At 38.3% G+C, this 61,537-nt stretch overlaps 9 protein-coding genes and 1 pseudogene across 9 annotated transcripts in view; 3 read left to right on the top strand and 7 right to left on the bottom strand.

Annotated features, from left to right (window-relative positions):
• Positions 1 to 6,237, bottom strand: part of LOC137962215 (endoribonuclease Dicer homolog 2) — a 13,149-nt gene extending 6,912 nt beyond the window's left edge. The window contains exons 1-10 of the mRNA XM_068808955.1: positions 5,973 to 6,237; positions 5,667 to 5,844; positions 5,443 to 5,556; positions 4,330 to 4,464; positions 3,482 to 3,566; positions 3,272 to 3,336; positions 2,063 to 2,197; positions 892 to 1,020; positions 686 to 818; positions 421 to 514 (exon numbers count right to left, since the gene is read on the bottom strand). Coding sequence (XP_068665056.1) covers positions 421 to 514; positions 686 to 818; positions 892 to 1,020; positions 2,063 to 2,197; positions 3,272 to 3,336; positions 3,482 to 3,566; positions 4,330 to 4,464; positions 5,443 to 5,556; positions 5,667 to 5,844; positions 5,973 to 6,136 — 1,232 coding nt within the window. The 5' untranslated portion in view covers positions 6,137 to 6,237. The remainder of the gene's footprint in view (positions 1 to 420; positions 515 to 685; positions 819 to 891; positions 1,021 to 2,062; positions 2,198 to 3,271; positions 3,337 to 3,481; positions 3,567 to 4,329; positions 4,465 to 5,442; positions 5,557 to 5,666; positions 5,845 to 5,972) is intronic.
• Positions 6,238 to 8,917: 2,680 nt separating this feature from the next.
• LOC137963505 (uncharacterized) lies at positions 8,918 to 11,929 on the top strand. The gene is made up of 4 exons (XM_068810617.1): positions 8,918 to 10,118; positions 10,254 to 10,333; positions 10,439 to 10,508; positions 11,241 to 11,929. Exons 1-4 carry the CDS (start codon positions 8,918 to 8,920, stop codon positions 11,927 to 11,929), a joined length of 2,040 nt encoding a protein of 679 aa, XP_068666718.1.
• Positions 11,930 to 12,169: 240 nt separating this feature from the next.
• Positions 12,170 to 13,351, top strand: LOC137963504 (uncharacterized mitochondrial protein AtMg00810-like). The gene has a single exon (XM_068810616.1). It carries the CDS (start codon positions 12,170 to 12,172, stop codon positions 13,349 to 13,351), a length of 1,182 nt encoding a protein of 393 aa, XP_068666717.1.
• Positions 13,352 to 13,541: 190 nt separating this feature from the next.
• Positions 13,542 to 15,069, bottom strand: LOC137963762 (RING-H2 finger protein ATL16-like). The gene is made up of 2 exons (XM_068810956.1): positions 15,006 to 15,069; positions 13,542 to 14,498 (listed from the first exon to the last, which is right to left on the bottom strand). Exon 2 carries the CDS (start codon positions 14,477 to 14,479, stop codon positions 13,718 to 13,720), a length of 762 nt encoding a protein of 253 aa, XP_068667057.1. The 5' UTR covers positions 14,480 to 14,498; positions 15,006 to 15,069; the 3' UTR covers positions 13,542 to 13,717.
• A 3,416-nt stretch (positions 15,070 to 18,485) lies between these two features.
• On the top strand, positions 18,486 to 20,329 carry LOC137962314 (UDP-glucose 6-dehydrogenase 5-like). Its single transcript, XM_068809111.1, has one exon. The coding sequence runs from the start codon at positions 18,670 to 18,672 to the stop codon at positions 20,113 to 20,115; it is 1,446 nt and encodes a 481-aa protein (XP_068665212.1). The 5' UTR covers positions 18,486 to 18,669; the 3' UTR covers positions 20,116 to 20,329.
• Positions 20,330 to 22,680: 2,351 nt separating this feature from the next.
• Positions 22,681 to 23,532, bottom strand: LOC137963503 (equilibrative nucleotide transporter 1-like; annotated as a pseudogene).
• Positions 23,533 to 34,003: 10,471 nt separating this feature from the next.
• LOC137963501 (jasmonate-induced oxygenase 2-like) lies at positions 34,004 to 35,162 on the bottom strand. Its single transcript, XM_068810614.1, has one exon. It carries the CDS (start codon positions 35,160 to 35,162, stop codon positions 34,047 to 34,049), a length of 1,116 nt encoding a protein of 371 aa, XP_068666715.1. The 3' UTR covers positions 34,004 to 34,046.
• A 9,905-nt stretch (positions 35,163 to 45,067) lies between these two features.
• Positions 45,068 to 50,418, bottom strand: LOC137963680 (UPF0664 stress-induced protein C29B12.11c-like). The gene is made up of 5 exons (XM_068810841.1): positions 50,126 to 50,418; positions 46,849 to 46,960; positions 45,729 to 45,800; positions 45,412 to 45,632; positions 45,068 to 45,334 (listed from the first exon to the last, which is right to left on the bottom strand). Exons 1-5 carry the CDS (start codon positions 50,233 to 50,235, stop codon positions 45,226 to 45,228), a joined length of 624 nt encoding a protein of 207 aa, XP_068666942.1. The 5' UTR covers positions 50,236 to 50,418; the 3' UTR covers positions 45,068 to 45,225.
• Positions 50,419 to 54,207: 3,789 nt separating this feature from the next.
• LOC137963499 (transcription factor FAMA-like) lies at positions 54,208 to 55,817 on the bottom strand. The gene is made up of 3 exons (XM_068810613.1): positions 55,149 to 55,817; positions 54,606 to 55,055; positions 54,208 to 54,501 (listed from the first exon to the last, which is right to left on the bottom strand). The coding sequence occupies exons 1-3, from the start codon at positions 55,815 to 55,817 to the stop codon at positions 54,415 to 54,417; spliced, it is 1,206 nt and encodes a 401-aa protein (XP_068666714.1). The 3' UTR covers positions 54,208 to 54,414.
• Positions 55,818 to 58,893: 3,076 nt separating this feature from the next.
• On the bottom strand, positions 58,894 to 61,237 carry LOC137962945 (rho GDP-dissociation inhibitor 1-like). Its single transcript, XM_068810088.1, has 5 exons — positions 60,619 to 61,237; positions 60,463 to 60,529; positions 59,754 to 59,972; positions 59,537 to 59,661; positions 58,894 to 59,417 (listed from the first exon to the last, which is right to left on the bottom strand). Exons 1-5 carry the CDS (start codon positions 60,901 to 60,903, stop codon positions 59,331 to 59,333), a joined length of 783 nt encoding a protein of 260 aa, XP_068666189.1. The 5' UTR covers positions 60,904 to 61,237; the 3' UTR covers positions 58,894 to 59,330.
• Between the last annotated feature and the right edge of the window lie 300 nt (positions 61,238 to 61,537).

Raw genomic sequence — 61,537 nt, 5'->3', positions numbered from 1 at the left:
ACACGCTCTGTGTCTCTGGTTAATTATTTGAAGTGGAAGTTGTTGTATGTGGGAAAATGATCTCTGATTGGTCTGGGTTTAAAAAGACATAATACTTATTAGTTAGGAGAAGCCTCCTAACTTTGGCAAAGTCAATTTGGAATAAACCAACCCAAGTTTAACAGAGGTGATGAACAATAAGTGAAATTCTTCATGAGTTGTCCACATGCAAGCAATCAAAACAAACAATCATTGAAACCTCTGTTTTCTAGCATAAAACAAATTTCATTGCAACACACTGAATTAAATAAGGAAATTGTTAATTTGAAGACAGAAACAGCACTAGCCATGAGAGCATCAGAGAAACCTAAAGTACTCCTGAGCAGCTGCTTATGCAAGTGGATGTTATAGTCACAATGCTTACATAAAAGGAAATCACACCTGTAGGTCATAAGTGACTGAATGAGGCAATTAACTTTTGCAGTCATTAAACCTCTCTCTAAATCTGCTTTGAAATCCTCCCCGATGCACCAACCTAGTAGGACATGAACATAAGAATCATAGATTTTATGCTTCACAAGGTTTGGAATTTCACTCCAGAATAGATAGGCATTTTAGACCACAAGATAATACAATATGTTACTGAGACAGAACAGAGATTCATGTCCCTTGTACAACCATTGTAAGTCGCAGAAAACATGCATACCTGATGCCACAATTTGGGAAAATGCTTGAAAGACATCTTGACTAAAGTTCCTCACAGATTTCTCAGCAAGCACATCCTTCTTTTGCTCCCAAAAGAAAATGTCAGCTTCACTGCAAATCAAGGACTCGGCTGCCTGAAGAAAGCAATATACATATCACTCCTTCAACAGACATCAATAATCTCCAATATAAAGGTGAAATCCACACCTTCATCGTCAACCAAATGCCCAGTTCTGTCAAACAATAGTGGAAGGCTGCATGCAGCTTTGTAACCCTCTTCTTAGCACCCTCTATTGCACCCTCATCAAGATGAAGTTTCTCCAATTTTTGTAGATGCTATAAATTGACAAGAAGCAGAAAACAATTGAAAAATACAGCAGGCTACTTACTTCAAATTTCAATCAACTAGTCAAACTTCTGTCAGGAGGCACAACAGATCTCACAATAGAGTATCACAGTCTGTGCTATAAATGAAAACTATTTTGAACTAATAATGCCTAATCAGATTGGAATTGTTAAGACAGAGAAGCACATAAAAAGATAAATTCCAGAACACAGAACTTTCAGAAAGTTAGAACTACTAGAAAGCTACAGGGAATTTCTGCTTTTGTAGGTTAAGCATAAGAAGTGCAATTTGAATTGATTTTGTTTATTCCATTCATAAAGAGGGAAGAACTGAACTCTCAGACATGCTCCAACATCTGTCTCTTGGCCTTCTCTCCTTCCTTAAACATCTTTTTCTTTCCTTCTCTCACTTCTCACTCTTCTCAGACTTCTCCTTTTAATTTACTTATTTATTATTTCTTACTGTTAATGGTTACAAGGATCAAACAAAGTAATCTGCAACATACACTTGGAGATACTGAAATTAGTATCAAATCCATGATACTCAAATTGTTCTACAGATTATGACCTTATAAAATGCATAGATTTTCTCAAAAAATTGTGCTGTTGCTACAGATAATGAAAAATAAACTAAAACATTAATATGATTAATAGGGCTAGTGTCACAGAACCCTTAGCAAGTGTACTGCATCACAGAATTGTGACAATATGTTAACAACCCTCATATAATGTTTTATGGCAATTTGTGACATGAGGGTAGGCATTAGATACAAAAAAAAAAAAATATATAAGATAGATAGATAGATAGATAGAAAACCGACAGGTACATCTAGAGAACTATTTCTCAATTTTTAATTTTCAAAACAGAAATTCAGAAAATGATAGAAAAATAGCTTTTACAGCAGCAAAGAACAACATGACATAAACATAAAGCTAGCGATTCCAAGAGCATTAATAAATAAACAAATACATAGAGGAGAGAGAGAGAGGGGGGCGGGTTTCACCCAAGGAACTAACTCAAAAGTAAAAATACCTTGGTTTCCAGAAGCCGCAGCTGCTTCACTAAGAAACTAATATCATGTAACCGCATGTCTTCGTACAGAATGACTTTTGGTGTTGAAAATGGTATAAACTCAGCCAACACCGATTCATTAGCCACAGTGTACACCTTTCAGTAGATACAACAATGATAAAAGTTGGTGTCAATGGTATAATCCAGAATAAGAATCACATTATAAGCATGACACCATTCAATGTAACAGCTGTACAAGTTTTATTAGTGTGCCAACCACATCAAGCCTTGAACAAATGCACATGCTTACAACTTGACGCAAATGTTTCTAACCTTTCATTAGCAAAAGATGCACTCAGATGCAAGTACAAGGAAGGCAATTGCCGATTTGATGCTTAGCTTCCTCTAGCAGGGCTTCTTGCCAGAATGTGGAAGGACTTTGTGGCTTGGGCAGATTTCAAAGAGATAAAGTAGCTATTCTTCTATCCAGCTTGAAGCATTTTAAAAAGGAGCATTGACCATTTGTTTCATTTTATAATTTCTTTGAAAATAAATACACACATAGATTGACTAGGAGAGGGCTTGGGCAAACATCTACTGTCTGTAAGATTCCTATTAATAGCTGAAATGAGATGTTTACATGACATGCCAGTATGGTACCTAAAAGAATCAGGCCAATTTGGTAAAAAAAGACGAGCAGATCAGTGATCATAGTGAACTTCTAAAATTCAGATGATCTGCATAACCACAAGATCATCAGTCAAAAATGGAACAAAAAAAGTCCACCTTTCCTAGAAGCTGACAGCCACCCTTCCAATAAATCATTGAATATATGGTAACAAAGAAGTGCATCAAAGGCAATAGGAATTTAAAAAAAAAAAAATTTAATTTAACTCAAATAGGATTGATTTGCAAATTTAGCAAATGCAAATTGACTTGGCGTTGTTATAGCTAGCCTTTATCGTGAACTATGTTCACTAAGTTAATGCTTTTTAGTTGAAACATCAAACGAACAAGTACACGTCCCAGCCAAAATGTACATAAAGTCTCTCAAAGCATGATATTGACTTGGTATTATTTTATCTATCCTTTAACCTGAACTATGTTCACTAATTTAATGTTTTTAAGTTGAAACCTCAAACTAACAAGCAAACGTCACCGCAAAAATGTACATAAAGCCTCTCAAAGCATGATATTAGAAGTAGATAGTCCAAAAGGACATGAAACAACCTTTGAATTCATCAGAATCTCAAGTTGTCGAATGTATATTGCATAGCTGTCTTGTGAATTCAACCCTGAGAAAGAGAGAGAGAGCACTTGGTATAAGGGAAAACGCCATTGTCTTTGCAAAAGAAAGTGCAATAAATGAAACTACAGGTTGACAAGAAAGAAAGAGAACAGATCAGATGAACTACTGAGACAGATGAGATTTTGCTTAACCTTTTGAATTAATTGGTGAAGCAGTCATACCCAAGATCCTAGGAAGTTGAGTACCATTAGTGAGCAATTCTTTATGATAGAATTCCTGCAACTCAAACTGATCAATTCATGGGAGAGAAAAAGGAAATGACATATGGTTCCAACAAGATATAAAATATACATATACATATACACAATTGGAATTCAATGATCTAAAACTTCTTTTTATTCTAAAACTAGTTATTATCCCATGCATTAATGTTGATTTCCATTTGAGATTATTTCTTATTTTTACAACTTTTAGAAATAATAACATTCTTGTAAATAGAGTAACTTTTCTAAGAAAAAAAAGTTAGCTGCAGCCAAGGTTATTGTAAATAGAGTAACTTTTCTAAGAAAAAAACATATAAGCATTTCACGAAAACACCGCGACATATGCATATTTAATGGACGAGAACTGAAAAAATATTTTCCTGACAGTTGGAGTATATTACAAAGTCAACAAGTGTCACGCCGAAGTGTAGGAAGGAAAGAACTCCTGATAGAAGAAGGAGATTTGATTTGTCATTACCATGATTTTTCTGTTAAGAGTCCAGTCCAAACTAGGAAGGCCTAACTTTTGATTATAAATAGATAATAGAGGTCAAGCAGATAAGCTCGACAAGTGATTTCCCTCGTATGTCTCTGTCCTTTTATCTTCTGTTCTGATTTTTTGAATCTCAAGACTGATTATATGTCAAACTTATCGCTGATTCAGTTGATTGATCAACAACTCATACAATTAGCAGCTTCGAAATTTCAATTCTTGCACCCAAAAAAAAAACAAGGTGAGCAAAGTTGATGCAAAATTCATGAATAGCATAACTCACCTTCATAATGCATGCATAATGACTATTTCCTTTTGCATGATGGCACTCATCAAAGATCAATAAATTTATCATTTCTAGCTTGAAAAACCTATGCTGCAAGTTTCTCAGCAGGATGGCTGGTGTCATAACAAATACCTACAAGATAAGCCCAACATCAGCTATCTAGTGTATAAGCACAAATATACAGAAAGTGTGACAGAATGAAAAGAAAATTAAGTTAATAACATAGATATCATTATCATCTAACAGTTAAAAAAAAAAAAATCAATAAGTTACATGAAATATGCCCATAAAATAGAAGAATCAAGAAATGAGAAATGAAATGATCAACATATCATTAAAGACAACTGCGTATAAAAATGAATCAGATTAATATGGAAATTCTAGCAATCTGAATGGCAAAGCAACACTAGGAGGGGCATATGGATTTTGGTAAGCAAGTATTAGCTAATCTTCTGTTGTTGTAGGTAAGTTGGTGAAATATATCTGGAACTAAATGATTGTGCATGAGAGAGAACATAAGAACCAGCAAAATTTTAAAGGAGAAGCTACCACAGAGACGAGGCATTTGGCACACAACTTCACCACAGTAAGAGGCTCACCATGGCATAGCTCCAGCAGACAAACATCTTGGAAGAGCTGTAAGTGTGAAGCCCGCTCCCTAGGAGCTATTCCCTATGTGACCTAGGGTGACATATTCAAGAAAGCAAATCTTACGAAACTGCATTATATTCGACCTAGTAGAACATTAAAATTATCTGATTCTAACATTTCCTAGCCATTTCACTATAAGATCTCGGTGGAATCTCAGCGTACCAGTTGGTATCATGCAGACGCAAGATCAAAGGTAGAAAAACTAACCATGAAATGGTATTATCAGTTACAAAGTAGTTCTGAGCCTAATAACGGGTAAGCAACATCAAACAAGAATAACGGGCAAGCAGACGGAATCAGCTGCAACCAGCACATTAAAAATCCTAATTTTCACCATACGGAAAAAAAATAAAAATAAAGGGTTCCTCACATTCGTGCGGTTAAAGCAGTAAAGACAAATTTAGTTGTATATGTTAAAAGAGGAGGTATGGAAAAGGAAAGAAAGAGAGACAAAGACACCTCATACTCGCGTAGTTCATCCTCCCAATTCTTAGCACTCCAAAAATCCGTCCCCATGTCGCCCCAGAGTTTCCGAACTTTCAAATCGACGTGCGTTTCGATTGCTTCCGCTTGCTTATAGAAATCGAAGACAGCATCGGTAAGATACATAACCCAGTAATCACTTAAAGCAGGGATATAAGAAAGGCGAGCTCCCAATCCGGATAGAGTTAATTCTTCAATACCTGCTTAACCAACACAACAGTAGGAACCAAGAAAACTGCCACCATCTCAGAAGGCTTCCTCAGCTGATGAGCATAATTGCGCAGCAGCATTATGGCAATCAGAGTCTTTCCCGAACCAGTTTCCAGAAACACAATCGTGTTTTCCTTCTTCGCCTTCTCCAGAGCCTCCAACTGATAACTACATTTAATTTTCGTTCGAAACGCAACAGAAGGAACACAAGGAAAAAAAAAACAATAAGCAAATAATCACGAACTCGCCGAACCACATTAACTAAACATGAAAACCCAAAAAAATCAAAATCTCACAATCGCGCAAACTCCTCCGGCTCCGGCTCCGGTGCCGGCGCCATCATTTCCAACTCCCCGGCAGAACCGATCTTCCGATGCTTGCGGCAATCCTTTTCTTCAATCTCCAGCCCTCGGGCCGCGATGTGATCAACACGCACTTTCTCGTTTCGCGCCATTTCCATCGAGATCACTACAAACGACGGAAAATCCAATGAACTTGTAAAAATCCAAAGCCTTTTTCCCTCACAGAGCACAGAGCAGACAAAGCCCTCAGTCGAACGCTCAGAGCAGAGTGAGTCCAGGATATAAATAGACGGATTTGTTGGGAAGCAGGGCAGCGTCACTGTTCATCCAACACCGCATTCGAAAAAGGAACGCGCTTGGAAAAAGAGGCCGTTTCAGGTCGCAATCAATGATGAAGAAGCATCTCCGCATCAGTGAGGAACCTGGGTCACTTAAAAGGTCGGTCGGTGGTTATTCTGTGGGAAATATATAGAAGTTTGTTTGATCCAAAGTACCGTTTTCTCCTCCACTCCGTTTTCATCATGTATTCTCTTTTCTAGTTGGGGGGTGGGGGATTGTGATCGGACGGTTGAGATAACAGTCGATTATCAGACAGTTGGGATAGATGTTGATCATGATAGGATGGTTAAGATAACTTTTTTTTATTAGATCAACCCTCCTCATTAGAAATACCAAATCATTTTATAAATATGGGATACAATTTTCCTTTTTATAATTTTTATTGTAAATATTTTATCCACAAAATTTTATTAAATTACCTTAGCCTCTTAGAGCTTGAGACATGGAAAGCTTTTCATTATATATCTGATAATTTTAAAATGATAAAAAATTTTATTCAATTTTTTGAGAATATATGAAGATTGAGAGGGAAATCCTTTTGAGAGATGCAAAGAGAGAAATTATATAAGACAGTGTATAAAGACGTGTTTTCCATTATAACAAGGGAGTAGATACCCCTAATTTAAAAAAAAAAAGGTCAATTTTGTCATTGTACAATAGCATAAATGGAATAGAGGTTGCCTCCTTTGTCCTTTCCGACCATTGAAAGAAAGAATGTGTGACTTGCGCTCCAAGTTTTAGAGTTGAGGAGACAACGAATGAAAAAGATTTGTATCTTGCCACGCAAGTTTTAAGATTAAGAAAGGTAAAAGAGAATGTCATTATGGAGAATAGGAACGTAAAAGACTTGTAACTTGTACCCCCAATTTTAAGCTTAAGAAAGGTAACTTCTTACTTAAGGACTTGGGCTCCGTATTAGTACTTTTTAAAAAAAATAAATAAATACAAATTAGGTTACTCGTGTGTTAGACTAAGTTAACCTAAATAAATTTAGGGCTAATCTACATGTTAATCTCTCGTGTTCCAATCTAAACTTTGGATTTCACTTGGGCAATCTAAACAGTTAAAATTTCTCTTAACAAAAAGAATAGCCTCTAATTTTGTGATGGAAACCTAATTCTGTCCCAAAACAAAAAATTTATCTTAGTATTGTACCTCGTTATAATAATAATAATAATAATAATAAATAAAAGGACAATCGTATAAGATTTTGAGATAAATTACGTTCAATAAAAATTAAATTAAAACATATTTTTTTTACTTGAATGACTTTACAAATTTTGATTTGAGATTTTTTCTCAAATTTAATAAATGTTGTGACTTTTATAAAGAAGAGAAATTGGGTGCCACCCATATTCTAAACCCCTAAATATGGAATAGATTTTCTTAATATTTTTTAAATGGAAAAATTGGTCAAGAGTAAAATGAAATTTTTTTCTCTAAATTCTCTAAATATTCCTATTATTAAAATTATATGAAACTGGTTTCCCTACCCCATAACATCACAAACATTAACAAATTTAGCTAAATAAAATAATTTTTTGTTATATCTTCTTATTGATCCTTGTGTTATTGCTCATGAGACCGGAGTATTTGAGATGAACTTATCTTGTTTTTTATTCAGGTAATGATGTTCATAATCTTGTTTTCACTCTCTCATGCTTGGACCATTTGCACTCTCCCCCATCCTTCCGTCTAAAACGATTTGACTCTCTCTCTCTACCCGTGGTTATAAAATCTTGACAAAATGACAAAAAGATCATAATCCGAGAAATTTTTTCTTTTTATTAGAATGTATTTAATTTATTTATTATTTGTTTTTTTGTATTTTACTATTTTGCCCTTTTTCCCTTTTTACTGTATAAAGCTACATGGTTATTCGTAACAGTAATTTTTTAATAAACAATTTCACGAATCAATATTTCTTCGTCTTCTCGACTGCGCCAACCCGATGAACAGAGCAACGACTCTTTCCAATCCAAAATTCTAACATGGTATCAGAGCGGATGATCCTCATCTTCTGAGTATTTTCGGCCGACGGCCCTTCTCTCGGCGATTTCGACATATCTTTCGGCGACCTATTTTCGGCGACTCGTTTCGTCCATTTCGGCGACCTATTTTCGGCGACGGTCATCGACGACCTGATTTCAGCTGATCTTCCGACACAGAGGTTAGATTTCATCTTCCTCCTAATTTTTTTTTTTTTTTCAACAGAAGTTAAACTTCTGTTTTCTCGGCGAGATAGCGTCGTTGCTGTGAAGGTTGGATTTCGGTAGTGGTGCTCTAGCGCCGTTGCCGTGAGGGCTGATTTGCCCCTGTTTTGGTCGTGGTGCTCTGGCGCCGTTGCCGTGAACTAATTTGTCTCTGGATTTGGCCGAGAGCTGGTTCTCTCTCTGAATTTTTTTTGCCTCTGGATTTGGCCGTGAAGGTTAAGTTTCCTTCCTGGCCTTTTGTGGTTGGCCGAGAGGTGTGATATATTTTTTTTCTGGCCTTTTGTGTTTGGCCGAAAGGTGTGCTGTGGTACATTTGTTGTTCAGAATTTTTATGTTGAATTCTTAGGTCACATACCAGACCTTCATTAGAATCTTCTTGGGGGCTCCATGGAGACTTATCCAGTGACGGGCGTTTCCGATTCTGGTCTTCGTACCAGTTCGACTCGTTCCAATTTTGACGAACTATCGAACCCATACTATCTTCACCATTCAGACAGCCCCGGGCAAGTTCTTGTCTCGCAACTACTTACTGGTGAAAATTACACCAATTGGAGCCGTACGATGTCCCTCGCCTTATCCGTGAAGAATAAAGTGGGATTTATCGATGGTTCCATACCTGAACCTCAAAGTGCTTATCCTCCTTTGCTGAACTCCTGGACCCGGAATAACAATATTGTCATCTCTTGGATTTTAAATTCGGTTTCCAAGGAAATCTCTGCGAGTGTTATGTTTGTTGCTTCTGCCCGCGAAATTTGGCTCGCTCTTCAGGATCGTTATCAACAACGCAATGGTCCGCGCATTTTTCGACTTAAACGGGAATTGATGAACTTGCGCCAAGAAAAGGATTCCGTTAGCACTTATTTCACGAAACTGACGACCCTTTGGGAAGAACTGAACAATTACCGTCCTCATTGCTCTTGTGGAAAATGTTGTAATGGCGTTAAGGATCTTATTAATTACCACAACATGGAGTATGTCATGTCATTCTTGATGGGCCTTGATAACTCTTTCTCCCATGTTCGTGGTCAGCTGCTCCTCATGGATCCGATGCCTCCTCTTAATTGTATTTTTTCTTTGGTTGTCCAAGAGGAACAACAACGGAGGACCCCTCATGCCTCGAGTTCGCATACCCCCACCGACACAATGGCATTCGCGTTTAAATCTGGGCAGACAGACGTTCATAAACCTGGCCCACAAACCTCTCAGAAATTTTACTCAAATTACAGTGCTCCCCGGAATCCGAATCCCAATGCTTCCGGGAATCAGAATTACCATGCTCCCTGGAATTCGAACAAGGATAAGTATTATTGTACTCATTGCAAGACTGTTGGCCATACTATTGCTCGTTGCTTCAAGATCCATGGCTATCCGACTGGACCCGCCTCCAAACCCACGCAACATTCTCATGCTGCTGCTCATCAGGTTTCCATTGCTGCTGATAGCCCAAGTTCTACTTCTGTTGGGAGTCTTGTGCAGAATCTTGACTCCGCTCAGTTTCATCAGCTCGTGTCCATGCTTTCTACACACCTGAGTAGCTCCGCACAAGTCACAATTGCTCCGGAATCTTCTACATCCAACTGCGTGGCAGGTATTTATTTTTTTGTATCCTTAAATCCTTTAATTTCTTCACCTCAATCATGGATTATCGACTCAGGAGCTACTCGACATATTTGCTCTCACGCTTCTGTTTTTGTTTCTTTGTATGTTATCCCTCACACTACAGTTACTTTGCCCAATAACACTCAACTTTTAGTCCATCTTGCTGGTGATATTAAATTGCATTCTCACCTTGTGCTTAAAAACGTATTATTTGTTCCTCAATTCAAATTCAACTTGATCTTTGTTAGTGCTTTAGTTACTGACTTTGGCCTTACAGTAAGTTTCATTCCTGATTGTTTTGTTATCCAGGATCTATCTACCCAGAGGACGATTGGCAAGGGTGACAAAGTCCAAGATCTTTATGTCCTCAGTGCTCAAAGTGTGAATTATATTTCTCATGTTTTTGTTAACACTGTTTCAGCCCATGTTTGGCATAATAGGCTAAGACACATTTCTTTCCAACGACTTGATTTTTTGAAGGATCAGTTGAACTGCGATGTAACTAAATTACATAAATCAGATCCTTGTTATATTTGTCCTCTTGCTAAACAACGTAGTCTATCTTTTGAATCTCACAATAACTTGTCAAAATTTCCTTTTGATCTTGTGCACTGTGATATTTGGGGACCCTATCAGACTGTTTCTCATACTGGCCATCGTTTCTTCTTAACTCTTGTTGATGATTGCACTCGATTTACTTGGATCTATCTGTTAAAAACTAAATCTGATGCTATCTCTGTGATACCGCGTTTTTTTAATATGGTTTTTACTCAGTTTAATGCTAAAATCAAAGTTTTCCGATCTGATAATGCCCCTGAGTTATCTTTTGTTGAGTTTTTTCAAGATCAAGGAGTCTTGCACCAGTTTTCCTGTGTTGAAAGACCTCAACAAAACTCAGTTGTTGAAAGAAAACATCAACACCTCTTGAATGTGGCTCGCTCACTGTTCTTCCAATCCCGCATTGCAGTCTCTTTTTGGACAGAATGTATTCTTACCACGGTTTTTTTGATTAATAGAACTCCATCTCCTCTCTTGCGACACAACACACCTTTTCATTTTCTATACAACACAGCTCCTGATTATCCTTCTCTTCGATTCTTTGGTTGTTTAGCTTTTGTTTCCACCTTAGCTGCTCATCGAACTAAGTTCCACCCTCGTGCTCGAGTTTGTGTGTTTCTTGGTTATCCAGCTGGTGTGAAAGGCTATAAATTCTATGATGTGGAGACCAAACATGTTTTTATTTCTAGAGATGCAGCTTTCCATGAGGAATTTTTCCCTTTTCATACCATCACCAGTTCAAATACAGTTCCTGATCCCTTTCCTGATTTGGTTATGCCCTACCCCTTCATACAAACTCATTCTCTCCCAGAACTTGATTCTTCCCCTATTCATGATTCACCACCTAGTTATGATGCTTCGGTTGATGATATTCCAACTAATACTCTTCTAGTGTTTGTTCCTTCTACATCTACTGGCACTTCTCTTCAAAAATCTACTAGGACGATCCATTCACCTCATTACTTGCAGGATTATCACTGCAATTTACTTGCTGGTTCTTCTCCATCTGTTTTACCCTCTACACCTTATCCGATCTCTAACTACATCTCTTATCATTCCCTTTCTGATTCGCACAGACAGTTTGTATTCAATGTCTCTACTAAAATTGAACCTCAATACTATCACCAAGCTGTGAAGTGCCCTGAATGGAGGTTAGCTATGCGGGACGAATTGAACGCTCTGGAAACCAACAACACCTGGACTGTCACTTCTCTACCTCCTGATAAACATACCATTGGTTGAAAATGGGTATATAAAATCAAGCTTAAATCTGATGGTTCTCGTGAGCGATATAAGGCTCGTTTGGTAGCCAAAGGCTACACACAACAAGAAGGTTTAGATTTTGTTGACACCTTTTCTCCTGTGGCTAAATTGGTCACTGTGAAGGTTCTTCTTGCTCTTGTCGCCTCTCATAATTGGCATCTAGCTTAGCTTGATGTCAACAATGCTTTCTTAAACGGTGATCTTTTTGAATAAATCTACATGGATCTCCCTCTTGGCTATCTTCGACAGGGGGAGTCCTCTTCATCCCACAGTCGACTCGTTTGCAAGCTTCACAAGTCCCTTTATGGTCTCAAACAAGCTTCGCGGCAATGGTATTCCAAATTTTCTCATGTTTTAATCAATTTTGGCTTTCTCCAATCGAAATCTGATTACTCTCTCTTCACCAAAAGTCATGGTTTCTCCTTTGTTGCACTATTGGTTTATGTGGATGATATCATCCTTACTGGCCCTTCATCTCGTGCTATTGCTGAGCTCAAACAATTTCTGCATACTCAGTTCAAGCTCAAAGACCTTGGTTGTTTTAAGCACTTCCTTGGTCTTGAAATTGTTCAGTCCAAGGCCGATATTGTGTTTTCTCAACGTCATTACACCTTACAATCACTTGAAGACTCAGGTTACCTAGCTTGTAAACCCACTAATGTTCCCATGGATCCCAAGCTTCATTTAACTGCCACTGACGGTGACCTGCTTTCTGATATAACCCACTATCGACGACTTGTTGGGAAACTTCTTTACCTCACTTTATCTCACTTCGACATTACTTTTGCCGTTCACAAGCTCACTCAATTTGTAGCCCAACCCCGCCTTCCTCATCTCCAGGCAGTACATCACCTGCTTCGTTATCTCAAGACCAGTCCTGGTCAAGGTTTGTTGTTTTCTTCTACTTCTTCCTTGCAGGTACGCGTTTACTCTGATGCTGATTGGGGATCATGCCTCGATTCTCGCCGATCTACTACAGGTTTTTGCATCTTCATTGGTGATTCTTTGGTCTCTTGGAAGGCCAAAAAGCAGACCACCGTCTCTCGCTCCTCCGCCAAGGCTGAATATCGAGCTCCTCTCTCTTCTACTGCCAGTGAAATTATTTGGTTGCAGCAACTTCTTCCAGATTTTCAAGTGAAGGTTGCATCTCCTACATTGTTTTATTGCGACAATCAAACTGCGATACATATTGCTTCAAACCCCACATTTCATGAGCGTACAAAACATATTGAGATCGATTGTCATTTTGTTCGTGAACGGGTTACTTCGGGCGTCCTCAAGTTACTTCCCATTCGTTCTGAGTACCAGTTAGACCACATGTTCACTAAACCTTTTCCTTCTACCCACCTTTTTTCTTTGTTATCCAAGATGGCTATCAAGGATATTTACAAGCCACCTTGAGGGGGAGTATTAGAATGTATTTAATTTATTTATTATTATTTTTTTATATTTTACTATTTTACCCTTTTCTCCTTTTTACTATATAAAGCTACATGGTTATTTGTAACAATAATTTTTTAATAAACGATTTCACGAATCAATATTTTTTTATCTTATCGACTGCGCCGATCCAAAATTCTAACACTTTTTAAAAAAAAACTCCACTCAAGCATGAGAGCAGAACCGCTCATAGAAAGTAATCTCTACACTCGTTAATCCTCTGTATATATCACACAACTACCGAAGAAGAGTAGTTGTGAGTTTCGCACCATCTCTTTCAGAAATCGAAAAAACAACAAAAAAGAAAAGAACAGAAAAGACAAGGAATCAAGCCTCAGATTGAATGGGAAGAACTGCAGCACTTCTAGCTCCTCGGCCATGGCCAAATGGGAAGAAAAATCTCCTGCTTCTGCTACTAGCTTCACTGGGGCTACTCTGCCGCAATATCTCCTGCACAGACAAATATAGCTGCCTGTTTCCTGAAGAATCCATGGAGAAAGACCTCCTGAGAGGCTGTACAGAAAACCGTTCACCTTTCCTCGTCAACTCAATGCACTCGTCTCCCATGCTTGATAGATGCATATACCATCTGTGCTTCTCCGATGGAATTCTTCGTTCCACCCAACTTGGTGACGGATTGTGCGTTGAAATCGCATTGGAAATAACTTGACTGCTTGCGCTCCTTTCGTTCCCATCATCACTGACTTCAATGCCCGGGTGGTCGCTAAATTGATGAGGATTCCGATATGGGTTACCGACCATACCCCGATCAAATGGTCGAATATTTGAGATGCTTGATCTGCAAACTGGGCAATTAGCATTGCTTTGAAGCCACGTATCAATGCACTCTATGTGAAAAGCATGAGAGCAACTGGGCAATAGTCTGAGCCTCTCGTTTTCTTGGAATTCGTTCAAGCAGACTGCACATTCGTTCCAGTACTTCTCCTTACCATCTTCTACCCCTTTCTTGAACCGAAAGATGGGGATGGACCGGATCACGGATTCGTCGAGGCCACGGTTATTTTGGATGGGTGCGGCGTAGACGATTAATGGGTCTCCTCTATGTCTGGGACCCCTGTTGCTTGACATCCGCCGCAAGAAGTCGAACCTGTGCGAGTTCAAGCAGAATTTAATGGCAAAGATGTAGTAGCCGATGAACAATACAGCCGTGGCTATGATCCCGAGTATGGCGAGGGCTATGATGGGAAGATTTACGGTTTGAGAAGTGGATGGAGCTCGGAATGGGGTTCGGTAATAGTCTGGAGGATAAAAAGCAGCAAACGGGGGTCCATTTCTGTAGAAAGGACCTCTGTTATCTGAATCCATCGAGGAAAGCCGGATGAAACGGGGCTTAAACTATCATAACCACGAAGAAAATGAGATCAACGGAGGTAGAACCTTAGACCTGAATCTCATTCAAGCAATAAACTAAAAGGAAGCAGATCCAATTTCTCAGCAAGATATGTAGAGAGGAGTGAAAAACTGGTAATAAGAAAATGAAATGGGTGTTCCGCAGTTCTTGAAACAAATATTAGATCCACGAAGCAGAGGGGAAACAAAGAAGCATCAGAAGATTGATGCAGAAAACTAAAGAAATTCTGCTAAGAGAACTTACAAAACGGGAACCGAGAGGAAGACAGCGGATACTGAAGCTGTGATGTTATGGAAGGAAGACTTGGAAGGGGAAATGAAGCGATAGACAAGCGGACGTAGAAGAAACTCACAGAAGAAAACAAGATCGATTATATAAAAAACGAAGAAGGCCACTGGGGTGGCTCTTCAAAGTCAAGCAGAGAAATGGACAGGTGAGCTAAGCTCACCATGGCTGGTGAGGTTGGTGTCTTGGAGGACGTAGTCGTCGTATTCAGTGGTTCGAACTACTCGAGTTTATCTCCATCTTTGATAACCTGACGAGAGAATACGAATTTTCTCGAATAGATCGATAGACTGATCTCAACATATAAGTTTAATCGATCGATTTAGGTAACATGGCTAAATGTTTTATTTTTATCCCAATCTACTTTTTTTTTTTTTTTTTTTTTATTTAATAAAAATGTAGATTTTGGCATTTAAAAATTTATAATCTGGTAACTCTTCTCCTACATTGGATTTTCTTCCTTCTGGAGACGACAACCACAGGCAGCTTTACCCATTCAAACCCGTATTAGCTTATACACACTATTCGTCTCTTTCCAAGATTGAGGTAATTTTATGTTCGTGTTACTTATCTTTAAGTTTATTTTCAAAACCATTAATTGTTAAACTTATTACTTTGATGTCACACACAATCTTAATACATAGCATAATAAATTATTGAGTCTAAATTACCAATCAAATTACACAATTAAATCTTTGTTTTTAAACTATTAGAAGTTTTTTACATCAATAACCATTCTAAAATCATATCATAATTAATATTTTTAATTCATTAATAATGTTTAAATATTATTATAATCAAATAATTTAAAATCATTTAGTAGTGTATTACAAGAAAAATTAATGAACTAATAAATAAATTAATTAAAACATTATTTTAAAAAACTCTAATATTATTTATGATTTTTTCATTTTTCCTTTTTCTCTTGTCCTCCATTTTTTTTCTTTCTCCCCTTCTTTTTCCTTTAGAGGGGGAATAAGTAAGTTAAATTAATGTTATTTTAGCTTAATTAATTTAATATATGAAGTATAATTCTGTAATATTATTGAAGTTGACAATTCATTAATTATATAAAAAATATACTTATGCTTATAAAACATTAATAAATGTAATTTTTTTTTATTAAAAAAAACTAAATTGCTTCAATAGAGAGGGGTTCCTTAAGATGTACAACAGAGGATGTAAGGCAACTTTTCTCAGGATTTTGAACAAAGCTTTCTCTTGCTTGTAGGCTGAGGAAGGGTTTAGGGCCACAATGAACAAAGCTTTCTCTCTAATTTCTCTTCCAATTGCATTTTCTCTATAAAGAAAGTAAGATTATCTCTTATTTTCCTATACCTTCAAGAATTTTCTCTTCAATTTTTTTTTGTTCCTTCATTTTCTATGGTTTTTAGACAAACCCTTAGGCCCTCTTGGTGCATTGTCTAAGTGAAAATGGCCCCAAAAACATTAGTGCACAGTGTAAGTAAGGAGTAAAAGTGAATTATGTAGGTAATTCATTTTTACTTATTCAAGTTAAAACGAGTGAAAGTGAATTCACTTCAACAAGAAATCCATGAATTCACTTTCCACGTTGTTTCACTCTTCTGGTTCTGGCTCTCGGCTCTCGGCTCTCCTCTGATATTGTCACTCACTCGGGCCGGTCTACGCCATTAAAAAAAAGACTGCCGCACCTTCCTGAGAGGAATTATGAAATCCTTCGGCTTCGATTCTTGTTGCTGATAGTGGAGACATCGGCGTAGATTTTTCTTAGCTATGGCGCATGACGGGCATCCAGTTCCTGTTTTCTCTTCTCTGGAGCCTGTTTACGGAAACAGATCTTTGCTCGAAGAAGCTCAATTGCGGTTTGACAAGATTAAATCCAAGTTTGTTGAAGTTTTCAGCCCTTAGCTTGACATTTTTACTCGATCTCCTGGCCTGAGTTGTTTATGTTTTTATTTTTCGTTGCTCTGTTCACATTCTGGCTTTCTGTTTGCTTCAAGTAATAATTTTTCCTCTTGTATTTCATATATATTTTTTTTTTGTGGACGAGTCTATCTTCGATTATGAGATTTTTTTTTTTTTTTCTTCTGTAGTTCACTTTGAGGAGCGATTGTATCTTCGTTTTCTAACTGGCAGCGGGCTTAAGGTTATTGACTTTTTTTGGTTGCAAATGTTGAACATTCATTTGGGAGACAATTTTATGAATCGCAGGTGTACAGGGTTTTACAACTTTGCTAAGTCCAAAGGTGTGGATATTGGTGTACCTGTTGGTCTTGTTGATGGAACTGTTTCTACTGGTAATGTTTCTCCTCTGGTTCAGAGAATATAAGTAGAGCAAATGTAATTGAGAGTATTTTTTTAAAAAAATTCTTCTTCCTTAATGAAATTAATTTTATGTTTTTTTGTCAATCTATGCAGGGTCTGGATTGTCCAGGTCAGCTGCATTTGTTTGCTCCTCTACAATTGCAACAATGGCTGCTTTTGATAAGAATTTTACGAAGGTAGTTATTTACTCGTTGTTTACAGAGTTTGCAAAAAAAAGAAAAAAATTATTGCAATATTTGCAACCTTTGATTTGTTTTATCTTTCTTTGTTGTCTGTAATAATGTTTGAGACGTATTGTAAGTATTTATGTTGATTTGATAACGCTAATGCTCTTGAAGAAATCTCTTGAAATTGGGTTTAAGTCCTTTCCCAAAATGACTAATCATATTAAGAAACTTTTTTTCCAACTAATAAATTTAACACATTTTTTCTCACTAATCTAACTATTTTTTAACACTTTTAAATAGCGTTAGTTAAGGAAAAGTGATTAGGTATATACCTAATTGGATATCATAAATTCCCAATACTCCATTCTCTTCCAATCGTTTCCACACATCAATTCGCATTCAGGAATTTCTTAGAAGCAACTCCACCTCCATTCATTTCTTTCGTTTTTTCTCTCCCTCTACACCATTGCAAATAATGCAAAGAAAGGGCCCACATTAAACCTTCCTCCCCTAATGATTAGGATCATTTACTTTAAAAAAATAATTTATAAGATGATATCATTATGGGCCTGTCAAACCCAATTTATATATTTAATATGTGATTCATTTAATCTTTTACATACTTATAAAATATTAAAAAAATTAATTGATAAAATAAATAAATTTATAATAAAAATCCCTCTGTATTGATTAAATTAATGTCTAACAAAATTATAAAAAATTCACATTAAATTCGTATAAATAAACTTTACAAGTCGGATCTCCACGTCACAATTGAGGAGTAAACTCACCCATTAAGTTAAATCTGGTTGAAATCCACCCGTTCCCGGAAAAGTAGGCTCGGAATTCCCGTTTAACCCGACCCCCCCACGGGCTATCTAATTGGAACTCCCGAGGGCCATCAGATTAAAATAACGCGTTTAAAAGAAAGAGAATGAACAACGCATAAGGTATCACCGTTTTATCTCTCCGCTCTTCACGCTCACCCTATTTATGTCTGCTCCTCAGTTTCTCTGCTCTATCGTCTCCACGTCCAGACAAATCTCTCCTTCTTCTTCTTCCTCCTCCTCCCCTTCGCTACTGCTTTCCCCTCTTCCGCGCTGTTGCTAATTGATTCGATTTCAAATAGAAAGAAGGGAAAGAAGAAAATGGTAAAGATCTGCTGCATTGGCGCTGGCTATGTGGGCGGGCCAACCATGGCCATGATCGCCTACAAATGTTCCGACATTCAGGTGGTGGTGGTGGATATCTCCACCTCCCGGATCAACGCCTGGAACAGCGATCGCCTCCCCATCTTCGAGCCTGGCCTTGATGAAGTCGTCCGGGCATGCCGCGGCCACAACTTTTTTTTCTCTACCGATGTTGAGGCCCATGTTGCCGATGCGGATATCGTCTTTGTTTCCGTCAATACCCCTACCAAGACTCGGGGACTCGGCGCAGGAAAGGCCGCAGATCTCACTTACTGGGAATCCGCCGCCCGTATGATTGCCGATGTGTCCAAGTCCGACAAGATAGTCGTGGAGAAATCGACGGTCCCAGTCAAGACCGCTGAGGCAATTGAGAAGATTCTCACTCACAATTCTAAGGGGATTAATTTCCAGATCCTCTCCAATCCGGAGTTCCTCGCCGAGGGAACCGCCATTGAGGATCTTGCCAATCCGGACAGAGTGCTCATCGGTGGGCGGGAGACACCCGAGGGTCACCGTGCCGTCGCCGCTCTCAAGGCCGTCTATGCCCGGTGGGTGCCGGAGGATCGGATTCTGACAATGAATCTGTGGTCCGCCGAGCTGTCCAAGCTCGCTGCTAATGCCTTCCTTGCCCAGAGGATCTCCTCCATCAACGCAATGTCTGCCCTTTGTGAGGCAACCGGCGCTGACGTATCCGAGGTCGCCTACGCCGTCGGCAAGGACTCCCGGATCGGATCCCGCTTCCTCAACGCTAGTGTCGGATTCGGTGGATCTTGCTTCCAGAAGGACATTTTAAACCTTGTGTACATTTGCGAGTGCAACGGACTCGCGGAGGTCGCCCAGTACTGGAAGCAGGTCGTCCAGATCAACGATTACCAGAAGAACCGATTCGTCAACCGGGTTGTGTCCTCCATGTTCAACACCGTCGCCGGCAAGAAGATTGCAGTCCTCGGATTTGCCTTCAAGAAGGACACGGGTGACACCAGGGAGACTCCCGCCATTGACGTCTGCCAGGGATTGCTCGGCGACAAAGCCCAGCTATCCATCTACGATCCCCAGGTAACAGAGGATCAGATTCGCAGGGATCTCGCTACCGGCAAGTTTGACTGGGACCACCCGCAGCACTTGGTGCCGAGCAGCCCCACCGCGTCGAAACAGATCTCCGTCGTGTGGGATGCCTATACCGCCACAAAGGGGGCCCATGCGATCTGCATCATGACAGAGTGGGACGAGTTCAAGAAACTAGATTACCAGAGAATCTACGATAGCATGGAGAAGCCGGCATTCATGCTCGATGGGAGGAATGTCGTGAATGTGGAGGAGCTCAGGAAAATTGGATTCATCGTCTACTCGGTCGGTAAGCCGTTGGACCCCTGGGTGAAGGACCTTCCGGCCGCTGCCTACTGATAGATTGACAAAATGCCAGTGGGAGACGCAGAGATCGATGACTTCCCGGATGAGCAAACCTTCTTCATTCTTCAAGAGTTGTTTTTTCTTAATTGGCTGTTACGATTTTTCAGTTGTTGTTCTGTTCGTTTTTCTGTTTTACCTTTTACAATTATTTGGATATGCCTCTATCGTTTTATTGTAGATTGATCTTCAATTTTTGGGTTTTGTGTTCTGTTGTTCTTGTATTGTTTCTTTGCTGTGAATCCGGGGTGAAACCTCTTACAACCTTACCAGGTGGTGGTCACATTCACCGCTCCGTCTGCGCAGTTCCGGCTTTTCCGATCATCGCCTTACTGTGTAGCAAGTAAAGAGTTGAAGCAGACTGAGTGGGTTATAAATATTTGGTTTTTCATGGACTCGATTTCCTCAAATTTGATAAATAGAAACCAAACCCTGAAACCTACTTCAATTCCGTTGTGGTTAAACAAGTTTCATAAAATGTGTAATAGTTCGAAAGGGTTAGGATAGACTAGTTTTGGATAATCCTCCTGGCATAAGGGTGGCCTACATGGAACAATCTGTTCAGGTTAGTGTATGCTCACCATTCGCAATAGGCCCTCACTTCAGGATGAACAAAAGCAATAGACCAGATAAGACGGTAGATTCGCCCTGAAGAACTTATAATCTTCTTGTAGCGAAAAAAATAAAGAAACAACATCTATCCTGCAACAAAATTAGTTCTCACCTCCTTGGGGAATTTTCAAACTACTAACCCAGCTCTTGCATTGGACCAGAAAAATGGAAAGCTTCTTCAGTTAAAAACCAGATAACAAAAGTGATTATCTGCTGACGCAAGATATACAACAAATACAGAACATACATGGGACTGAAGACATCATTTCCTTCTCCCTCTGCTCAATTCCTCCTGCTTGAGGCTGTCAGCCTCCCTCTGCACTTTGAGGACCATCATCACCACCACCACCACCCTCTTCACGACGCTGCTGTTTGCAGCAATGAAAAACAGGATCAGCGAAGTTCTTGAACTGACTGGTTCTGCCGTTACATCAGTGCTTATAAAAGGTCATTACAGTTGAAGTAAGAGCTCTACTTTCAAGGTTCATTATCTTCATATTTGCTCCTATCTGCAATTGTCCTCCTGTAAACAATTTTAACAGCATTTCGATTTTGTGGAACTCTTGACTGGAAATAGATGGACAGAATAAGCTTCAATCACTGTGACAGAAATGATGATGTTGATGGTGACCTTACACAAGAAACTTGAAACATTTGTTATTAATTACTAAGCAAGTTATGTCTCACAATTCTCTGAACATCAGGAGGTTCGCCAAGATGGTTCCCATTAGTCTTCGGTCATACTCATTAGGAATCACTCTCTACTTCAGTGTTTTTTCACCCTGTTGCAACTACCATTTTATCCACAATTCCATCCTCCATTTTCAATTTGTTATCAATTTTACACAGAGATGGGAACAACAAAAGTCACCAACTGAACAAAACTTGCTTTGCATCAATGTATAAGAGCAGTCTTTGGCTGTGACCATGACATAGGAACCAAAAAACGGTCATTATGCCTCTTCAGGCACAATTTTCCATAGCCCTTACTATGAATAGATTGATGTCTTATACCACCCACCTATCTTTATTCTCAAGCAGCTACCACTTGTCTTTGGACCTCTACTGTAAAACTTAATGGATATGGAGCCGCAAACATGGATGATGGGGAGAAGAATGACTATCAGGATCATAGCCTTCGTATAAGAGAGATAAACAACTGCTGGAAAGTGTCCCCACTGAGAACAAAATCACTACCTGGGTGAAATTTCAAAATAACAGTTCCTCCTATTACATCCTCATCTAAATTTTAGATGTCCTTCCCAAAAAACTTGCGTGCCTCTGCCTGCAACTAATACATATTTTCTTTATCATGTCATCAACAAACCAAGCAACAGAATAAGATCTGTAACATTGCCTAGATCAATTCACTCATCAGTAGAAAACAATCCTCACTGCAGATGCATCATGCTAGGACAACTCTTTCCGTTTCTATACCTAGTTATCAACACAACCACCAAAATAATGATAAAGAGTTGGCTGTACCCCTTTTCTCATTGTTGAAAAGTTAAGCTATTCACAAGTTACCATCTTCTCCATTTAATTTTCAACGGTATCAAGCATTTATATATTATCATTTAACACTAAAAAGACAGAAGATGAGATTTCCAGACATCAACCATAAGAGGAATTAAAAAGAGTGAAGAACCTCGATGAAACAAGACTAGTGTCACTAGATCTAAATCTAATGGCTAGTTAAATAATGGTGCAGCTGACTTATATGGAGTTGATTCCATATTCTTTTTATCCTTCTCGATTTTTCCTTAATATTGATAGATATTTATGATAGAAACAGATAGCAGAAGGAAAAGTTTATTTTCATATCAAGTCAGTCACTATGAATATCAAAGTTAAAAAACAAGTAACTGCTCATTAGCTTGCAACATTTTTTTTTCTTTCTTTTTTTTTTTTTTTTTTTTTTTTTTTGAATTCATTGGCTGATCTACGTCATCAGTCACCATTTTGTGACTGCAACAAGCATGGTATTAGTTTGGAAGACTAAAAAACAGGAATAGATATAAACATTAAACATAGTATGCATTTTACTGATGGAAACAACAGCAACAACCAAATGGTAACCATGAGAAAGCACACTTGACCTTTCACATCCATTCCTGATAAAATGACCCAAAATCTAGCCACTACTGAACCAGCTGCCAGCCAACAATTAAAACAAACAATCACAATTCTTGCAGTCTCAGAATGCTGTAGCAGGACTGTCTTTGGTGCAAGAATCATCATAACACCAGTGAAGTTGCCATTAGTTAGCCCCAGAAGACATGTCAAGATTGTCACTGGAATCTCACTTTGGACAAATGCTGGACCTTGCAAGCAATCCAGGAAAAGCCCAGCAATATAGGAGGAAAAGGCAACAGTAGCAGGCAGAGTCTTACTGATCAGGTCAAACACATTGTCGCCAGTAATCAGAAGGAAATGATACGAGTCCTTGAGGATCAGAAAATGAACATCCTCAGTTACATATCCAGGGAATATGGAGAGAGTGACAACATCAAAATAAAACCACTTGATTCTGCCCACTATGTCCCGCAATGTTGATCTCCACTGTGAACCACTATGGTAACCTTTCTCCTTTTCTTCTTCATTGACAGCCTGCATCTTTAGATCTTTCTAGTATTGGATAACTGGAAGTCTATCTGTGAGATTGTAGCAAGTAAGGCATATGGCCGTAACCACAACACCGACACAAAAGTATAAATTTGCACTACTTGGACCATGAGCATCTTGAGGGAATATGGCCTTGGTAACTATTCTCAATAGTGAAACAAGCATCCCTGCCGTCATAGAATCAGAGATTCAGAAAAATTATCGAACTTCTCACCATGGTAAATTATGAGAAATGCTACATGAGAGCTCAAATGTGAAATTCTCTCAACCAATTTAGATAACTACAATTCGGTTGAATGGAACGAATTACTTGACTGGTTTAGATCAGTTTTGATGTATGTGAGGGCCAGAAGAATGACCAAATATATAACAGATGATAACCTTGTGTCAATTATTGAAGATTGGGTGGCAGAAATAATTTAGTAGAGACCTAGTTGGTTAATAGTATGGAGTTCAGATTTAGTGACCGGATTTTGAGATACAGTATTGCAAAGGTAATATGGACTACCTTGGTCTCCATTTTATCTCAAGAAAGTAATTTGTCAAGGATCTACAAGTTATATATAAAATACTTTAATAAGAAGGGTAGAAGTAGATCAGTGACAAATTACTTCACTGAGATGAGAAGGGGTAGTACAAGAGATTAACACATTCCATCATTTTACTGCGAATGTCGAAGACATTCGTAAGAAAGAAAATCAGATTCAAGTAGCCCGATTTTTGGATGGTTTGGGGCTTGAGTATGATGTTATTCGAGCCTAACTGTTGGCCAATGAGGATGTTATTACCCTTGAGCAAGCCTTTGATAGAGTTATTCAAGCTGAAGGTGCAGTAGTAAATAAGAATGAGTCCTGTAGAGCTCTCTCAGAAGCAATTGTTCTTAACCTCAGGTCTTCTACTGGTAACCTTGACTGTCAGTTTTGTGGTGGTAATAATAGAGGTAGAGTCACTATTTCTCTACCTGTGGTCGTGGTCGGAATGATCGAAGGGATCGGAAATGTGTTCATTGTGGTAGGACTAATAATATTTTTTGAGAAATGGTGGAAAAAACTTGGTAAACCTACCTGGGTCAACTCTATAGTCATAGATAGAGATGCCTCAACACACACTGGATCCTATGAGAAAATTCAGCAATTAGTATAGTCACTGGGTCAACTGACTGCTTCATCTACTGCTTCTCAGACTATTGAGACTCCTTCTTCCTCAGCAAGTGCCACGATGGCTAGTAAAGTTATGACTGCATTGAATCTGTCCCATTTTCCATTTGGATCGTTGATTCAGGAGCCTTTACACATATGTCAGGTAAGCACTCCTTATTTTAGTCTATTTTTCCATCTCATTCATATCATTGAGTTACTTTAGCCAATGGATCCACCTCTCCCATTAAGGGGGAGGTTACAATTCACATTATTCAACAAATGTCCTTAGATTTTGTTTTATTCGTTGCAAAATTTCTAGTTAATCTCTTGTCTATGAGTCATATTACTAAATCCTTAAGCTCTTCAGTAACATTTTTATCCTACTTCCTGTGTTTTCTAGGACTTGTAGAAGAAGAGGACGATTGGTTTAGGACAAGAGAATGGAAGACTCTACATGATGGATGATGTATCAGTTTTTCGAGCTGTGACACTCATTACTGCAAACTTGTGGCATTGACACTTGAGACATCCAAATATGTGAATAATTGGATCTGTTGAGGCAAAACTTATGTATAAACCATCAGGAGACCACGCAAGATTCATCAGAGCAGACTGTAATTTGCTTCTTTCCTGATGCCAACCAAATGCTTGAATCTCCGTTTGCCTCAGTCTGGTATCATATAGCCGAAGTTGCTTTTCCAGGGGTGCTATAAAACAAAGATACGAAGCAAACGTTCTTATCAACGAGTTGTCACAAGTGTCAAAGAAACAGGTAAAAGATAACATCCATTAGCACTATTAACTGCTAGAAACATAAAAGTATTTCACAAAAAAGATCAGCTAATCGTACAAAAAATTCATACATCAAATAGTTGTATCCTATTCCTGGTGTCTAAGGAACAATTCTTCTCATTTTATGAGTACAGAAATCACTTCACCAAGTCAATATTTAACGTTTGGTCAAGTGTGCTTCCAGATGAGCACATCTTTCTGCAACCTACAACAGCTCTGAACACTGTATGTAGCTATTTCAAGGCTCTCAGTAGAACCAGCTAAATAAAAATGGATCATGGATCAAACATCAGATAGTGGAAACTCTAGAGACTTCATTTCTAAAGACAACTCGGACCCACAACCACCTTTTGCTGAAAGATGCTATCTTCACTCTGTTTGAAGCAACTATCTTCAAGGCGTGGGGTCATAAATAAGAAAAGAGAAGAACAATTCATAGGAAAGACCAAACGAAATCATGCAGATTCAACTTACCTGACCGGCTACCTATGGAAAATTTCATCTTCACTTCGTTCTTTCGTCCAATTCATTATGTGTTTAAATTAGTCATGTTTCCTTTCACTAATAATACCCTGAGGCAATGAAGGATATCCTAAGCATCATACACTGCGCTTGAAACAGTCTTAGTAATTTTATTTTCCAACTGAATAAAGGACAGTGTATTAGATTTAACTACAGTTCTGTAAAGCCGATTTCTGGCCCTTGGTTGTACTCGGAACAAGTTCCGGTTGACCACTGCCAAGCAATAGAAAACAATGACATGATTGGAGTCGATAAGATTAGGCTGTAACTGCAACTTCATTCTGGACATCCAAATTGACCTTAAAAAGTTGAGCAAGATCATGATGCAGTCCCAAAGTAAAACAAGAATTCACACACACATAAACATTTACCATATTTCTAGCATTCCTTGCAGGAAAAAAATACAACAATAAGTCCACTTATGCTGATTGAACCATGAAAAAGGTTCAAATCAGAAAGGATTAGGAAGAACGCTCATGCATCTGCTTTCAATTTGATGTCTGTAATCAGCTTTCCCTGACATTAGATCAAATCCAATAATCCTCTTGTGTGAGCCAGAAGACAAGAAGATTTGCTCTTGATACGTTCCAGCAGCACCCGTTACGGCAGAAGAATGTAAGTTTCTGTGCAATGTCGTTGCTTTCCATGAGTTCTCCAGTCCATCTTTATCAGTCCAAAGAATTACAGCATGATCACTCCCACCAGCAGCAAAAAACTCCCCCAAGGGCATGAAAATTATGCTACTGATAACTCCCTCAACATGCGGTCTTTCCTTAAAAAAAGTAACCCTTTTCTGCAGGAATTAACAGAATAAGCAAATGTACTTTTTTGATTTTGTTAGCTTAAAAGATGACAAAAAATTGTAGACTATGTCGTTCACCATCTTCACTTGCGTTTGCCATTAATTTCCATAAAATTACATTCAGATGGCATCATTTGCTAAGAAATAGTAATCATCAAATGAAAAGATGTACCATCCAATGGATTATACTAGCAGGTTTACGGCCTTGAGGCTGTGGACAACAGCAGAGAATCTAGTGCATGTACACAGCTCCTCACAGCAATAGAGCTTCCAGCACCTATTGCATGAACTGGAACTTTTAGGTATTTGGTACTCCCTCCAACAGAGTTACGCATGTAGGATTCTTCATATATCATGAACTTCTATATATAATAAATGAAATTTATGAACTCAAGATTGTACTTCCTAACATTGCATCAATTTTTGATAAACAGAGTGCAGCGAACAGATTGTCAATGCATACCGTTGCTAAGACACTTTTTTATTCTCCTCCTTTCTATAAAAAAAGACAAAGGTGGGAAGTTGTAACTATTGTCAGTTACAACTAGCGACCCTTTAAAAGGAAACACCGAGCGACGGGTCAATTTAGGTGACGGTAAGTAGGGGTGCCTTTGAACCGAGCCGGCTTGCGAGTGGCTTGAGCTCGGCTCGGTATCTCTAGATTGCGAGCCGAGCTCGAGATCCGGGATCTGCTCGTTTAAATTAACGAACCGAGCTCGACCGAATCCAAATTCGGCTCGTCGGCTCGTTAACAGGCCGAGTCGGAACTGGGAGCGGGGGAGAGCGAGCTAGAGCGATAGCGAGGGGGGGAAATTTTTTTCCTCCCCTCATCATCACCAAGCCCCTCCCGTTCATTGTTGTCGCCGTCGATAGCTGCTCGTCGGCCGCCTCTGTAGCTGTCCGTTCGATTTCTTTCTCCCCTCACCTTCGCCTCTATTTTCTTTGCCACCGCTTCCGTCGCCGCCACCGCCATCATCCCCGACGATAGGTCCTCACCGGCGCCGTAACCCCCTTCCCTCCACGTCGTCTCGGCGGAAAACCAGAACCAGGGGAGGTCCCCCCCCCCCCTCGAGCGAAGATGATTTTGCACGTGCGAGATCATAAAGTGAAAAAAAAATTCTTAAACTCTCCTTCCTCATATCTATTGAAGAAATTGAAAATACATTTTAGTAGAAATATGTTTCTAGGGACTATTAGTGTCTCATGTTTTTTGTAAATATTTTTCTAATTTAAAATTTTTATTAAAAAATATCATATAATTTTCTAAGTAAAATTTTTCTGCCAAGATGGACTAGAAAACCGTATAGAAATTTTTTAAATAAGTATTTGACAGTTGATGCTGTAATACTTTTAGCTTGAGGCAATTGTCATTGCAATTTTGTGTTTGACATTTTATTTGATTAAAAATTTATCGAATAGTATAGTAATATATTAGATTGATTATTAATTATTATTTATTTCCCTAGAAGAGGCAATAAGAGGTCCATTTAACTTTCCTAAGAAAATTTTAAAATATTTCTTGTAATTTTCTAATAAGTCACTAATAGTAATAGGATTTTAGTTAAAGGTTTTTTTGGAAATATGTATCGTAGGAAAAATATTTCTAGTTTTTCCTAGAATATAAATTTTCAACCAGGGGCACTAAGGAGGCCATAGTAAATTTATGGCCAGATTCAAAAATTACAAAACAAACTAGACAACATTAGGAGTAAAAAACGATTAATATTGATGTGTTTTAATCCATTATTGAAATTCAATATTGAACCTCCCCTATCATTCTTTTTTTAAAATATATGCATAATTTTATATATAATTTATTTGATGTATATTTTATATAGAGTATTAAATGTAGGTTAAGCACAAACTAGGCTAGAGCTCGAGCTCGAGTTCAAATATTTAAATCAAACTTGGCTTGAACAAAGTTCACACTCAACTGGATTCGATGCCACCCTTATGCCCAATTATAAGTAGAGGTCATTGTCAGAGTTGTTCCATCCACTCTTGTAGGCGGTAGCTTTCCGCACCTAATAGATCGTTGTTTTAGGTGCATTGGCTAGCCGCTGTCAGTCATTCCCAATTTTATGTAAAATGTATGCATAATTTTATATATAATTTATTTGACATGTATTTTTTGAAAAGTTTTAAATATATGTTGGAGCAGGAACTTGAGACATGTATTTTTTGAAAAATTTTAAATGAATGTTGAAGCTCGAGCTTGGCTCGAACTCGTTAAAATTATTAGGCTCGAACTCGATAACAATTTTAGGCTCGGCTCGAGTTTGAGTTCGAAATATTTAAATTAAGTTCGGCTCGAACATAGGCAAGTTCGAGCTCGACTCGGTTCGATGCCACCCCTAACGGTAAGAGAATCGTCTAACATTCTCCCACTTGACCCATGCACATACTTAATATGTGTCATTGATTATTGATACATCTTCAAGAATGTTTCCCATAAATATAATATCATTATACTCAAACAAAGAAAATTAAATTACATGAATCGTGGCGATAAGTCCTTTAGAGCAAGTATTACCTTCTACGTATTACAATGCAACTGTCTCCTTTAAATGAGAACCTTATGTGACACATTTCTTTATGAATGAACTTTCATAATGCTCATTCAGGATCATCTTATATTATCATTATCTAAACTTTATGTATATAACCAAATAAGAGAATACACAAATGAACTTAATGGAGCTTTTCATTGACAAATTGCGATACAAACATAAAGGGAATCTCAATTACATAAATTACATTATAGAATTGAGTCCCATACGTTCAACATGTCCCTAATAAGCAACGGGTAGTAGACCTTTTGTCAACGGATTAGCGATCATTAATCCGATGTTGATGTGTTACACAACCACTTTGTTTGATTTGACATGTTCTCAAATAGCTAAAAACTTTATGTCAATATGCTTACTACGATTTCCGTTCTTATTGTTCTTGGCCAAAAACACTGCTGTTGAATTGTTGCAATAAATCCTTAATGGCTTAGAATTTGTGTCAACAATTTCAAGTCCTAAAATAAAACTCCTCAACCATATAGCCTGTGATGATGCTTCAAAACATGCTACAAACTCTGCTTCTGTGGTAGAAGTAGCAATCAAATATTATTTTACACTTCTCCAAGAAATGGCCCTTCCAGCTAATAAGAAGACGTGTCCTGATGTCGACTTTCCCAAATCAAGGCAGCCAGCAAAATCATAGTCTGAATATCCAATCATTTCCAGATGATCAGATCGTCTGTACGTAAGCTTGTAGTCTCTATCTGACCTCACAATTTTGATTTTTTTGCCTAATTATTTCTCTACTTCTTTTTTATAAACCTTAAAAGTATCTAGTACTTCACTTCTATCATAAAGCTGATAGAGATATATATATATATCGTGTATGTTCATCAATAAAGGTAATGAAATACTTCTGACCATTGAAACATGCATCATAAGGACCTAAAATATCAGTGTGTATGATTTCTAAGACATAAGAAGTCCTTCTGGCACCTTTCTTGTACTTGTTGGTTTGCTTTCCTTTAATGCAATCCACACATGTACTAAAATCAGTAAAATCAAGAGCCTTAAGGACTCCATCATTAACTAATCTTTTAATTCTATCGATGGAGATATGACCTGATCCGTTGACAAAAGGTTTACCACCTGTTGCTTATAAGAGACATGTTGAACAAATGGGACTCAGTTCTATTATATAATTTATGTAATTGAGATTCCCTTTATGTTTGTATAGCAATTTGTCAATGAAAAACTCCATCAAGTTGATTTGTGTCTTCTCTTATTTGGTTGTATACATAAAGTTTAGAGAATGACAATATAAGATGATCCTGAATGAGCATTATGGAAGTTCATTCATAAAGAAATGTGTCACGTAAGGGTCTCATTCAAAGGAGACAATTGCATTGTAATACGTGGAAGGTAATACTTGCTCTAAAGGACTTACCGCCACGATTCATGTAATTTAATCTCCTTTGTTTGAGTATAAGGATAATATATATCTATGGGAAACATTATTGAAGATGTATCAATATTCAATGATACATATTAAGTATGCGAATGGGTCAAGTGGGAGAATGTTAGACGGTTCCTTAATCGTCACCTAACTGACCCATCGTTGGGCGTTTCCCTAAGTGGGTGTTTGCCGGTTGTAACGGGTAACAGTTACAACCACTCATCTTTGATGGAAAATAATACTTTAAGAAATGGATTTGGTCTAGCAAAAGTATGCCTGGACGTTGCCATCGACGACCCTCTACGATAGACGAGACATTCTGTTCGCCGGAAATTGACGCCATGTCAGGAGGTACGATTTAATTTCATGAATTTTATTTACGTTTTAGAAAATCATGATATGAAGATTTTTAAAAATGAAATTATAAGATTCTACTTCTATTGGTAAAAAAGAAAAAGAAAATTAAGTTTATTCAACCCGACGGCCCTTAAATATCAACGTTCAGAACGTTCTTTGAGAAAGAAATAAAAAAACTATTCGATGTCATAAGTTTCAAAGAAACGGGTAAAAGATTGTTAAAATACTTAGTTCAAGGGTATTTTGGTTATTTTTTGTATCACAAATTTCTCACAAAATATCACTTAAAACCCTGATTAAATGTGCCTTTTTCTAGCATGTTGTTTAAGACAGCAAGGCTTCTTATCTCCTCTTATCTCTTCTATTTGTCTGCCTAAATTTCATATTTTAATTTTTGTTTTCTCATTGTAATATTTTCTATTGACCAGCCTTTTTTAACGTGGAAGGAAAGATATGGAATGTGGATAAGCAGAGCAAGAATCTATTTCCTGTTTTTAAGGATGCAGGTGACATAGTGATAGAAGTGCCTTTTTGAGGTGGCAGCCGCATTCTTCACTTTGTTCTATAGAAGCAGCAGCCGCATTCTTTCAATCTTGTTTAGGGTTTAGATGCCCCCCACAGGAAGAATTTTGTAGTTCCTCACACTGGCGTAATCGTCATTTCCACTGCTAGTCGCTTAATCAACCTAATGTGGTTGTCAGTGACTTAAAAGGAAGGAAGACAGCAGGAAAATATATAGGAAGAGAAAATATGGGACGATTGATTTTTTTATATTGGATGAGGCCTCTGTATACTAAAACTAAAAAAAATTATTGCCTGTTTAAGCTTTAATGTGACATAATATCTTTCATCTAAAAAAAAAAAAAAAAAAAATCCAAATCATAATTCGTAGTCATAACTATGTTGAAAACACGGAATTAAGGATTGACAATGTTGACACAAGCAAGTGACTAGGTTAGCTGCTGCCCCTCCCTCATTGTCAAGTTCAAAGTTGGCTCATTGAAATTCTAGGCCAAACACCACCACGTTTGTCTGTTGAGAGATGAATGAGCACCAAAAGAAAGGGTTTTCTCTCCACCACAACTTGAAAACATCACACCATTCTTGTCAGAATCATTTTCGGGCAACTATCCACCGCAACTAAAAAAAAAACCTTTTTACCAACATACCAATTATTATGATATTAAAAAAACTGGTTTTGATTCGTCCCATGATCTAGACACGAAATCAACACTACTTTTCAGGAACGTAACAGTCAACGACTCATATAACGATGTCAATCATAAATTCTGCACGTGTTTTTGGTTTTTTTCGCAATCCTTCCGCTTCACATTAGTTTTTAGGAAATTTTACTAAAATACCAGATGAAAAAAACTTATTTATGAAAACAACGTACTTATTTGCAAAACTGTTTAACTTTAACCGGTCCACTGTACATGTGGACAGTCAAAGGCAACACGTAAGCTTTGACTGTTTACACGTCGCCTCATCATTAGTGCGGTACTGTATATGAACACATAGGTTGCCACGCCTCATCATTATTGATACATCATCTGCCACGTCATTACATGAAAATTTTGAATAAATTTAAAAACAAATAAAAAAATCAAATACATTTTTTATTACCTTATATCTTAAATAAAAAATTATTAAAAATTTTAATAAACAATTAAAAAAATAACTCTTACTTATTTAACACCATGTAATATCAATTAAAATATTTATTAATTAAAAAAAATTATCGTTACACTTTTTATTACTTTATATTTAACAAATAAAAATAAAATGAGTAATATAATTAGATTTAAAATATTTATAAAGAGAAAAAATCTTACTCTTAAGTCTTACCCACGTATTATCGATTTAAAATATTTATAAATTAAAAAAATATACAAAAAGTTATTTTAGATTTGAAAAATACAATTTATTTGTATACTTTTTATCACCTTATTTAAAAAATAATAATATTTAAAATTTTAAATATTTATAAATAAAAAAATATAGCTCTTACCCATTTATTATGGATTTAAAATATTTATAAATTTAAAAAATCTTACTCTTAAGTTTTACCCATATATTATATAGTTAAAATATTTATAAACTAAATAAATACACAAAAAAGTTATTTTAGAGTTTAAAAATACAATTTATTTGTATACTTTTATCACCTTATTTAAAAAATAATAATATTTATAAATTTAAAATATTTATAAATAGAAAAAATCTAACTCTTACCCATTTACTTTGGATTTAAAATATTTAAAAATAAAAAATTTACAAAAAATATATTTTAGAGTTTACAAACATAATTTATTTGTATAGTTTTTATGACCCTATTTACTAAATAATAAATTATTAAAATAATTATAGGAAGAGATGAAATGATAGTTTTCGATTTTGAGAGAGGGGGCGACGAAGAGATGAAATGATAAGTTTTCGGTTTTGAGAAAGGGGCGGCGAGAGGATGAACAAAGAAGAAGAATGAGAGTCTGGGTTGAGGCAAAGAGAGAGCTGTTGAGAGGGGGGTGTCGAAGGCGAGGGCGAGGCCCAGGCAGAGCAGCGGCAGCAGGGGAGCGACGAGAGGAGAGGGGCCGAGACGAGAGGCGAGGAGAAAGATTGTGGAAGAGATTACAATGAAAAACATATGTGAGGGCTGATGTGGCGGGTGCTTACGTGGCCCTAGATGACATGGGCAAAAAGAAAGTAATATATAATGACGTGGCACATGGTGTGACGGGATAATGATGTGGTGGCTTATGTTTTAATTTATTCACGTTACACTGATGACATGGCAACACGTATACGGTCAAAGCTTATGTGTCGCCTTTGACTGTCCACATGTACAATAGACCGGTCAAAGTTCGGTAGTTTTGCAAATAAGTTGAGATCGTCGTTGTTTTCATAAATAAGTTTTTTCAAATTGGTATTTTGGTAAAATTCCCTAGTTTTTATTTGTTAGAAAAGAGAAAAAACTAAAAAACTTCTTTATTATTATTTTCGTTAAACACGAATGATAACAAGTAAAAATATTTGTTCCCAAACTCATCCATGGTGGATTCTGAAACTTAGGGATTGGAGGGAGAAGATACATTTTCGTTCCAGTTTGTTCTCCTTCAACTAGCACTGGTTTGAAAAGAAGCAGGGCCTCCCCCGCTTTGTTTGGAAGCCCTGGATTCAAGAATCGACTTCCCCTGGACACCCAACTTTCTGATGAATTGCCGGTACTCGTTGTAACTCATCTCATCGAATATCTTGGATCCACCGGACATCTTCACCATCTCGTCGATTGGTCCGATCATCTTCTCGCCCTCAGGGTTGATGAAAACCACCAGAGACATCCTTTCTCTCTCCCCGTTAACCGACGCCCGGTGGTCGGCGCTCTTGTAGACTCCGTTTGTGACTATCTCCATCTGGTCTCCTAAGATGATCACCAGCGCGTCCTCCACCGGAGCCACACTGTACCAGGCGCCGTCTTTGTTCACTTGTAACCCCGAAACTCCGTTCTGTTGCACCACGGTGAACGCGCCTGGGTCGCTGTGTGGAGACAGCCCCAGCGTCATCTGGGGCTCCGGGCATTTGGGATATAAGTTGATTCGGAAGCTGGCGCCGAGGTTTTCTTTCCCACCGAAGAAGTCAGCGAGAGTTTCCTCCGGCAGACCCAAGCTGGAGGAGAAGACGGTGAGGAGTTGCTTGCAGAGATCGAACACTTGGTCTCCGTACTGGGTGACGACCTCCTGGTAGTTCTCCGGGTGTCGGGGCCATTTCTGGTAGTCTTTACGGGTGGAGACGGGGTGGAGGTAGTGGAAGAAGTAGTCGCCCCAGTCGAGCTTGATGTCTTTCTGTACCCCCAGTCGACTGCCATACCCTTGGTAGGAAACGGGGTCGTTGGCGTACTTGAGCTTCTCCTCCATGGGAAGGGAGAAGAAGTCACGAGAGACGGCCATCGTCGACGCGAGAAGCTCGCGGGGAACCCCGTGATTGACGACCTGGAAAAGTCCCCACTCACGGCATGCGGACGATAGGGTCTGCATGCATTTCCGCCTCAGGTTGTCATCCCCGGAAGAGAAAGCAGACAAGTCGACGACGGGAACGGGAGACACGGTGGCAGCAGAAGCCGTCACCTGCAGGGGCCTCACGTAACGGGGCGGCAGAGACTTCAGTCCGAGCTCGGCGAGCTCCTGCACTCTCTGGATAGGCTCCGGCCATTCCGTGGACACAGAGGCATCCATCATCTGCTCCGCGAAGTGGGAATCGAATGGACAGGTGCGGGAGGGGGGGGGGGGGGGGGTGTTGGAGATTCACTTCCGCGGAATGGTGGCGGGTGAATTTATAGAGTGGGAGCGAAGGGACACGTCTGACAGGCGATAGTTGACACGAAACAGAGGGGATTAAAGTGGCATAGGCGCAGGGGAGGACTGACGGCAATTACGCTAGACAATCCCACGTCAGGAATCTCCGCTGATAAAACCAAGGAGAGTAAATTTCTGCGGCGGGGAAGTGGGATTTTCATTTCGTCGAACACGTGAAGAACATGCAAAACGGATTGGACACGGTAGAGTGGTGTGAACAGGAAACAAGTGAGGCGCCCTTCTCTTTCCTCGTCTTTCTGCTTTCTCGTGGAAGTCGACGATAAGCCCGCACGCACTCAATGACCAAACCCGTACACACCATTTCACGAGAAATTACTTAATCGGTAAGATCTTTATTTATTGTTTATTAATAGGAAAATATATAATTATCTGATTATCCGAATAGTCTAAGGAAGTTTTAGTGTTTTTTAATATAATAATATATATTCTCTGTTTTGCCCTTTCCATATACTTGAACTACCGCATGAACTAAGTGCACTAAGCTGAAGCAAAACAATGATATATTCCAAGTAAACAATTACGTGTGCACATGGATTAATTGATTGAGATTCAATGTTCCACGTAAAAAGTTTACTTGACTTAGATTATTTATTTATTTATTTATTTAATTTTTAGATTTATTAAAGATTCTCTTTTGGGTACTTGTATCAAAGTGTGAGATACTCCATCAAACTCTGCTGATAACAAATAAGTTTTTACCTTTTATTTCTAATTGTTTTAAGTATTAGGTATCATTTTTATTACTTTTTTTGGCACAAATTGTCCTCCCCTTTGCTTAATCTTGTTTACATGGAGAGAGAAACCTCTGGTAGAGCCTAAAGTGGATGGATTTTTTTTTTTTATAAAAATAATATTATCACATTAAATTATTTATGAGGATTTGCATTAGTTTGTCTATTAAAAATTAGTCATAAAAGCTTATGAAAAAACATGACATCTAACCTATATTCCATAAGAGCCATAAAATTAGTCATAAAAGCATATGAAAAAACTGTAAAACAGAGTAAGCTCAACTTAGGAACATCTAAACAATAATCAAGAAGAAAGTCAACACTGATCTCTATTCAAATACAAACGGATTTCGTCCCACCACACGCTCTTAGAAGAGCTTCAATGGCTTATGGACTTACGAAGAAGAAACTAAAATAAAACAAACAGGGAAAATGTATGATTTTGGATGCCATTTGTTGCTGAAGAACTCCTCCTCTATTTATAGGTGTTTTTCAACACTCAATTGAGGAAGACAACTACGGAAATGATGGTAGGAAGCTTCCTTTCTCTTCCGGCGCCGATGGAGGTCTCTATCCACTGCGATGGTCAGTACAGAGTGCGCCTCTGTTTTTCGTTGCGTTCATTAATTCCCGTTCACACTTGGGTGTTTTAATTTTCTGTTCATACATGGGTCTCCCAATCGTGACAAAGGGCATCCCCGAACCCCGCCTTCATTTTACAGTTTTTCACAAATAACCATTGCGGTTACAATTTGACCTCATCAGCGTCTAAGCCAGAATCACTAACTAATTTACTCATTATCGACATTGGCGCTCCTCATAATTGGGAGCCAGTGAATACATTACATTAACAGTAACTTGTGAGATGTGGGCATTGACTCACTAACAAAAACATGACATCTAACCTATATTCCATAAGAGCCATAACAACTTTCTACATAGAGCCATAAGAGCCATAATTTTTATGAAATTATTTGAATTTAAGACACAAGGGTAAAAAATAAAAAAAAAGATCAAATAACTTATTCCAATCTTTTATAAACAATTAATCATTAGTACTTTGTTTGATAATTCCACTGGTAAGAATTTATAGTTTAAAAAATAATTTTCGTAAATCCTTTGTGCACAATGTTGAGCAGGAGAGAGATTTTTTATTTTTTTATTTTTTTATTTTATTTTTTTGGAGTAGGGAGGAGAGGAGGTAGAGGGCATATTCTCTTACAAAAAGGGATGAAAAGAGGGAGAGGGAGAGTCTCCTTCCTTCCTGTTACCCATGTGGACGATGGAGGCTCATCCCAATTTTATTTTATTTTAAATACATTCACATTTTTAAAATAATTACAATTTTAAAATAGTTAATAATAATTTTATTGTAATTAAAATTAACACAATAGAAATATGCAATCAAACAAGATTTTGAGAATTTATTAGTCAATTAAGCCACAGAAATAGTTGATCCAAATGACATAAAGTTTGAAGATCAAACTGACCGTGGTGGGAGAATGATGAGGAAAGTGTCCCTTGGTCAGTAGTCTTCATTCTTCCGTCCAGCTTCCCCCCCCCAAAACCTCTCTTCGCCTCTCACCGTTTTTCTGCCTTCTTTCTTTTCAGCTTTCCTTGTGAGTCACATAAGCTGAAGACCATGATAATGTCCTCTGCTTGTGGAAAGAAAACGTGCTTGTATTTTCTGGGTGGGGAGCTGCGAGATACACAATGACTCAGATGCTCTTCTTTTGTTTCCATGTCGGGTTCAAATAAATAGATACCATCCTGTTAATATACACAGTGACCTAAATTGTCCCTGTAAATGAGAGACGGAGGAGGGTACCGATATGCAGTAAAATTCATGGCAGTCTTTTTCTTTAATTTCTTCACCATCGGTTCTCCTGGTCCAAAGCTGCTTATTGTTTTCAGTAGTACTCCATTTTTTCTCTTTTTGTCTTTTTACTGATTTGTAGCTGCCTCTTCTTGCTTTTCACGCGAACAGTGCTAACATCAAAGAGAGCTTTTGGTTCTGCTGTTAACTTTTTCTTCAATATGGACATGGATAAAAGGTCCGTAGGTGCAGCCATGGGATTCCAGCGCTCATCAGTTCATCAGTTTCTGCTTGAAGGGATTCCTTAGAGCTAATCCTGAATTTTTCCTCGAGGGTTGCTTTTTTAAATCCCCACTAAAAACCATTTGTATAGGAAACATATCTATCTTTTGCGTGCATCAATCTGCTGATCATAGAACGAGGCATATATGATAGGATTATATAGTCAGATTATACCTAGGGAGCAACAATAAAATACACATATTTAACATGGTTCACCCAAATCGGACTACGTCTACAACTGCTGTAGATAATTCTTTACAGGGAATATAGTCCACAATGTTTATAATTTCCTTCTCATACAAATCCATACATTAATCTACCACTGCAGATAATAATAAATACAGATCTGTAAAAGGAACAATGTAGCCTGAATGAAGATCCTGAGACTCGTCGACGCTCAAATAGCACCGGTCAGAAACAACACAAACCAAATACAGCACTGGTCAGTAATAAAACGAACTAGACAAAGCCTTTGCGGAGGCGTTCCTTCTTCCTCTCCTCTCCTCTCCTCTCTCCCTCTACACTGAGGATACAATGCCCTTCTTCCTTCTCTGGCCTCTCTCTCTCTACACTGAGGATAGAGACTCCCAACGGAAAGGAATCACGCAGCGTCAAAGCAGCACAACGACGGCAAACACAAAAAACTCTGTTTCGGAAGCAACGTCGCGGCGGGGGAAAGAATAATCTTCTCACTGTATCGGTCACACAAGGGCTTCTCACTCGAAGCACAAAGATTTTTCTCTCTTTCAAAATCAGTCGAGCTTCACTGGAAATCTTACTGTGTGAAAAATCACTCCAGACAGAAAACCTCGGGAGGGAAGATATAAGGTGAAAGGGGTTAAATGAGGTTGAGTGTTCTAGACGCCGACCTCATAAATAAAACCAAAAATTCCCGTTATGTCCCTTTGACTATTCAAACCGAGTATTCCCTAACAATCTCCCACTTGAAGACTGATATCAATATGTCTTCACACATATCAATGCAACAACTTTATCTAGGTCTCTTCATTCTTGCAAGCCAACTGAAACTGAACATAGCTCTAGTTTATCAATAGTCATCGACTTTTTTAGCATGTCCGCAAGATTTCTGTTACCTTGGATCTTCTTCAGCGTTAGCACCTCATCCTCTATCAAATATTTGATGAAATGATAACAAAGACAAATGTGCTTGGTTCTAGAATGAAATGTAGAATTCTTTGCCAGATGTATCGCACTCTGATTGTCACTGTACAAAGCATTCATCCTTTGTTTGAATCCTAGCTCGGTTAACAATCCTTAAAGCCATATGATCTCTTTATTGGCTTCTGTTATTGCTATATATTCAGCCTCAGTGGTGGATAATGCAAAAATCTTCTGTATCTACAACATCCAACTAACAACTGTTGTGCCCACGGTAAACACATAACCAGTGGTGCTTATCCGGAGATCAACTTCTCCTGCAAAATCTGCATCTGTGTGTACCATTGCACTTGCAATTCACCTTTGCCAAAGTGCAAACACTTATCTGTGGTGCCACACAAATATCTCAAGATCCACTTTACTGCCTTCCAGTGGGTCTCACTTGGGTTTGAAATAAATCTGCTAATAGCTCCCACTGCATGACCAATATTTGGTCTCGTGCAGACCATTGCATACATCAAACTGCCAATGGCTGAGGCATAGGGAACCTTATCCATGAGCTCTCTCTCTTCTTCCGTGTGAGGAGACTGATCCTTGGATAGACATAAGTATTTGTCCTAGGGTGTGCCAATTAACTTGGCATTGCTCATGTTGAATCTCTGCAAAACACGACTGATGTACTCTGCTTGAGATAACTACAATACTCCACTTTGCTTATCTCTTGTGATTTACATTCCGAGAATCTTTTTAGCTGAACCCAAGTCCTTCATGTCAAATTCTTTTGATAATTGCCGCTTCATGCTTCTAATCTCATCCATATCTGAACCAGCTACTGACATATCATCGACATAAAGTAGCAAAATGATATAACTGGATGTGTACCTTTTGAAGTAGCAATAGTGATCGACATTGAACTTCTAGAAACCTTCCTAATGCATGAAATTGTCAAACTTCCTGTACCACTGTCTTGGAACATGTTTCAAACTATACAGGCTCTTTTGGAGTTTGCACACCATATTTTTTTTTCTCCTTTTTTGAGAAACCTTTTGGTTGATGCATATATAACTCCTCATCCAAGTCTCCGTGAAGAAATGCAGTTTTCACATCTAACTGCTCTAGATAAAGATCGTCAATGGAAACAATGGTCAACATTGTTCTGATAGTGATGAGGTTCACAACGGGAGAGGAGATGTCAGTGTAATCGATTCCTTCCTTCTGTTGGAATCCTTTGATAACCAATCGGGCTTTGTATCTCTTAGAGCCATCGTGCTCCTCTTTCACCCGATACATCCATTCGTTATGGAGGGCCTTCTTCCCTATGGGTAGCTCAACTAGTTCCCATGTCTTGTTGGAGATTAGAGAATTCATCTCATCTTTCATATCAAGTTCCTACTTGCTAACATATTCAGTCTGACATGCCTCTTCATAGCATTCAGGTTCTCCTCCATCAGTCAACAGTAGATAATTGATGTATCTCCTGTTAGGCTCATGAGGTCGAGAAGATCTTCTCAATATCAGAGTTGGAACAGGGGATTGATATATGTCGGACTGCTGTACGCTATTCTGCTCAACAGATTCCTCTGGCTGAGGGCTAGCTATAGAATTATCTGGGACATCATCCACATCTGCATATACTGGCCCACTCTTTACTGAGTTACTATCATCTACAGTATGTATGTCCTTATACTTTATCTTTTCACTGAAAATCACATCTCTACTGCGGATCACCTTTTTGTTTTTATCATCCCATATACGGTATCCAAACTCATCCTCACCATAACCGAGGAAGGTATATTTCTTGGTTTTGGGATCAAACTTATTCCTGCCTTGATCATTGATATGCACATATGCCATACAACCGAAAACTTTAAGGCGTGAGAGTCTTACTTCTTTTTCGCTCCATACTTCTTCTGGTATTTTTTACTCCAGTGGAGCTGATGGACCTCGGTTGATCAAATAAGCTGCTGTGTTGATTGCTTTTGCCCAGAATTGCTTTGGCAGGCCTGACTGTATACACATACTTCTGACTCTCAATCAAAGTTTCGTTCATACGCTCAGCTACACCATTGTGCTGAGGCGTACCTGACACGGTTCTCTCCATGTGGGTCCATGATCATAACATAACTTTTTGAATCTGGTATCTTCATATTTACCACCATTATCAGTTCTCAGCTTTTTTTTATCTTTCGCCCTATTTCATTTTTAACCATGGCTTTCCATTTTCTGAAGGTATCAAACACTTCAGACTTGTGACTTAAGAAATAAACTCATACTTTCCATGAATGATCATCGATGAATGTCGCGAAGTAGTGTTTTCCACCAATGGATGAAACAGTTGTTGGCCCCTAAACATTAGAATGAACGAGCTCTAGCCTTTTCTTCTTCGGAGCTCTGCCATGTGTATGAAAATTAACTCTCTTCTGCTTTCCAAGTATGCAATCCTCACACATGTCAATTTCTACTGACTGTAGCTCTTATAGTTTCCCCATGGAATGCATAATCTTCATTCCTTTCTCACTCATGTGGCCAAGTCTTTGGTGCTTGAACCTTGGTTGCTTGTTACAGCAGCAATGGTACAACATGCTTGTGTTGTCATGTAGAGAGTACCACTCTTCTTTCCTCGTGCAACCACCAATGCACGCTTCGCAATCTTCCAATCATCACCATGGAAGGTCGTGGTGTAGCCTTCACTGGCTAGTTGCTCTACTGAGATTAAGTTCTTTCTTAGGTCGGGAATGTGCCTGACATTTTTCAGCTCCCATACAGATTCATTCAACTGGATCTTCACTACACCTTTGCCTACAATATCGCACGGTTGATCATCACTGAGATATACCTTACAAAGGTTCTTAAACACATATTTCTCGAAGAGTTCTTTCCGCGAGGTAGCATGGAACGATGCTCTAGAGTCTAATACCCAAGACTCCTCCTTGCTCTCCAGTGAGCATATCAATGTAGCATCATTCCCTGAAGAGGAAGCAACATTTGCTTCTACCTTCGCCTCCTGATCCTTCGGTGCACTATTACAATGACTTTGGTAGTGCCCGATTTTCCTGCAGTTCCAACACTTGACACTTGAGTTCTGAGATTTGTTTGGGTTTCTGGATTGAGACCTTCTTTTCTGAGGTTTGTTTGGGTTTCTTGATTGAGACCTTCAATTCTGAGAAGTGCCTCGATGAGTTGACCTTCCAGGTCTATTTCCTCTACTTTTTCCTCTTGCCTCTGTAGACAATGCTGAAGAAATCGTCCCTTCACCCGACGATTTTCTTCTGATTTCTTCACTGAGAACTAGATCACGTACATCATTGAATTTTAACTTGTTGCTTCCTGACGAGCTGCTCACTGCTGTAACAGTGGTTTTCCAACTCTCTAGCAGGGAAGACAAAAGTATCAATGCTTGTACTTCATCGTCGAATTCAATTTCGACTGAACTCAATTGGGTTGTAATGATATTGAGTTCGTTTATATGTTGAGCTACAGATGCTTCTTTTGTCATCCGCAAATTGAACAGTCGCCTCATCAAACGTACCTTATTTGAGGCTGACGGCTTCTCGTATATATTGGCGAGAGCCTTCATGAGACCTGCTGTGGTCTTCTCTTTTGCTATGTTAAATGCAACATTGCGGGATAACGACAGTCAGATAAATCCAAGGGCTTTCCTATCAAGGAGGTTCCACTCTTCATCCTTCATACTGTCTAGCTTCACTCCATCAAGCGGTAGGTATAAATTTTTCTGATATAGGTAATCCTCTATCAGCATTTTCCAAAAACCAAAATCCTCCCTATTGAACTTTTAAATCCTTAACTTCCCTTTATCTGCTGCCATTGCTCCGTCTCAAATCTGACTTTCTGTATAACCTAGCTTTGATACCATTTTGATAGGATTATACAGTTAGATTATACCAAGGGAGCAATAATAAAATACACAGATTTAACGTGGTTCACCCAAATCGGGTTACGTCCACAACTGCTGCAGATAATTCTTTATAGGGAATATAGTCCACAATGTTTACAATTTCCTTCTCATACAAATTCATACATTAATCTACCACTACAGATAATAATAAATACAAATCTGTAAAAGGAACAATGTAACCTGTATGAAGATCTTGAGACTCGTCGACGCTCAAATAGCACCGGTTAGAAACAACACAAATCAAATACAACACTGGTCAGTAATAAAATGAACCAAACAAAGCCTTTGTAGAGGTGTTCCTTCTTCCTCTCCTCTGCTCTCTCCCTCTACGCTGAGGATACAACTCCCTTCTTCCTTCTCTGGTTTCTCTCTCTACACTGAGGATAGAGACTCCCAACGGAAAGGAATCATGCAGCATTGGAGCAGCACAATGATGGTAAGTACAAAAAACTTTGTTTCGGCAGCAATGTCGTGGCGGGGGAAAGAATATTCTTCTCACTGTATCGGTCGCACAAAAGCTTCTCACTTGAAGCATTAAGATTTCTCTCTCTCTGAAAATCAATCATTCAAAGAGATTCACCGAAAATCTTACTGTTTCTGTTTTTTACTGTGAAAAATCACTCGGAGACAGAAGACCTCGGGAGGGAATATATAAGGTGAAATGGGTTTAATGAGGTTGAGTGTTCATGACGCCAACCTTATAAATAAAACAAAAAATTCCCGCTTTGACTATTCAAATCGAGTATTCCCTAAATGAACGAACAAATTGCAGAGTTGAAAGGGTGTCAACAGATCAATTCCATTGCCGTTAGATCCAAATCTGACACGGAAGTGGCTTTGATTTGTTGACTGGGATCCGAGAAGACGGATGTCGACGCAAACAACCAAAGAATCCCATAGGAATCGAAGATGAGTGTACCCTGGATTTGAGCATGTGACTGTGATTGTGACCACCCATTTGCCACTGGGCCACTGCAATCATTCCTCCATATTTTGTTGGAGGCTGAGAAAGAATTTGACAAGTTTTGAGGGCGTTTTGATTGGTTTGCAATAGTAATCAGTTATCTGCGAAGCATAATAGTATTATAACGAGCAGACGATGCGAAAGACTGAATCTCCGAAATTGCCCAATTATCCATCATCTCTGTTCCCGACTTATCTCAATTCTCAACTACTCTGCTGACAAAGCATCCTGTACGTGATCAGTGAACAATGGATGGAATCATCGTTCATGACAGTTTAATTAGTCACGGTCAGAACTGTGCACATATCGCCAACAACGAAGATCAAAGGTCCGGTAGACAGAGTTGGGCAGTCGAAAGACATCCCACAGTGCTGCAGCAGAGATTGTTATGGCTACTTAAAAAAATCAATTTGGAGCGAAATATACGAAATAACAACTATCTTAACCGTTCAATCAACAGTTAAGATAATATTTGGCATGTTTTGCACCAAAATGATTTTTTATATTAGATCTATGTAAGGGTTTAATCTAATACTATCGTATTTTGTTCTGTTTTTCCTTTTTTTCCTTATCCCCGTCCCACTTAAAACTTATAATAGCATTGGATTTCTAAACCCCAGTTGGAAGTCAGCCCCTTGCCCCATCTCTGGCGAAGAGGGACGCAGTAATTTTTCGTAGGCTAGTTAATTCAACTAAACTAATTTGCTGAGACATACTGAGGCCAACTTGCAGCAATTAAGAGAGACTCGCATAAAACAAAGGAATCCACCCCCTTCATCAAGGCCATCTTGAACCTCTGGCGAACCGCAAATCAAGAATTGGCCTTGATCGATTTTCTCCAACTGGATACCTGGTACCAAAGCCCAAGCTCCGGCCGCAGAGTTGATGGATCAGTCGGTCTTTTTTCTCCAAAGAACCCAATCGAACGCGTACAGATAAGACAAACGTCCTTTAACGGCCAAGGCAAAGGCAAATAGAGCGACAATTAAAGTGTATAACACGCAACCCAGTACACCAAATTGTGACATCTGTACCTTTTTCATCACAATCCAAAACGTTGCCACACTATACAAGAAAAACGTAGGGTCACCCAATCATATCGAGCTTTCTGGAGGCTGAGAATGATATGCCCTACGCCTAAGTTGACAATCTGGTGTGGGCTGTTGTAAGAAGATTTTTGTGGGATCATTAGGATCCACATACCTGCAGAAAACACACACTTGAATTAGAAGAACCTTCGTCTAAGCTACTCTGGAGATCTACAAGAACAGACCACATACGCGTGTCTCATCATCTCATCAACTGGTGTTTGAGCTGCTAGCAATGGATCCAGTTGGGACGAGGAGTCAGGAGAGGGGTGTGCAAACTGCTGATTATACCGTCTCACAGAAGCTATCAAATTGAGGAAAAGTGGGACAAACGTCCCACAGCCACCTTCCTTGAAAATGATCTTGAAGGAGTGAGTCGAGTAAAGGGCACGATGCTGGTCATCTGGCACAACCTGGATTTTTACCATTGGAATTAAGATCAAAACTGGACATGAATATAGAAATCAATAACTAAAACAAAGATGATGAGGGTTTTTTCATATACTCACTGGTTCCACTTGCCCTGATATGTTGTTGCAGTAGAATATTGGCTGATTAAATTTTTCATCACGTACAAAAAGCTGCAAAGAGAAGAATTCCGGATAATTTTTGTTTTCATTTTTTGGAAATGGTCAAGAGTTAATAATCAAACTAAGAATGTAATTCTTTCAGTTTTCTTAATGAAATGTTATCACATCAAGTTATGCAAAGGACCAGCAGTTAACCGTTGTATCTAGTCATATAAATTTCTTGTCACCATCATCGCAATCTCAGAGCCTTGCCTCAAAAATGACAGCATAAGAGACTCTAATTTCCTTATTCTTTAGAGTAATATTCACTTTCAGGGGGTCATGATCCTTCAGAATGGTTAATGGGCAAACCTTAAAGTTTCAAAACCTCTGCTGCATCGTCTCCTTCAATCAGTAAGATGACTTTCTGCTGGTCAAAGGGCTCCAACAAGTATGTACAACCATTTGCTAGTCACACTAAATCCTTTTAAGGCATTACTCGTGAGTAAAATCCTGCTTGGAACTGTGGTTACTGGACATTCACATTAACTTACAAATTCTACCTGTACTCCAAAAAAGCTCCCTATCTAATTGATTCTGCATTGGAACTTATCACTCCATACGATCTGAAGCCAATGGTATAAACATGGTTTCCGATATCATTCCCTACTCATGCATTAAATAACATCTGTTGTATCATAGAATTTAGGTATAAGGGTAAGGTAGTCAAGTCACTTATAAGTAACTTCTTCTTTTTTTGAGAGAGAGAGAGAGAGAGAGCGCAAATGAAAAATTCAAGTCAGTTGTAAGTAACTATTTTCACTGCTACATTTATGGGGCAATTATAAGTGCAAATAAAGTTATACTTTTTTTTTTTTTCATTTGAATATTGAAGACCACAGAACCAAGCTCTCCTTAAGCAAAAAATCATGATTAAACCTCCATAATGCAGACATGTAAGCATATTGAAAGAGCAAACGAATTATTATGCACAACCACAAAGGCAAAGTAAATCGACATTCAAAAAGAGAAAGAAAAGAAAGAAAAAGGGAAGGATCCATATGCACAACCTTGATCTTCGAAGCAGATAACAAGAAAAGTTCTCAGTGATAATGCATACCAGTGGTATATCAAAAGAAATGAAATCCCCAACTGGTTTATTCACAACAAACACCATGCGTATATTTGACAAATAGATGGTTCCCTTTGCCTTGACCTTACCACCGTGTGTTCTGATTGAAACATGAACAAAGCACAAAGTCATAAACTTCTCAGTGAAACCATAAAAATGACTATCAGGCTGTACAGAAAATTTTCAAGCATGAACTTCCAGCTCATAAGATGGTGCATGTCACAACAACTTCTTATAGCAGAACACTACATGACAACGATGGGTAGCATTCTAATGGTCTAGAAAAGTATAAAACAGAAAATATATTAGGTATCATTCCAGTAACACTTGTAAGCATATGAAATGCAACCTATCCTGAACTAAGCATGCACAATCTCAGGAGCCCTAATAATTTCTTGCTCATTACTAATGCAAAGACAACAAACCCCATCCCACCATTTACTCTCATATACTTTTGCAAAATGTGTGGCAGCATACTCATAGACCCGCCAACAGCATCAGAGATCTTGGCCAAAGTGGTAGTTTCCAACTTCTCAAAAGCATGCTTCTACAGACTACTCCTTCCCTCCCATATAATTGAGGCTTGAGGATCCTCCTCCCCTAGACTCGGTATCATATGTTCAAAGCTATTCACAATTTCAAAAAATAAAATAAAAATGTAAGCCCTTTGGCTGATGCCATCCACTTGACCTGTCAGTTCATGCATAAGTATTACTAATTAATTATTCAAACTTATCATCCTAGTTCGCAAAACCCCACGATTAGAGTTACAACATTCTTACTGTTTTATCTTTTTATTTTGGGGATGGTGTCATTAGAACAATATGAAAAAACTGGAAGTCATTACATGAGATTCTTTTTGAAACACGACAAGTACATTTTTATTGGTATAGATGGTGCTGGATCCTCAATTGAATGCCAACAATATATTCGGATTACTGTTAGTTTATCGAGGAGGTCTTGGTAAGCAATTAACATAGCAGAGCAGGGGATATATCTGTTGCATAGGTCAAGTAGGCTCATACCCCAGATTCTTTTTTCAGTTACAATCATCTAAAGATGAGGGCTAAATTTAGGAAATGCTTTTGCACTATCCAAGATGTTACAACCCATAACTGAGATTATCAAGCAAACCCATGACAGTAAAACATGTCCATTCCTCTGTTGCTATTTCTGTACTAAGAAAGAAACTATTAGGTTGCTCAGACCTAGATCATCATCTCAAAGAAAGCACCATGACTCAGAAATCTAAATGCCCAACACTTGAAGCAAGAAAATTTTCATCAACATACTCACTGTTAAAATAATTCAAATTCTTCTTTTACTTCTTTATCGAAAAATTTGAAGATCTTCCTCACACCTTCCAATATCAATTCGCAGGTCAACCCTAGCAAAAAAATGTTAATTAAGTTGAACACTCATCAGGTCACGTAAAACTCAGGAAGTTGCTTTTTTTATCTCTCGCACCTGGGCACCTCACTCAAAAGAAACCTATTAGTGACCACCGAGCCCAATGGCTCATTTGTTCTGCTTCATTTTGCCTATCGCCTTCTGCCCAGAAGCATCTGTCGAGGTGGTCTTCGTTTACCAGTACGTAGGTGATCTTTTCTTAATGTATCAAAGCCAGTATGGGCCAATCAGACTTCTCATGGGAATAGTGGTGAAGGTAGAAATGTTGAAAATGATCCAGTCATGAGTCTTAGAGAAGAGATAGAAAAGCTCATGCAAATATTTGATACTTATTCAGCTGCTCCTTCCCAGACACAGCCTGGTTCTTCTTCCTCGGCCAATGCTACACTTGCACATTCAGGTATTACTGCACCAAGTAGACCTACCCACCTGGGACGTCATCAATGGGATAAACCACTTGCTCTTTCGTGACTGGTTCGAGTTCTAATGAGGGTTATAAAGGTTAAGGCTGACTTATATCTTTTGTGTTTTGATGTTGTCTAACTGCACTGAAGCTCAAGGGGCCTATTGCAAGTTCTAATGAGGATTATATAGGTTAAGGCTGACTTCTATCATTTGATGTTGTCTAACTGCACTGAAGCTCAAGGGACCTATTGCAAAGGCAGTTCACTAACTCGCTGAACCAAGAGAGAATGCTATAAAGCTTATCCTTGTCTGAATTGCTTGACCGCTTGAAATGTCAACAATTTCTGTTTAATTGTTAAAATGAACGACAGACTAGTTTTCACATGCTTATCAACCAATGCTTTCAAAACGCCATCAGAAAATAACTCAATGGAATGAAGTCTTGAAATTTTCAATTGCTCTCAATGTGGTTCCCCTTTCTCATGGTTACCCTATCTGCAATTGTGTTTGTATCATCAACACCTCAGATTCCTCCCCTTCTACATATGAATTTGTCCACAAGTTTGACATGAAACCATCCCCATATACTTATAGGACTGCATCATTCAGTACCTAATGGATGAAGCACTTTTGCTTCCATCATACAGTTGAGTTACATGACTCTTGTACTATTTCTACAGTAGCTATTTCCTTCAGCAATTTTTTTCCCTTTGTTCTCCATAGGCTTTGACACTCACGAAATTCTAATATCCTGTTAAAGCTGAGTCCAAGTTCAACTCAAAAATACTAGCCAAATTATAAGTTCTTTTCCAAAGTAATAACCATATGATATTTTCAATCCTATATCTATGTGGGGCTATTCTTAGCATTCATACGTGAATGGGTCCTATAAAATGCTCCTGCACATAGACAATATTGGGTAGAGACCCATGCACAGGTACCTACAATTATATCATATTAAAGTTAAGGTTCAGGTTCATCACAAAATCATTAGCTAAAATAGAACACATATCTTTTTAATCCAACAATCATGTGGACTAATCTTAGAGATCCTTCTACATGACCAGACATAGACAAACTAATGTGAAAAACATAATTTTGCCTCCACTCTTTAGCCAAATAAGACCTAGAAGTTATTACTCATAGTTAATTACAATGCTTTCTTCTTGATCCAAGAACTGATAGTACCATAATTTCTATGTCAAACTAACAAACGGCTATGGTTAGAAGTAAACAAAGGCATCACTTTCCCTAAATATGTGGCAACAAGCACAAATTGTAAATGGAAAGGGAAAATGAGCACAATTTGAAAATGGAAAGGGAAAATGACACAAGTGCGAACATTCCAGACAATAGTCAATTACTCAACAAGGAAACTCGATTCTAATAGGGAAAGCAAGAGAGAGAGAGAGAGAGAGAGAGAGAGAGAGTCATATAGATAGAGGTAGACCCAGGAATCTTGTCGATTTCGAATTCGACGCCGTCGCGATGCAAGACGAACATCTCGTTGACGAAGGGAACGGGCATCCCGTTGCCGAAGAGTTGAGGGTTGAGCGCCATCAACAGAGGAGCTTATGGAGTGAGATGGAGAAAGTTCTAGTCGGAATTTTAATTGGAAAGCCTGGGAGACATATAAATGGGAGTTGGCGGAGAAAGGAAGGAATGAGAGGGGAGGCTCTAGATCCCGCTCGAGCTGTCTCTAGTCTCACAAGCCGCCTTTCTTGCGGGTTCCAACCGGTTTCTTCTATGCAACCGTTGTACAGCGTAAAAGAGTAAAGTCGTTGCTCTTTTACAGAACTAATGGACAAATGAAGACCAAACGTACGGCCTACACGTGGAGTTCAATACATGACGATTGACAACTGGAGTGACTCTCTCACGGTTTCACTAAGGAAGCGATGAAAAAAAATATTTTATTAATTTATATGATAAAAAATTTTAAAAAGTTTTTACAGTTATTTTTTGTCTTTTAAGCAATTAAATTTAGTTTTTATATTTTCCTAATAAACGGGAGATAAGGAATCAGGTGTAATAAATTTTATCCCATAACACATTAAAATTCACTTACACACACACACTCTGCCCCTTGCCCCCTTGCCAGGGCAAAATCAAATTTCGGGTCAACTAATGAATCAAAAAAGTCAAATTTAATCGAAATTGGTAAATCGAGGAATTAATTTTTTATAACATTGTCCATAGGGATGTAAAAGGTATATAAACAAAACAGAATAAATATGTTGTTCTATTTAATGATATATTAGTATAGAATAATTTTAGCCATTTCCATTAAAAAAAGTAAGTGGAATATTGGATACAATGTCATTCCATTTCTTATTTCAAATTTCTTTATGGTTATATACTCATTGATTTAGCTTCTCTCAAAAACTTATTGATTCACATTCTTACTAATGGAAACAAGTGACAATCACACGTGTCTACACATCTATGTGTATAATGTAAAACTCCTTATTGATTTACTTTCCCAAATACGTATTGATTCACAATCTTACTAATGGAAACAAGTGACAATGACACGTGTATAATGTATACACATCTGCGTATAATGTAGAAAATATATTTTTTATTGAAAGTATGGAAAGAAAATTAATATTGTTTATATAAAGAACAAAGTGTTCCAGATACCCATTTATTTTCCTCTTTTATCAAATAGTAAAAAAGGTAATCAAGTAAAAAAATACTAAAATTTTATAAACTATAAAAATATAAGAAATCACATTATCATATATACATAAATGTAAGAATGATATTATTCTTATATATAATAAAATATTATAAAATCCTTAGAAAAAATATTTTCTACTTTGAAATCTTCAAATTTATTAGAACATTACTTGTAGGCTTGAATTGTGAGCTTGATATTTGATTTGAGTTGCTTTTACATATCCCCCTACTTAAAAAAACTACCCAAGATTTATTACGAGCTTAAATTTTCATAATCAAATTATTAAGGACTTACTGAATTGCTATAATAAAGTGTACATAGACGGGGTTGGTTGAGCTTATCCATCCTAGCATATATGGTGGAATATGCCTAATTAAGAGGCATATGTAAAAGGTTGAACAGTAAGCAAGTAACCCTTACCAGCATTGGTCAATCCTTGCATATGCAAGACCACTTTTCCTCTCAATTGTAGTGAAAACCTTTATGCCTGAGGATTAGCTACTAATAAGCCCCTTATGTATGTAAGTTGTGTTCTTACTTAGATGTTGAAATTAATTTAATGGCATAAGCTAAAAAACCTTGTTTGTTATTGTAAGAGGTATAAATCCTTGTGTTGGTAAGCATGCCTAAAAACCCCTTTGTGAGTCTAAGTGTACCTAATTATTGCTTACTATTAGTCCTTATGTGGGCATGTGTTGTTATTTTTTTTTTTTTTTGTGTGGGTCTAGATAAGAGTGGCTAGCAAGCTGCTGAAAAATCTCTTTGTAGGTCAAAGCAAGAGTGTCTGGAAATCTCTTTTATAGGTCTAGTTAGTAATGTTAGTTGGTTGCGATAATATTCTCTTCCTTACCCTAACATTCTCCTGCTAACCCCTAATCCAATACCATTATCCTCCTTGTCAATTATCATTCTACAACTTAGCACAATTTAGGTATGAAATTGTTCTAATTTACCTTTATTTGTCTAAACTTTAAAGAGAGGGAAGGGTAACACACTGTGCAAGTCACACTAGTGAACATGAGGAAGCTACTACCCTATCTTTTATTTGGATTATAAAAGACAAAGATTGAAAAAAGAGGAAGCAGGACCCTCCTTCCTCCCTCCCATGGTTTACAGGAAATATTAAAAAAAAGTGTGGTAACTTACCCCCATTGGGTCACCATACAAGAGAAAAACCCAAGCTAGGGAGGAAGGTTGAATGACTTCACACCATTTTCTCCAATCTTTACACATATTAACTATCCTTTTTTTTTATATCAATATTACTTGTTTGTATGAATATTATTTCGATTTATAATTATATTTTATTTTATCCATTTATTTAGCATTTAATGGTGATCAAGTAAACAAATGGATAACAAGATAGCATCTTCTATTTCGTTTACCAAATTGTTTTAGTTTAATCATCAAATTTAAATTGAATGACTTAAAAATAATTCTTTCATATTTTACATTTATTTACTGTATTCATGTTCATTGGATTTTTTTCTTATTTTTATAAAATTTTAATGATGAAAGGAGATAATGAGATTGATGCAAATACAATAAACTAATAAAACCTGTGTGAATAAAAAAAATGGAGTCTGTCCGCGATAAACTTGAAATGAAGTGAAAAATTTATTTCATCTTAAATGAATTGATTCAACTTTAACTCATCCTTGGGTGTTAGTGTAGACGAGTTCAAGTGCATTGGAAAACAGATTCCAATGTTAGTGCCCCCAAATGAAAAGTATGATATAAAAAAGAGAATGATTAACCTTTTATAATATACTTAAATAGCATATATATCTAAACATATAATTAACCAAAATAAACATGGTTACTACACTTATAAGTGATTTAACATGTTGTATTAAAACAATAATATCCTAATAAATGAAAAATTATATTATATTACTTAATGATTATAGTTTATTATAAATTAAAACAATAATTACATGTGACTAGAATAAATTATTAAAAATTAATAAAAAAATTAAAAAATAACATAAGCAAATATAATACATAAACCTAATTATTTAATTAATTATAGCAATTGGATAATTAAACCAATTAATGATTACACTTTATTGTAAATTAATATACTAATTACGTGTGAATAGAATAAATTATTTAAAATAAAAAAAAATTAAAAATAACATAAGTGAATATAATACATAAATAAACTATTTTGCAATAACATAAGATATATTTTAACATTAAAACTCACTATTTTAATAAAAAATAAAAAATACATAATAAATAAATATATAAATTTATTAATTTATTAATAACATAATATATATTTTTACATATTATTAATTAATAATATATTAACACAAAATGAAAAACTAATGGTTTAATTAATTATATCAACTGGATAATTAAAAAAATTAATTATTATAGTTTATTTTAAATTAATATTCTAATTACGTGTGACTAGAATAAATTATTTAAAATAAATAAATAAAATTAAAATAACATAAGTGAATATAAAAAAACAAAAGCACGATCACAAAACAATAAACTAACAAAACCTATGTGAACAGGGAAGTGAAGTTCACCCAATTACGAATTAGTAGCTGTAGGTGTGCCAACCAGACACTGCGTTCTAGATACCAAATAGAAGATTTTTCGATTTGCGCGTAGATTTCTTAGATTTGGAAGGTAGCATGATCAGGATCAGAACCGGGGCCAGAGAGCACTGAAAATAATTGAAAACTCCAATCAATCAACACAACGGCTGTGTCAGATTTTTTTCTGGTCTTCTGCGCCCGTCGACTATCAATCCATCTCACTCCATGTCGAATGGGAACTAATACTAACAAAATCATTTCTGACAGGTCAACCCGTGGGTTCCATTTGCGTCGGCAGTTGACTTCAATTCACAAAAGGTCAAAATATTTTTAATGGGCTACAACCAATGCAGAGCCTGTCTCCTCTCTGTAAGGAGTTTTCATTCATGGATCCCCAGAAGCGTCAATGAACAGTTGAAGTGCGTGAAGCAGCATGGATTTTGATTTACTCGTTAAAACGGAATTGCAGAACAAAGCAAGCTTGGAAGAAAAAAAAACACGTCATAAGCAGCTTGCATGGATGAAATTCAATATCTGTTGAACAGAATTTGCGATATCTTCCGCGGTAAATCTTGATTCTCCTGCAATCTGATCATAGCGCCAAAATAGAACCCAGTGAGTTTGATTGTATGTGGGATTTGGTGGTTTGAGATTTGAAAAGACCATATGAACGCACGCTCTTTAGTCTTTACCTTTACGTTGAAAGAATAAAGCACGGTTTGTTCGATCGTGGTGATGTTGGTGTGGAGGATGTTGAACTCGAGATCCTCTAGTGCCGCTATCATCATCAGGAGCTGCCCCGGCCTTCTTCGGGAGAGGATCTTGATCGTGGCATCGAATCCTAACAGCTTCACCTCGATGTCGCCCAAGCAAGATTTGATTTCGGCGGACTCCTCGCGAAGGCCGCCGTCGAAGTCCAGGATCTTCATCTGGTCGTTCGATGGAGCAGGCATTGACGGGAAAAATGGCGTCTGGGAAGCAGGCTCATGAATGGCTAGAGGCGGAGGAGTCTCTCCGATGGTCCGCAGCTCGGCTTCACTACCAAACAGTTTCCGCCGCTTCTTGGATTCCAAGCACTGTAGAAGTTGTTCTAACTCCCTCACGAACTCGATGGCACCGCCGATAATTGAAGCTTGGTCGCCCTAACCAATCGAGAAACCCAAAAATAAATGAACTGGCCGACATCCATTAAACTGAATCATGGTTTCTTAGAAAAAATTCCACGCATTACGTACCCTTTGCACGTAGGAACCCGGCATGAGAGATCGTAACACCCGGAGATGTTCGTTCATTTGCTTGCGCCGATTTCGCTCGACGGCGATATGAGTCTTCCGCTGGCTCTCCACCTCCTCGTTTGTCTTCAACGTTCTCTGTCTCTTCCGCCGGTTCTTTCCATCGTTCCCACCTGCACTAACACCACCAAGAAGTCGCAATCGTGTGGATGTGCTCTCGCGCCCTTCTTCTTCCTCCTCTCCTCTTCCTTCCTCTCTTTCTTCTAAAACCGCCGCCCCCTCACTCTCTATGCTCATCTCGTTGAACCTCTGACCATTTTCGACGGCCAAAGGCTGAGGCTGAGTGCTCAGAGGGTCCTGCGGTTTGTCGTTCAACACAGGGAACTTAAGGAAGTAAACAGGATCTAACCCGTTGTACTCGCCGGAGATCTTCGGCTGGTTCAAACCTAACTTGGGTCCGAAATCCGCAAATTGTTTGACGTCGGCGAAGCTCAATTTGTCGAGAGACGTGGAGCTATGAGGCGGCGGAGGATTGTTCAGCAAGTAATCAACCATAGACGAATTCTCGACGATGTTTTCGAGTTGTTGATGTCGATGATGGTGTTGGTGTAGATCGATCGGGTAGTCGAGTGCTGGAAAACTCGCCGACGGGCATACCTGCAAGGAGCCCATGATTCCCGAGTAAAGTAACATGATCACTAAAAGGGAGCCTATAAGTCGAACCCAAAAAATGAGCAAACAAAAAAACACAGATGCCTTTGAAAGCATGCAAAGAACAGTAAACCGAAAAGCAATACCGCGTAGCCTCCTTCCTTCTCCATCATAAAATACGAGCAGCGAGTGATGACCTCATTCAATCCAAGGGAAAAAACAAACAAAACCTGTCTCCTCTAGACTCAGATTTTGATAGGATTTACCGTCACTTGGTTAGATCCCAATGAACAGAAGAAGGCTAGCTTTTTTCTGGAAACCTCAAAATTACAGTTTCTTTCGTGAAGAAAGAATTACAAGCTGGTGAATGTTTGGAGACCGCAGGAGGGTATATCAATAAAGAGATCAAGACCAGTTGCAGCCCGTGTATTAATTGACGAAATGGGAGTCTAAGCTCCACCTCTATCACCACCTTTATATTAATTAGTTTCACAGGATGCACTAACGACGCTCTCTTCCTTTCTTTTTCCCTTTCACCTCCTGCATCTCATGAGCTTCATTTAATGAAAAAAGATATTTTAAAAGAAAAAAAAAAAAAAAGTCAGTTTTGAGCTCCTCTTCGCGCCCCCACGGCCCGTCAATTGCTTAGGGAGCCAAAGGTGATTATTTTGATTAGTGGGTGATCCTATTCTGTAAAAACTGATCGGAGCTGTTCAATCTGAAACAGTAACATGAATGGAATATCTATATACAGAAGCTACAATTGTCTTACGACTTCTACGTTTGACTTTCAGAGAATGCATGAACGACATGGAAAGGCGTAAAAGACAAATCTCTGAACAATCGACTACGTGGTAGGACGAAATCCAATTTCCTGATACTCGCATGAACCAGAGGATCCCTAGTCTCCTCCAATGAGTGATTGCCCCTCACGTGACGGATCATCTCCGTGCCTTTCTCTTCGAGGGAGAAGATAACCCCATTTTCCCCTCCGGTGGGAGTTCCTCCTCGGAGGTGGCATAACTCCTTCCCCCCTTCCTCCTGTGACATTTGTCCCTTAATTCCCTTTTCCTTTTTTCTATTGGTATACCAGCGGTGACAACAAAGAAGAAGAGCAGCTTCTTCCCAGCTTGAGAGAAAGGAACAGAGCAAGTTCATAATAAATAAGACTAATCAAACCGAGGAGTGTATAAGTATTAACAATGAGGCTATTCCCTCCAATCACATAAAAAAAGGATAAATTGATACCTATTTACTTGGAGATCAGATGAGATCTTAAGATTCGAAGAAAAAGATATTTATAGTAAATTCAAAGAGCTCCTTTTTCTTCCTCTATCATGCATCATTATCATCATGGTCTTGATAAACATTATGTGAATCCTCCGTCATACAGCTCTGTTCTATAGCAAGATATTGCATCATTCACGTTCAACTGTTCAAATCTTTTCTCTGGTAGGTTCGATAGAAAGTGACAGAGTAGAGGAGAAAACTACTGTGTTTTAAGTTTTTTGACAACTTGGAAGTTGTAAAGTTTCATAATTTTCTTTTCTTTTTCAGTTTCTTCCGAACAAACAAGAGATAAACGTGGATGTACCTCGACCGAGAGAGTCAGAAATCTCGAGCTATCGACAAGTCAAATCACGAGTTTCCGGATGATAATGAAGGGAGTTCACATGCCCGAAGGTGGAAGGGCCCGACCCTAGGATGTATCAGAGTTTCGGCTTTGCAGGGCGACGAAGATGAAGAGTTCTCGTGATGCAACCGGCCAATTGAAGCGATCGGACGGGTTTTTGTTTGCCCAAGTTTTGACCGAGTTGGCGTTTCCTCGGCTGCCAAAGACTCTCATTTCATCTTCAACGTCCATCAGCTTTCCGGAACCGATCGGTGGAGTAAGTTTACGGTATTTCCTATGCTATTATTGTTTGTAATTTTTTTTTCAAAAATATTTTATGCTTTATATGTTTAATTATTTATTTTCAAGTAGGTCTAGAAAATCTACATAACCTAATTTAATAGTTTAGATTGAAATATCACATCTAAGCGTTGAAGAGCACATATGAAAGTGTCTCACATGACTCTCAAACAAGCAGTTTCACAATAAGAGTTCTCACTGATGAGTCTCAATTAAAGGTGCTAAAGGTGTTTCAGTTATGTTAGTCTTCCATATATGTTGAGTTGTTCAATTGTTTTAAAACTTATTTTTTAGTATTTACTAGGACAAATGTAGATTCTAGTTGTTTTCTCTATTATAAATAGAGGTTCATTGTATTAAAATTAAAAAAAAAAAATTTGTGTTTTTTTTTTTTTTTGTCATTATTTCTATTGGATGTGAGGAAGGAAATGGGAGAGAAGAGATGTCTTGAGGCTGGACGGAGTTAGAGGGGCAAGGGATGGAGGGAAGGAGAGGAAGAGAAAAGGGTACAAAGGAAAGAGGAAGAGAGAGGAAAGAGAAAGGGAGCAACATTGACCAACACAATTGCTCCTCCGGTTTCTCATTTAATTGAGGAAATATTATTATTATTATTATTATTTGCTTGAATTTCTTTTATTGTCTTTAATGTTAGTTTTTAAAAGCTTTAAAATGACTACTGGAGTACTAAAGACCGATTTCGAAGTGGCAAGGAGTCACCGTTGTGAAGTTGGGAGAATGTAGTAGAGGGATGGGAGAGAGAAAGGAGGAGTAGGGAGAGGAAAGATAATTGAGACAAATGGGGAGTTGTTATGTCTTATTTAATGTATTTTTTGACAGGTTTGAGGCTAAAAGACTAGAAATTGGGGATCCGTGGCTATAGCTATTGAGGCTGTAATTATTTATTTGTCATAGAATGTGATGTAAGAAGAGAATCAAGTGATAGTTGGAGACGAGAAATCATTAAAGACTCTCGAATGGAATGCTAATCTCTCTCTCTCTCTCTCTTTGCTTTCTAGAGTGATTTTTCTTTTTATTTAGTTTATGCATTTGTTACGATAAAGTTGATTAAATCAGTTGAATCCTCAATGCTGGCTGCATAATGTTTCTCCCCTTGGGCCAAACATAATTAATTATATATAAGCGTGTTGACTTTACTCACATGGCCTGATCAGTAAGATACCCATGTCTGGAAAAAAAAAAACAAAAAAAAAAAAAACAGCTCGAACAGAGACAAATTCCAGAAAGGCAGATGATAGAGACGAAGGCATCGACTTGAAATTCGCAAGGCTTTGGCAGAGCATTAGATACCAAACATTCCCATACAAACGACCGAGTACAGGGAAGTGCAGAGCGAGAAACTTCTCTTTGCAAAGAATCTTAACCCTTTCCCACAGGCACGGGGGGCGTAGTTTCAGTACAAGACAGGCTCTTCGTTTTCATGTTACTTCATCCTTCTTTCCACTTTATATCATGAAATTTGCAACAAATTTGCTCTTCTAAGCCTACTGAGGTGTACAAAATAGAATTTAAAAAAATGGGTGTCATCTTGCAGGTTGGATGAATATCTTCTTTAAGTTGGAGAGTTACAGGATGGGCTCAGATTATCTGATTGTTCTTCTGTCTCAATTCTCTGAACTCGACAGCCAATCCTTCCGGATTTCGAAGTAGTAACTGATGTCCAAGTAACACTTGCCATCATCGTCCACAAACTGGAAAAAGAACAAGAAACACACCAAGAAATTGAATTATTTTGCAAAAAAAAAGCTCAACTCAACAATCAGTTATCGGGGTTCAGGTATCCATTTCAGGTTTCTTTGATACCCCCTACCTTAGATCTTGCAGAATAGGATCCCCTTGCGAAAAGGCCAGAAGGGGTGGTCTCTTCTTCTAGTTCGTACGTGTATGGCTCCGTTTGAGGACTAAATGTTCCCAACATGACTCTTGTATTCTCCACTGTGTTTCGTCGATCAAAACCCAGTTAGATGCTCGACGTTTTCTAACAGAAGAAGAGAAGGTGAACATGAGAGGAACTTCGGTAGACTTACCCCTGACACCGGTCTTCCACACTGTGTTTGTATATTTAAGACCAGAGACTATGTTGTTGGAGACGACGAAGGTGAACTTCAGACGATATTTGCTTCCATCTTTGAGGGCGAACGCATAACCCTTGTCGTTGGCAGTGAAGGGGATGGATAGAACCAGATCAGACCGACCAGGTGTGATAATTGTCAAGCTCATGATCTTTACTTCCGGCTCCGCATGCTCTGCAATGCCCAGAGGAACCAAAAGTTCATTTTTCTTTACTGCAAACTTCATATATACAGAAATACTCCTGTTTCATCTGCCAATTCTTTCGAAGGAGGTAATGGGTCATGCCATTGTATTATATTTTTGACGGAAGTGTATAAATTTAAATACAAGGAGTAATAATAACGACGAAGACATGGTTAATGACAACAGTATCAACCCTAATTGTTTGCCGAAACCAATGCAGACAAGCATGTTTATTAGACAAGACCCTGCCTATTAACTATAACTTCATCAAAAGTCAAGTGGGTTATCAGTTTCATAATGGTAGTAATTAATGTCCAGTTTCCTCTTCCAGAAAACATTTTTAGAGATGTCATTGGTGAAAAGAACTTTGACATTTGTATGTCCTGTGCCATTTTGGATCCCATCCTACTAATTGAAACAAGAAAAAGACCGAGAACAGCAGTCTAGACTTGTTTTGAAAGAAAATGAAACGCAGAGTACCTCCAACAGCAGACAGATCCACGCTCCCCAAAAGTTGCTCCTTCCATCTTCTCAGACTCTCATCGTCCTGACATACTCGTTCCAATTCATATTAAAACACATACGAAGAGGAACAAATAGAGTAAAAAAGGAAAAGGAGAGGAATCGCTCACTCACCTTATCGAGTTCAAGTTGCTCTTTGAGAGGCACCTGGGGGCCAAGAGCAATGTCACCAGTCGGCTTATCATCGTCGTCGTCGTCGTCGTCATCCTCATCGTTGACATCCGACGAAACCACAGAAGCACAGCTGAATTTCCGACCATGCGTGTCCCTCTCGTCTTCCGTCTCCTCGCCCTCGCGGGGTCCGCTTGGCTCACCTTCGTGCTTCTTTTCTTCATTGTCCATCTCAGGATTGAAGGGAATGTCCTTGGAGCCAGAGAGAGCTCCAATAACAGCCGACATTTTTCTAAAAGAACAAAAGAGAAGAGGGGAGAGAAAAAAGAGAGACCAAGAACAAGTCGCGTTCCACCCCTGTTTCTAGCCCAAATTCTAGGGAGAATTTGTGGGTATCGCGGCTTGATAGAGAGGAGGGAAGACCTGGTTTTCTGGGTGACTCGAGGACCTTATCTGGAGCAGCAGGGAGTAGTTAAAAATGGAGTCAGATTTAGAGGAGAAGCCGCCAAAGCCGAGGAGAGAAACAGATGGAAGACAGTGGGCCGTTCACTGAACCTGTTTTGGAATTACCACAGATCCATTTTTATTGTGTTTCATTCGAATCCTCCTCTGACTCAGTCACGGGACTTGCACAGATGCATAACATCTTCCTCCTGGTTCTTGCAGTTTCTATTTAATATGGGAGAAATATCGAGAGAGAGAGAGAAGAAGATGGGTTTTCCTTTTTAAATTTTCATGATTATGAGCCCACATGATTTCTCAGTTGATCTCTGATCAGGGCCGTCCATCCGAAGATGGGAGAAGGCAATTCTCAAATTGATATAATATCCTGAAGGACGCCCGTGGGGGATCAGGTTAAACCAGGATCCGGCAGCTCATGCGAAAGAGGGACTTCCAAATCATAGTAGTGCAGGTGGTTATG

Source organism: Aristolochia californica, unplaced genomic scaffold, assembly GCF_029961685.1.
Source record: "Aristolochia californica isolate CCGP_79_NKW_82.1479 unplaced genomic scaffold, dmAriCali1.0.hap1 SCAF_4, whole genome shotgun sequence".
NCBI classification, from domain to species: domain Eukaryota; kingdom Viridiplantae; phylum Streptophyta; class Magnoliopsida; order Piperales; family Aristolochiaceae; genus Aristolochia; species Aristolochia californica.
This window is presented reverse-complemented; position numbering and strand designations above follow the sequence as displayed.

Excerpts from the sequence above, each read along its gene's own strand:
- LOC137963680 (XM_068810841.1), bottom strand. The coding sequence starts at position 50,235 with ATGGCGCTCAACCCTCAACTCTTCGGCAACGGGATGCCCGTTCCCTTC. Across the intron at positions 46,961-50,125 it reads GAAATCGACAAGATTCCTGG|AACACACGGTGGTAAGGTCA; the intron begins GTCTACCTCTAT and ends TGTTTCAATCAG. Across the intron at positions 45,633-45,728 it reads TATCAGGGCAAGTGGAACCA|GTTGTGCCAGATGACCAGCA; the intron begins GTGAGTATATGA and ends GTAAAAATCCAG.
- LOC137962945 (XM_068810088.1), bottom strand. The coding sequence starts at position 60,903 with ATGTCGGCTGTTATTGGAGCTCTCTCTGGCTCCAAGGACATTCCCTTC. Across the intron at positions 60,530-60,618 it reads AGCAACTTGAACTCGATAAG|GACGATGAGAGTCTGAGAAG; the intron begins GTGAGTGAGCGA and ends CGAGTATGTCAG. Across the intron at positions 59,418-59,536 it reads CCTATTCTGCAAGATCTAAG|TTTGTGGACGATGATGGCAA; the intron begins GTAGGGGGTATC and ends TTCTTTTTCCAG.
- LOC137963501 (XM_068810614.1), bottom strand. The coding sequence starts at position 35,162 with ATGGATGCCTCTGTGTCCACGGAATGGCCGGAGCCTATCCAGAGAGTG.
- LOC137963499 (XM_068810613.1), bottom strand. The coding sequence starts at position 55,817 with ATGGGCTCCTTGCAGGTATGCCCGTCGGCGAGTTTTCCAGCACTCGAC. Across the intron at positions 55,056-55,148 it reads CGGGTTCCTACGTGCAAAGG|GGCGACCAAGCTTCAATTAT; the intron begins GTACGTAATGCG and ends TCGATTGGTTAG. Across the intron at positions 54,502-54,605 it reads TTTATTCTTTCAACGTAAAG|ATTGCAGGAGAATCAAGATT; the intron begins GTAAAGACTAAA and ends CGCTATGATCAG.
- LOC137963505 (XM_068810617.1), top strand. The coding sequence starts at position 8,918 with ATGGAGACTTATCCAGTGACGGGCGTTTCCGATTCTGGTCTTCGTACC. Across the intron at positions 10,119-10,253 it reads TACATCCAACTGCGTGGCAG|TTACTTTGCCCAATAACACT; the intron begins GTATTTATTTTT and ends CTCACACTACAG. Across the intron at positions 10,509-11,240 it reads TTATGTCCTCAGTGCTCAAA|CTTTTGTTTCCACCTTAGCT; the intron begins GTGTGAATTATA and ends TTGGTTGTTTAG.
- LOC137963762 (XM_068810956.1), bottom strand. The coding sequence starts at position 14,479 with ATGTCAAGCAACAGGGGTCCCAGACATAGAGGAGACCCATTAATCGTC.
- LOC137963504 (XM_068810616.1), top strand. The coding sequence starts at position 12,170 with ATGGATCTCCCTCTTGGCTATCTTCGACAGGGGGAGTCCTCTTCATCC.
- LOC137962314 (XM_068809111.1), top strand. The coding sequence starts at position 18,670 with ATGGTAAAGATCTGCTGCATTGGCGCTGGCTATGTGGGCGGGCCAACC.